This window comes from Grampus griseus, assembly GCF_964374135.1.
Source record: "Grampus griseus genome assembly, chromosome: 1".
NCBI lineage: Eukaryota > Metazoa > Chordata > Mammalia > Artiodactyla > Delphinidae > Grampus > Grampus griseus.
In genome coordinates this window covers 77,230,695-77,302,783 of record NC_139017.1, presented here as the reverse complement: position 1 = coordinate 77,302,783, position 72,089 = coordinate 77,230,695, and the positions used below count along the sequence as shown (strand labels likewise).

General features: G+C 39.7%; 1 pseudogene across 1 annotated transcript; it reads left to right on the top strand.

Annotated features, from left to right (window-relative positions):
- Positions 1-32,591: 32,591 nt before the first annotated feature.
- On the top strand, positions 32,592-57,491 carry LOC309839065 (flavin-containing monooxygenase 5-like; annotated as a pseudogene). Its single transcript has 9 exons — positions 32,592-32,722; positions 38,952-39,140; positions 41,069-41,231; positions 42,271-42,413; positions 46,322-46,515; positions 49,647-49,827; positions 50,156-50,322; positions 56,231-56,303; positions 57,452-57,491. The product of its transcript is annotated as a flavin-containing monooxygenase 5-like (transcript).
- The last annotated feature ends 14,598 nt before the right edge of the window (positions 57,492-72,089 follow it).

The window sequence follows — 72,089 nt, the reverse complement described above, 5'->3', positions numbered from 1 at the left end:
TAATTTTTCCAGGATTATTTGTGCAAAAGACTGTCTTTTCTCCATTGAATTGCCTCTGTACCTTCATTAAAAATCAATAGACTGAATTTATGAAGGTCTATTTCTGGAGTCTATTCTGTTCCACTGATCTATGTGTCTATCCTTTCACCAATAACACCGTCTTCTTTACTGTCGCTTTATGATATATCTTAATGTCTTAATGTGTAATGTGAGTCTTCAAATTGGTTCTTGCCCTTCAAAATTGTTTTGTCTACTTTAGCTTCTTCACATTTCCATATGAATTTTAGAATCATCTTTTCTATATCTGCAAAAAATTCTGTTGGGATTTTAATTGGGATTGCATTAAATCTTTATATCAACTTAGGGAGAATTGACATCTTAACTATATTGAATTTTTCCATCAATGAAAAGGGTATATCTCACCATTCATTTAGGTCTTCTCTGATTTCTTTCATCAACATTTTTTGATTTTAAAAATAAAGATCCTGCATATCCTATTATAATTATACCTAGTGTTTCATTTATGATGAGCTATTGGTACTGCTTTTAACTTTTGGATTCCAATTGTTTATTACAAGTATACGGAACTGGAAGTTGATTTTTGTATGTTGACCTTTTTTATACTGTGACCGTGCTAATCACTTGTAAATTCTAGTAGCTTCTGTGTAGATTCCAGTTTCTGGATTCTCTATGGTGTCCTATTAATCCATTTGACTATTTTTTTTTATTACTTAAAAAAATTTTATTTATTTACTTGGCTGCACACAGTCTTAGTTGCAGCACACAGAATCTTCGTTGAGGCATGTGGGATCTAGTTCCCTGACAAGGGATCGAACCCAGGCCCCCTGCATTGGGAGCACAGAGTCTTAACTGCTGGACCACCAGGAAAGTCCCCATTTGATTATTCTTATACCAACACAACACAATTGTAGCTTAGTACAGTTAGTCTTCCATCTTGTTTTTTTTTTAATGAAGAGAATTATTGAAAAAAATGTTTTTTAAGATTCCATTTTCTTAGACTTTATTTTTTTAGAGCAGTTTTAGCTTCACAGCTAAATTGAGAGGTACAGAGATTTCCCATGTACTCCCTACACATGCATAGACTACCAAATCGTCAATATCCCCCACCAGAATGGTACATCTGTTACAATCAAAGAACCTACATTAAAACATCATTATCACCCAAAGTCCATAGTTTACATTAGGGCTCACTCTTGGTGTTGTATATTCTATGGGCTTGAACAAATATAATGACATGAATCCACCATTATAGTATGATACAGAGTATTTTCACTGCCCTAAAAATCCTCTGTGTTTCACCTATTCATCCCTCCCTCCCCTCAAACCCCTGGCAACCACTGATCATTTTACTATCTTCACAGTTTTGCATTTCCCAGAATGTTATATAGCTGGAATCATATATATGTCGCTGTGTTAGTCAGGGTTCCCCAGAGAAATAGAACTAATAGGATATATAGATATATTAAGAGAATTATTATGAGGGATTGGTTCACTGATTACAGAATCTGAGAAATCCCATGATCTGCCATCTGCAAGCTGGAGCACAGGAAGGCCAGTGGCATAGTTCCAATGCAAAATTTGAAAGCCTGAGAACCAAGGAAGCCAATGGTTTAAGTCATAGTCCAGTTCAAAAGCCCAAGAACCAGGAGCGACCATGTGTGAGGGCAAGAGAAGATGGATGTCCCAGCTCAAGTAGAGACCAAATTTGCCCTTCCTTCACCTTTTTTTTCTATTCAGGACCTCAGTGGATTGGATAATGCCCACCCACATTGGTGAAGGTGATCTTCTTTACTCAGTCTGCCAATTCAAATGCTAAATCTCATCTAGCAACACCCTCACAGACACACTCAGCTATCTGCGCATACCTTACTCCAGTCAAGTTGACACATAAAATTAACCATCACAGTAGCCTTTTCATTTTAGTTTCTATCACTTAGTAAGCTGCATTTGAGTTTCCTCCATACCTTTTCATGGCTTGGTAGCTGATTTCTTCTTAACACTGAATAATACTTTGCTGTCCAGATGCACCATTCGCCTACTGAAAGACATCCAAGTAGCTTCCAAGTTCTGGAAATTACAAATAAAACTGCTGTAAATGTCTGTGTCCACAAAAGACTCCAAAGACCCAAAACAACTTTGAGAAAAAAGAACAGAGCTGGAGGCATTACACATCCTGATTTCAAACTACATTAAAAACCTATAGTAATCAAAGCAGTATGATATTAGCATAAAAACAGACACATAGACCAAAGGAAGAGGGTCGAGAGCTAGAAATAAACCCATACATATACAGTTAACTAATCTTTGACATGGGTGCCAAGAACACAAAATGGGAAAAGGATAGTATCTTCAACAAATGGTGTTGGGAAAACTAGATATCCACATTGCAAAAGAATGAAATTGGACCCCTATCTTACACCACTCACAAAGCTAACTTGAAATGGATTCAAGACTGAAATGTAAGACCTGAAACCATAAAACTCTTAGAAGAGAAAACATAGGGAAAACTCCTTGACATTGGTATTGGCAATGATGTTTTTTAGATGATCCAAAAGCACAAGCAACAAAAGCAAAAATAAACAAGAGGGACTACATCCAACGAAAAAGCTTCTGTATAGAAAAGGAAACAATCAAGAAAATGAAAAGACAACCTATAGAATGGGAGATAATATTTGCATCATATATCTGATAAGGGGTTAATATCTAAAATATGTGAGAAACTCAGGCAGCTCACTAGCAAGAAAACAAATAATCTGATTTTAAAAATGGGCAAAGGACCTGAATAGACATCTTTCCAAAGAAAATATACAAATGGCCAACAGGTACATAAAAAGGTGCTCAACATCAATAATCATCAGGGAAATGCAAATCAAAACCACAATGAGATATCACCTCACACCTGTTAGAATGGCTATTATCAAAAGAAATATATGTAAGAAATAACAAATGTTGGCAACGATGTTGAAAAGGGGAACTCTTGTACATTGTTGGTGGGAATGTAAATTTGTACTGCTATTGTGGAAAACAGTACGAAGGTTCCTCAAGAAATTAAAAATAGAACTGTGATAAGATCCAGAAATCCCACTTCTGAGTATGTATCTGAAGGAAGCAAAATCAGTATCTGGAAGAGATATGTGCACTTCCATATTCATTACAGCATTATTCACGATAGTCAAGACATGAAAATAGCCTAAATGTCTGCCAACAGATGCAAGGATAAAGAAACTGCATTATACATACATACAATAGAATATTACTCAACCATAAAAAGGAAATCCTGTCATTTGTGACAACATAGATGAACCTAGAAGCCATTATGCAAGGTGAAATAAATCAGAAGGGAAAAACAAATACTGTATGCTATCACATATAGTATGATGTGGAATTATTTTATGTGGAATCTGGAAAAAAAAAGTTGAGCTCATGTAAACAGTAGAATGGTGGTTACCAGGGGCTAGAAGTTAGGGGAAATGAAAAGATTTTGGTCAAAGGGTATAAACTTTCAGTTATAAGATGAATAAGTTCTGAGGATCTAATGTACAGCATGGTAACTATAGTTAATAATGCTGTATTGGATACTTGAAATTTGCTAAGGAAGTAAATGTTAAGCATTCTCACCACACACACACAAAAGGTAACTGTGTTAGGTGATGGATCTGTTAATTAACTTGATTGTGATAATCATTTCACAATGTATAAATGTAGCAAGTCATCGTGGTGTACACTTTAAATATGTATAATTTTACTTGTCAATTATACCTCAGTTAAGCTGTGGTAGGGGCACGGAAATCTGAGTGCAAAACTTATGTATGCACATAAGTTTTTAACTCCTTTGGGTAAATACCAAGACTCACGATTGCTGGATGGCTGGATGTATGGTAAGAGTATGTATAGTTTGTAAGCAACCTCCAAAGTGGCTATACCATTTTGCATTCCCACCAGCAATGAAAGAGTATCTGTTGCACCATATAGCCTTGCCAGCATTTGGTGTCATCAGTGTTCTTGGTTTCTGGCCATTCTCATAGGTGTGTAGCGTTACCTCATTGTCACTTTAATTTGCATTTGCCTGATGACATATGATGTGGAACATCTTTTCATATGCTTATTTGCCATCTGTATATCTTCTTTGGTGAGCTTTGTTCTTTTTCAGGTGTCTTGGCTAAGATTTTAAAATCAGCTACACACATACAGACAGACACAGACACACACACACAGTTCTACACATTGAGATTTTGACTGGCATTGCATTGAATCTGAAGACTAAATTGCAGTGACCTGACATACTTGTAATATTGATTCATAACTCATAAACATGGTATCTCACTCCATTAATTTAGGTCTCTTTAATTTTTTCCAATATTTTTTCCCACTTTCTGTATAGAGGACTTGTATATTTTTGTTAGGTTTATTCCCAGGAGTTTAATATTTTGATATGGTATTTTTAAAATTTTCACCTCATATTCTTTTTAAAACACTATTTGCTGTCTAAAACAATAATACTGTCAATGTATTATGGGGTTCATAACATGTTACAGTAACATATATGACAATGATAACACAAAATTCAGAAAAGATAAATAAAATTATAATTATACTGTTGTAAGGCTCTTACGTTGTTTGTGGAGCTATTGAGTGCTAATTCAAGACAGATACTAATAAATTAAAGATATATATTGTAATCATTAGAGTAATTAGTAAATATATAGGAAATATATGTAAAAAGACAATAAAAGAGGGAAAATGGAGAACTAAAACATGCTTGAATAAGCTAAAGAAAGCTGGAAAGGAGGAACAAAGAAACAAGTAACAGATGGTAAAAATTAAAAAACAAATATGGTATACTTAAAGCTAACCATATCAGTAATCACAATAAATTTAAATAGACTAATCACTCTTTAAAAGAAAAAGATTGTCAGACTATTTTTTTAAAAAGACCCAACAATATCTTGCCTACAAGAGACACACTTAAATATAATTGATTTAAATATAAGTAATTGGAAATAAAACATGGGAAATGATAGTCCATGAAAACAGTAACCATATGAAAACTAATGTGGCTATATTATTAATGGTCAAAGTATATGTTAAGGAAGAAGTAACAGAGAAAAAAAGGAAATTAATAATAATTAGAAGATTAATTCCATAGAAGAAATACATAATCCTAAATGTGTATGCACCTAATAATATAATAACGTCAAAATTTATGAAGTAAACAATTGACAGAACTGTATGGGAAAGACCAATCTAGAATCAGAGTTAGAGATTTTAACATACCTCTTCAGTAATCAATAGAACAGGCAGACAAAGTATTAGTAAGGATATAGAACATTTGAGCAACAATACCAAGCAACTTAATTCACACTTGTAGAAAACTATACTCAAGAACTGTAGGTTACACCATCTTTTCAAATGCATATGGAACATTCAACAAAATATATGCTGAACCATAAAACTAGTAATCAATTTCAAAGGATTACAATTATACAAAATATGTTCTTTAACCACAGAAAAATAAACTGGAAATCAATAGCAATAAGATCTTTTATGGAACCAAAATTTGGTCCACTCGCCTGCGAGCAGTAAAGCCAATCTACTGACACCAGGTTGTGGTGAAGGAAAGTGCAGCATTTATTTTAAAGCACCATATAATGAACATGGGACAACTAGTGCTCAAGTCTGAACTCCCCAATGGGTTTCAGCAAGGCATTTTTAAAGGCAGGGTGAGGGAGGGGCATCCCAGGGTATGTGATGAGCTCCTGCAGAATTCTCTGGTTGATGGTGAGGTAACAGGTTGATGTCACAGAGGTTAACATTATCAGTCCTTAGGCTCCAGTAGGTCTGCAGGCTAGTGCTCATGGTCATCAAGTACTGAATTTCTTCCATTTGGTGGGGGATTTAGCATCTGTAAAACAACTCAGGAACTGTGCGTCAGATACTATCATCTAAGTACTTCAGAGGAGCTAAAGCAGACGTTATGGGGGAGGGGCCTGTCAGGGGAAGGACCCATAGGGGCCTGCTTGGTTACATATCTAGAAAATCCCAAATTATCTGGAAATTAAGTAACTTATTTCTAAATAATCCTTCATCAAAGACGAAATTACAATAGAAATTAAAAATGTTTTGAAAGTAACAGTAATGAAAATACAGCATATCAAAATTTGTGAAATGCAGCTATAGTAGCTCTTAGATGGAAATTTGACGAATTAAGTACCTACATCAACAAGCTACAAAAAAGAGAAGGTAGAAAGAAATAAAATCAGAAATTAATGAAATAGAAAACAGATATAAAACAGAGAAAGTCAGGACTTCCCTGGTGGTCCAGCAGTTAAGACTCGGTGCTCCCAATGCAGGGGGCCTGGGTTTGATCCCTGGTCAGGGAACTAGATCCCGTGTGCTGCAACTAAGACCTGGTGCAGCCAAATAAATAAATAAATTTTTTTTTTTTAAAAACAAAAAACAGAGAAAGTCAATGAAGCCAAAAGACGGTTCTTTAAAAAGATTAATAAAATTGACAGAATTGTTCAAGGAAAAGAGTGAGAGAGAAAACAGATATACCTAATATCAAGAATGACAGAGGCAACATCACCATAGATGCTACACACGTTAAAAAAATAAAATGAGGATTCATAAATAACTTTATGTCAATAAAAACACAACTTACAGAAATTTTGAATAATCCTGTATCTTTTAATGAAACTAAATCCATAATTTATAACATTCCAACAACAAAAACACCAGATCCAGATGGCTACCCTGGTAAATGCTACCAAACTATTAGAGGAAAATATTAACAATTGTACACAAAATCTTTCAGAGAGGCCAGCATAACCTTGATACCAAAATCCATCAACGGCATTACAAGAAAAAAAAATTACAGAGTAATATCCCTTAAAAATACAGATGGAAAAAAAAATTCCTAATGAAACACTAACAATCAAATACAATATTATGTAAGAACCATACACATCATGGTCTTGTGAGTTTATTCCAAAAAGACATAGCTGGCTTAACACTTAAAAAGTCATACAATATAATTTTAACAATGTGATCATCTTAAAAGATACAGAAACAACATTTTATAAAATTCAAAACCCATATTAAAAACTATTTCATAATAAAAACTATTAGTTGGCTAAGAACAGAGAGAAATTTCCTCAATTTGATAAGATTATTTACCTAAAACGTACAAATAATATCACACTTGATGGTGAAATAGAGAATGCTTCACCCTAACAAGACAAAGGTATCTGTTATCACCACTTCTATTCAACATTGTATTGGAGTTCCTGTCAGTACAATAAGAAGAGAAAAAAAAATTTTTTAATTGCAAAGGAAATAGAACAATCTTTATTCATAAATGACATGATTGTATACATAGAATATCCAAGGAACCTATAAACTACTAGAAGTAATAGGTGAATTAAGCAAGGCCATGTGATACAAAGTCAATATACAAATATCAGCTGTATTTCTTTATACTTGCAGCAAACAACTGAAATATGAAAATGTAAAAATAATACCATTTACAATTGGATTTAAAAAATAATAAAGTACACAGGACTAAATAAAATGCATAGCATTCTACAGTGAAAATTGTAAGACAGGAGAAATCAAAGAAGACCTAATGAAAGAAGAAAGAGCCTATTTCACAGAGGAAGATTTAATTGTTACAATGTCACTTCTTTCCAGTTGGTCTATACATTCAATGCAATCCTAATCAAAATCCCAGCAGGCTTTTTTTTGTAGAAATTGATAGGCTAATTTAAAAATTTAAATATAATTGCAAAGAAACCTAGAATCATCAAAATCATCTTTAAAATAAGCATAAAGATGGAGGATTAATACTACCAATTTTCAAATTTTACTCTCAAGGTAAGTAATTAATACACTGTGGTATAGGCATAAGGATAAACAAATAGATCAGTGGAACAGAATACAGTCCAGATATAAGCTCACACATATATTGTTACTTGACCAATGAAAAAGACACCAATGCAATTCTAGCGGAAAGAAAGGTCTTAGAATAAATGGTGTTGGAAGAACACAGCATTCAAATAGAAAAAAAAAACCTTGACTCTTACACTCATACCATTCATAAAAAATTAATTTTAAATGGATTGCAGATATACATGTGAAATCTAAAATATAAATCTTCTAGCTGGAAACACAGGAGACTATATGAGCTCGGAGTAGGCAAAGATTTCTTAAATAAGAGCAAAAGGTATTAACCATAAAGGAAAACATGATAAAGTAGATTTCATCCAAATTTAAAACTTCTGCTCATCAAAAAACACCATTAAGAAAGTGATCAGTTAAGTCACAGACTGGGAGAAAATATTTGAAATACATATATTTGCAAAGGATTTGTAACCAGACTGTACAAGAACTCTTACAACTTAATAATAAAACCACTCAGCTTTTAAAAATCAGGCAAAACATTTTCACAAACACTTTGCGAAGCAGATGTACAAATGGCCAAGAAATTAAATAGAAAGAGGTTCAACATCATTAGTCATCAGGGAAATTCAAGTTAAAAACACCGTGAGATAACACCACACACCTACAAGAATGGCTAACAGTACCAAGTGTTGAGAGGCTATGGAGCTACAGGAATTTATATATATAACTGGTGATTTTATAAAATGGCACAACCTCTGGCAGTTTCAACTAAAGTTAAACATATACCTACCCCATGACCCAGCAATTCTACTCTTAGGCACAAAAGAAAAATGAGAGCAGATGTCCAAAAAAAGACTTGTTCAAGAATAAAACTTCTTCATAACACCAAAAAGTGGAAATAACCCAAATGTTCATCAATAGGAGAATGGATAAACAAATTATATATTCATATAATTAAAAAGAGCAGCCTACTGATCATGTAACTCCTTGGATAAATCTTAAAAATACTATATTGTATAGTGATTCCAAGCCCAGAGAGTACGTACTATATAATTCTATTTATATGAAGTTTGAGAACAAATAAAATCATCAAATGTTAACTAGATTTATTGTGGTGGTCATCTCACAATATATGAACAGCGTATTCATATATACAAGCATTATACACCTGAAACTAATATGTTACATGTCAATTATATCTCAGTAATAAAAAACAAAAACAAAGGAATCTATGGTGATAGAAATAAAAACAATGTTTACCTCTGGAGGTGGATATTGGCTGGGAAACTGCACAAGAAAACTCTCTATAGGACACATCTGCTCCACATCCATCATTACAGTCATTCTACCTCTGAACCATACCTAGAATAATCTCCTTCTCATGATCTCCACTGTCCTCACCCTAGGACAAGTCTCAACTATCTCTGATGTGCAGGCCACAAGAAGGACCCTGTGCCTGAAGAGTGAATGGGAGGACAAGAGCCCCCAGAGACTCATCAGATATGAGCGCTGTTCTTCTTAATGTGAATGAGCCATTACCACAAAACTTCCATTCCTACTGATCCAGAATTTTAACTGATTTTCCTTTGTGCTTCAATTGCTTTTTACATTTCCAGTGCATTAACCATGGAAAATGACATTGTTCCTATGGGAATATGTATTCTGATTTTCAGTAATTGATTAAAATTGATTAAACTTTTTAGAACCCAGTCATTTCTTCATTGGAGATTTTCCTCTTGTTTTTTATGGTATTTTTAAGTATCTTTAAATTTTTTTAATGGGTTTATATTCTGTATTTCCAATCATCTTTGAAATTCACGAAGGGCAGGGTCTTCCATTGCTTGTTTTTGTACCTTAGGCCAGGGGTCCCCAACCCCCAGGCCAGGGACCGATACTGCTCCGTGGCCTGTTAGGAACCGGGCTGCACAGGAGGAGGTGAGCAGTGGGTGAGCGAATGAAGCTTCATTTGTATTTACAGCTGCTCCCCATTGCTCACATTACCACCTGAGCTCTGCCTCCTGTCAGATCAGTGGCAGCATTAGGTTCTCATAGGAGTGGGAACCCTACTGTGAACTACACGTGTGAGGGATGTAGGCTGCGTGCTCCTTATGAGAATCTACTGCCTGATGATCTGAGGTGGAGCTGGGGTGGTGATGCTAGCACTGGGGAGCGGCTGCAAATACAGATTATCATTAGCAGAGAGGTTTGACTGCACAGAGACCATAATAAATCAATTGCTTGCACACTCATATCAAAACCCTATCAGTGAGGGGCAAATGACAATTAAGCTGCGTCTGGAAGCAGGCTTTATAGTGGCAAATGAGTTGATGTACTTCAGTTGTACAGCTGCATCTGGTGGCAGGCTTCAAGTCAGAATCCGACACATTTTAGTCCACATGTGGCCCACACATTATTTTATTTACCACTTCCATTTGCGCCTCTTTCCTGCACTGCGCACTTGATGTCTCAGTCACAGTTTTGGTAAGCCACAGCTAACCCTAGCCAAAATGAGTAAAAAACAAACATTGCTGGAGAGCGTCTTTGAAAGGGGGAAAGACCAATGATGAGACAGCAGAATACTCTAAGACTGCCAACAAAAAGAAAGCTGCATTTAAAAGAAAATACCAAGAGTCCTACTTAGTTTACAGGTTCATTGCAGCAGGTGATTCACATTCTCCAAGCCCGCTTTGTATAATTATGTGGTGACTGGCTATCCAACGAAACCATGAAACCTTCAAAACTGCTTCACCACATGGAGACCAAGCACCCTGCATTAAAAGACAAGCCTTTAGAGTTTTTCAAAAGAAAAAAAACCATGAACACGAAGAACAGAAGCAATTATTGAAGGCCACCACTTCATCAAAAGTGTCTGCACTAAGAGCATCGTTCTTAGTGGCTAACTGCATTGCTAAAGCTAAGAAGCCCTTTACTGTTGGTGAAGAGTTGATCCTGCCTGCTGCTAAGGACATTTGTCGTAAACCTTTGGGATAGGCTGCAGTTCAAAAGGTGGCACAGGGAGGTTTCTGGGAAGATGGTGGAAGAGTAAGACGCGGAGATCACCTGCCTCCCCACAGATACACCAGAAATACGTCTACACGTGGAACAACTCCTACAGAACACCTACTGAACGCTGGCAGAAGACCTCAGACCTCCCAAAAGGCAAGAAAGTCCCCACGTACCTGGATAGGGCAAAAGAAAAAAGAATAAACAGAGACAAAAGGATAGGGATGGGACCTGCACGAGTGGGAGGGAGCTGTGAAGGAGGAACGGTTTCCACACACTAGGAAGCCCTTTCGAGGGCGAAGACTGCGGGTGGCAGAGATGGGGAGCTTCGGATCCGCGGAGGAGAGCACAGCAACAGGGGTGCGGAGGGCAAAGCGGAGAGATTCCCGCACAGAGGATCAGTGCCGACCAGCACTCACCAGGCCGAGAGGCTTGTCTGCTCACCCGCCGGGGCAGGCGGGGTTAGGAGCTGAGGCTCCGGCTTCGATGGGAGGACAGGGAGAGGTTGGCAGCGTGAACACAGCCTGCAGGGGGTTAGTGCACCACAGCTAGCCGGGAGGGAGTCCGGGGAAAAGTCTGGACCTGCCGAAGAGGCAAGAGACTTTTTCTTCCCTCTTTGTTTCCTCGTGCGCGAGGAGAGGGGATTAAGAGTGCTGCTTAAAGGAGCTCCAGAGACGGGCGCGAGCCGCGGCTAAAAGTGCGGACCCCAGAGACGGGCATGGGACGCTAAGGCTGCTGCTGCCGCCACCAAGAAGCCTGTGTGCATGCACAGGCCACTATCCACACCCCCTTCCAGGGAGCCTGTGCAGCCCGCCACTGCCAGGGTCCAGGGATCCAGGGACAACTCCCTTGGAAGAACGCACGGCACGCCTCAGGCTGGTGCACGCAGAGGCGGGGCAAAATCCAAAGCTGAGCCCCAGGGAGCTGTGAGAACAAAGAAGAGAAAGGGAAATCTCTCCCAGCAGCCTCAGGAGCAGCGGATTAAAGCTCCACAGTCAACTTGATGTACCCTGCATCTGTGGAATACATGAATAGACAACGAATCATCCCAAATTGAGGAGGTGGACTTTGAGAGCAAGATTTATGATTTTTCCCCCATTCCTCTTTTTGTGAGTGTGTATGTGTATGCTTCTGTGTGAGGTTTTGTCTGTATAGCTTTGCTTCCACCATTTGTCCCTAGGGTTCTATCTATCCGTTTTTCTTGTTTCTGTTTCTGTTTAAATTTTTTTCTTTTTTTCTTAATAATTATTTTTTATTGTAATAACTTTATTATATTTTATCTTACTTTATTTTATTTTACTTTATCTTCTTTCTTTCTTTCTTCCTTCCTTCCCTCCTTTCTTCCTTCCTTACTTCCTCCCTCCCTCCCTCCCTCTCTCCCTCCCTCTCTCCCTCCTTTCTTTCATTCTTTCTTTCTTTCTTTCTCTCTTTCTTTCTTTCTACTTCTACTAATTCTTTCTTTCTACTTTTTCTCCCTTTTATTCCGAGCTGTGTGGATGAAAGGCTCTTGGTGCTACAGCCAGGAGTCAGTGCTGTGCCTCTGAGGTGAGAGAGCCAACTTCAGGACACTGGTCCACAAGAGACCTCCCAGCTCCACATAATATCAAACGGTGAAAATCTCCCAGAGATCTCCATCTCAACACCAGCACCCAGCTTCACTCAACAACCAGCAAGCTACAGTGCTGGACATCCTATGCCAAACAACTAGCAAGACAGGAACACAACCCCACCCATTAGCAGACAGGCTGCCTAAAATCATAATAAGTCCACAGACACCCAAAAACACACCACCAGACTTGGACCAGTCCACCAGAAAGACAAGATCCAGCCTCATCCACCAGAACACAGGCACTAGTCCCCTCCACCAAAAAGCCTACACAACCCACTGAACCAACCTTAGCCACTGGGGACAGACACCAAAAACAATGGGAACTATGAACCTGCAGCCTGCAAAAAGGAGACCCCAAGCACAGTAAGATAAGCAAAATGAGAAGACAGAAAAACACACAGCAGATGAAGGAGCAAGATAAAAACCCACCAGACCTAACAAATGAAGAGGAAATAGGCAGTCTACCTGAAAAAGAATTCAGAATAATGATAGTAAAGATGATCCAAAATCTTGGAAATAGAATAGACAAAATGCAAGAAACATTTAACAAGGACCTAGAAGAACTAAAGATGAAACAAACAATGATGAACAACACAATAAATGAAATTAGAAATACTCTAGATGGGATCAATAGCAGAATAACTGAGGCAGAAGAACGGATAAGTGACCTGGAAGATAAAATAGTGGAAATACCTATTGCAGACCAGAATAAAGAAAAAAGAATGAAAAGAACTGAGGACAGTCTCAGAGACCTCTGGGACAACACTGAATGCACCAACATTCAAATTATAGGGGTTCCAGAAGAAGAAGAGAAAAAGAAAGGGACTGAGAAAATATTTGAAGAGATTATAGTTGAAAACTTCCCTAATATAGGAAAGGAAATAGTTAATCAAGTCCAGGAAGCACAGAGAGTCCCATACAGGATAAATACAAGGAGAAATACGCCAAGACACATGTTAATCAAACTGTCAAAAAATAAATACAAAGAAAACATATTAAAAGCAGCAAGGGAAAAACAACAAATAAAACACAAGGGAATCCCCATAAGGTTAACAGCTGATCTTTCAGCAGAAACTCTGCAAGCCAGAAGGGACTGGCAGGACATATTTAAAGTGATGAAGGAGAAAAACCTGCAACCAAGATTACTCTACCCAGCAAGGATCTCATTCAGATTTGATGGGGAAATTAAAACCTTTACAGACAAGCAAAAGCTGAGAGAGTTCAGCATCACCAAACCAGCTCTACAACACCTGCTAAATGAACTTCTCTAGGCAAGAAATACAAGAGAAGGAAAAGACCTACAATAACGAACCCAAAACAATTAAGAAAATGGGAATAGGAACATACATATTGATAATTACCTTAAAAGTAAATGGACTAAATGCTCCCACCAAAAGACACAGATTGGCTAAATGGATACAAAAACAAAACCCATATATTTGCTGTCTACAAGAGACCCACTTCAGACATAGAGACACACACAGACTGAAAGTAAGGGGATGGAAAAAGATATTCCATGCAAATGGAAACCAAAAGAAAGCTGGAGTAGCAATTCTCAGATCAGACAAAATAGACTTTAAAATAAAGACTCTTACAAGAGACAAAGAAGGACACTACGTAATGATCAAGGGATCGATCCATGAAGAAGATATACCAATTGTAAATATTTATGCACCCAACATAGGAGCACCTCAATACATAAGGCAAATACTAACAGCCATAAAAGGGGAAATCGACAGTAACACATTCAGAGTAGGGGACTTTAACACCCCACTTTCACCAATGGACAGATCATCCAAAATGAAAACAAATAAGGAAACACAAGCTTTAAATGATACATTAAACAAGATGGACTTAATTCATATTTATAAGACATTACATGCAAAAACAACAGAATACACATTTTTCTCAAGTGCTCATGGAACATTCTCCAGGATAGATCATATCTTGGGTCACAAATCAAGCCTTGGTAAATTTAAGAAAATTGAAATTGTATCAAGTATCTTTTCCGACCACAATGCTATGAGACTAGATATCAATTACAGGAAAAGATCTGTAAAAAATACAAACACATGGAGGCTAAACAATACACTACTTAATAACGAAGTGATCATTGAAGAAATCAAAGAGGAAATAAAATAATACCTAGAAAAAACTGACAACGGAGACATGACGACCCAAAACCTATGGGATGCAGCAAAAGCAGTTCTAAGAGGGAAGTTTACAGCAATACAATCCTACCTTAAGAAACAGGAAACATCTCGAATAAACAACCTAACCTTGCACCTAAAGCAATTAGAGAAAGAAGAACAAAAACACCCCAAAGTTAGCAGAAAGAAAGAAATCATAAAAATCAGATCAGAAATAAATGAAAAAGAAATGAAGAAAACGATAGCAAAGATCAATAAAACTAAAAGCTGGTTCTTTGAGAAGATAAACAAAATTGATAAACCATTAGCCAGACTCATCAAGAAAAAAAGGGAGAAGACTCAAATTCATAGAATTAGAAATGAAAAAGAAGTAATAACTGACACTGCAGAAATACAAAAGATCATGAGAGATTACTACAAAAAACTCTATGCCAATAAAATGGACAACCTGGAAGAAATGGACAAATTTTTAGAAATGCACAACCTGCCAAGACAGAATCAGGAACAAATAGAAAATATGAACAGACCAATCACAAGTACTGAAATTGAAACTGTGATTAAAAATCTTCCAACAAACAAAAGCCCAGGACCAGATGGCTTCACAGGTGAATTCTATCAAATATTTAGAGAAGAGCTAACACCTATCCTTCTCAAACTCTTCCAAAATATAGCAGAGGGAGGAACACGCCCAAACTCATTCTACAAGACCACTATCACCTCGATACCAAAACCAGACAAGGATGTCACAAAGAAAGAAAACTACAGGCCAATAACACTGATGAACATAGATGCATAAATCCTCAACAAAATACTACCAAAAAGAATCCAACAGCACATTAAAAGGATCATACACCTGTCCCTGGCCTGGGTAGAGTGGCGCCTGGTTGGTGGTGCCTGTCTTATACCAGCCAGGGACAAAGTAACTCCTTGTTTATCCCAGCTTGGCTTTTGGTTTGTGCCCATGTCTGGTTCATGCCCTGGAAACATGGGAAAAAAAAAAAAAAAAAAAAAGGATCATACACCATGATCAAGTGGGGTTTATTCCAGGAATGCAAGGATTCTTCAATACACGCAAATCAATGTGATAAACCATATTAACAAATTGAAGGAGAAAAACCATATGATCATCTCAATAGCTGCAGAGAAAGCTTTCGACAAAATTCAACACCAATTTATGATAAAAACCCTGCAGAAAGTAGGCATAGAGAGAACTTTCCTCAACATAATAAAGGTCATACATGACAAACCCACAGCCAACATCATCCTCAATGGTGAAAAACTGAAAGCATTTCCGCTAAGATCAGGAAGAAGACAAGGATGCCCATTCTCACCACTCTTAATTCAACATAGTTTTGGAAGTTTTAGCCACAGCAATCAAAGAAGAAAAGGAAATAAAAGGAATCCAAATCGAAAAGGAAGAAGTAAAGCCATCACTGTTTGCAGATGACATGATACTATACATAGAGAATCCTAAAGATGCCACCAGAAAACTACTAGAGCTAATCAATGAATTTGGTAAAGTAGCAGGATACAAAATTAATGCACAGAAATCTCTTGCATTCCTATACACTAATGATGAAAAATCTGAAAGTGAAATCAAGAAAACACTCCCATTTACCATTGCAGCAAAAAGAATAAAATATCTAGGAATAAACCTACCTAAGGAGACAAAAGACCTGTATGCAGAAAATTATAAGACACTGATGAAAGAAATTAAAGATGATACAAATAGATGGAGAGATATACCATGTTCTTGGATCGGAAGAATCAACATTGTGAAAATGACTCTACTCCCCAAAGCAATCTACAGATTCAATGCAATCCCTATCAAACTACTACTGGCATTTTTCACAGAACTAGAACAAAAAATTTCACAATTTGTATGGAAACACAAAAGACCCCGAATAGCCAAAGCAATCTTGAGAACGAAAAACAGAGCTGGAGGAATCAGGCTCCCTGACTTCAGACTATACTACAAAGCTACAGTAATCAAGACAGTATGGTACTGGCACAAAAACAGAAAGATAGATCAATGGAACAGGATAGAAAGCCCAGAGATAAACCCACGCACATATGGTCACCTTATCTTTGATAAAGGAGGCAGGACTGTACAGTGGAGAAAGGACAGCCTCTTCAATAAGTGGTGCTGGGAAAACTGGACAGGTACATGTATAAGTATGAGATTAGACCACTCCCTAACACCATACACAGAAATAAGCTCAAAATGGATCAAAGACCTAAATGTAAGGCCAGAACTTATCAAACTCTTAGAGGAAAACATAGGCAGAACACTCTATGACATAAATCACAGCAAGATCCTTTTTGACCCACCTCCTAGAGAAATGGAAATAAAAACAAAAATAAACAAATGGGACCTAATGAAACTTCAAAGCTTTTGCACAGCAAAGGAAACCATAAACAAGACCAAAAGGCAACCCTCAGAATGGGAGAAAATATTTGCAAATGAAGCAACTGACAAAGGATTAATCTCCAAAATTTACAAGCAGCTCATGCAGCTCAATAATAAAAAAACTAACAACCCAATCCAGAAATGGGCAGAAGACCTAAATAGACATTTCTCCAAAGAAGATATACAGACTGCCAACAAACACATGAAAGAATGCTCAACATGATTAATCATTAGAGAAATGCAAATCAAAAGTACAATGAGATATCATCTCACACCCATCAGAATGGCCATCATCAAAAAAATCTACAAACAATAAATGCTGGAGAGGGTGTGAAGAAAAGGGAACACTCTTGCACTGCTGGTGGGAATGTGAATTGATACAGCCACTATGGAGAACAGTATGGATGTTCCTTAAGAAACTACAAATAGAACTACCATATGACCCAGCAATCCCACTACTGGGCATATACCCTGAGAAAACCATAATTCAAAAAGAGTCATGTACCAAGATGTTCATTGCAGCTCTATTTACAATAGCCAGGAGATGGAAACAACCTGGGTGTCCATCATCAGATGAATGGATAAAGAAGATGTGGCACATATATACAATGGAATATTACTCAGCCATAAAAGGAAACGAAATGAGCTATTTGTAATGAGGTGGATAGACCTAGACTCTGTCATACAGAGTGAAGTAAGTCAGAAAGAGAAAGACAAATACCGTATGCTAACACATATATATGGAATTTAAGAAAAAAAATGTTATGAAGAACATAGGGGTAAGATAGGAATAAAGACACAGACCTACTAGAGAATGGACTTGAGGATATGGGGAGTGGGAAGGGTGAGCTGTGACAAAGTGAGAGTGGCATGGACATATATACACTACCAAACGTAAGGTAGATAGCTAGTGGAAAGCAGCTGCATAGCACAGGGAGATCAGCTCGGTGCTTTGTGACCACCTAGAGGGGTGGGATAGGGAGGGTGGGCGGGAGGGAGATGCAAGAGGGAAGAGATATGGGAACATATGTATAACTGATTCACTTTGTTATAAAGTAGAAACTAACACACCATTGTAAAGCAATTATACTCCAATAAAGATTTAAAAAAACAAAAGAAAGGTGGCACATGTTCCTCTTTTGGCTAGCACCATAACTAGATGAATTGATGAAATAGCAGAGAATATTGAGGCACAATTTTTAGAGAGGACAAATGAGTCACATGGTACACAATCCAGGTTGACAAGTCTACCAATGTTGACAAGATTACAATGCTTGTTTTTGTGCAGTTTATTTTTCAGGAGGATGGGCATGAGGATAAGTTATGTGCACTTTTGTTGCCAACCAACACCACAGCTACAGAACTAGTCAAGTCTTTGAATGATTACATATCAGGAAAACTGAATTGGTCATTTTGTCTCAGAATATGCATGGACAGAGCGGCTGCCGTGACTGGACTGCTTTCTGGTTTCACTACTTGGGTCAAAGAGGTTGCTTCTGAATGTGAGTCTACGCAGTGTGTCATCCATAGAGAAATGCTGACTAGCCGAAAAATGTCGTCTGAATTTAACGTTTTGCAGGATGTGATTAAAATTATCAACCACATTAAGTACATGCCCTTAACTCACATCTGTTGGCGCAGCTCTGTGAGATGGACGCAGAGCACACACATCTCCTCTGATACACAGAAGTGAGATGGCTTTCTAAAGGTAGTTCACTGGCCAGGGTTTCTGAGTTACAAGCGTCGCTCCAGAGATTTCTTTTAGAAAAACAGTCACCACTGGCAGCACATTTCAGTGACACAGAATGGGTTGCAAAACTTGCTTCCTTGTGTGACATATACAACCTGCTCAACGAACTCAATCTGTCACTTCAGGGGAGAATGACAACTATGTTCAAGTTGGCAGATAAAGTGGCTGCATTCAAAGCCAAACTGGAATTATGGGGGTGACGAGTGAACATTGGGATTTTTGACATGTTTCAAACATTAGCAGAGATTTTGAAAGACACTGAGCCAGAGCCTTCTTTCTCCCAGCTGGTGCATGATCACCTATCTCAGCTTTCAAAAGAGTTTAAGCATTACTTCCCAACCACAAAAGACCCCTGAACTGGGAAGGAGTGGACACGATCCATTTGTGAATAAGCCAGGTGAATCAACATTGTCCGTGCTAGAAGAGGACCAACTGCTTGAGACTGCAAATGACGGTGGCCTTAAAAATATGTTAGAGACAGGGCTTCCCTGGTGGCGCAGTGGTTGAGGGTCCGCCTGCCAATGCAGGGGACACGGGTTCGTGCCCCGGTCCGGGAAGATCCCACATGTCGCGGAGCGGCTGGGCCCGTGAGCCATGACCGCTGAGCCTGCGCGTCCGGAGCCTGTGCTCCGCAACGGGAGAGGCCACAACAGTGGGAGGCCCGCGTACTGAAAAAAGAAAAATCTCCGTATGTTCTTGGATTAAAGTCAAGGTGGAATGTCCTGAGATTGCCACAAAAGCACTGAAAAGCCTGCTTCCATTTCCAACATCCTATCTTTGTGAAGCAGGGTTTTCTGTAGTGACAGCAACCAAAACGAGATTACAGAGTAGACTGGACATAAGCAACCCACTTCGGGTGTCACTGTCTCCCATCACCCCCAGATGGGACCATCTAGTTGCAGGAAAACAAGCTCAGGGCTCCCACTGATTCTGCATTATGGTGAGTTGTATAATTATTTCATTATATATTACAATGTAATAATAATAGAAATAAAGTGCACAATAAATATAATGCTCTCAAATCATCCCGAAATCATCCTCCCTGCCAACCACCCCCACCCGAGTCCGTGGAAAAATTGTCTTCCAGGAAACCAGTCCCTGGTGCCAAAAAGGTTGGGGACGCTGCCTTAGAGCAACAGCAAGGCATGCAGCACTGAATGCACAGGAGGCACAAATGAAATGGAGCAGGACCCTATGGTCCTCCCCCCAGCACCATGTCCTCTGACTGCCTTTTGTTTGTAGAAAAAATTAGTCAAAGTTGAGCCTGTATATACTCACTTGCAAATTTGCAATTAGAGAAAATTTGAGTCAATGTTTAAAACTTTTTACAAGTAATTTAACAACAACACAAAACATTTTGCCAAGTTTAAAAGTAATTAATTACAAAACGTAAAGTAGTAGAGCATTAAAATAAAATTACATTTAAAAAAATTAAGTTTTAAAAGTAATTCTTGTATTGTTCTGAAATTGTAAAACTGATTCAGTAGAGACAGATTAATATTCAGTTTATAAAAGTACTCAAGAGTTTTCCTATAACTAGGTATCTCTAGTACATTCAAAATTATCCAATTTACAAATTAATTTATAAGTTAAACTTCCAATAGGTAAAATGGTTGCATTAAAACACTTTTCAGAATTTTATTTTTAAAAGTACTATTATAGTATAATTCACATTTATAACTGAAAACTTTTATGAAGATATCAGTCTTTTAAAAAGTTACGGGCCCAGGAGCTTCCCTGGTGGCACAGTGGTTGAGAGTCCGCCTGCCGATGCAGGGGACACGGGTTCGTGCCCCAGTCTGGGAAGATCCCACATGACGCGGAGCGGCTGGGCCCGTGAGCCATGGCTGCTGAGCCTGCGTGTCCGAAGCCTGTGCTCCGCAACAGGAGAGGCCACAGCAGTGAGAGGCCCACGTACCACCAAAAAAAAAAAAAAAGTTACAGGCCCAAAGAATATTGATACTAATATTAATTAGGGTTGTTTAAACAGCAAAATTAAAAATTTAATAGCACAAATAAAATAGCAATTTACTTATCTCTCATGTAAGAGTCCAAGATTAATAGATCCAGATTAGAATATCCAGTCATTTAGGGCCCCAATCTGATAGTGGACCTACTTCAATACATAGTTCCCAAACATCTCTCTGGTTATCATTATTCTAGGCTACAGGAAAGAAGAGTGGGCAGAAGTCCAGGGGAAACCATTGCCTTTTAAATAGGTTAGGCAGAACTCAGTGAGAACTTAGTCATATGGCCACGTGCAGCTGCAAGGGAAACTGGGAAATACTGTTGCTATTTGGGCAACCCCATGCCAGCTACAGTCCTATAATGCTGTAATATAAGGAAAACAGATTTTAATGAAGAGTTAGCATTGTCTGACACCCCTCTAGCCACTAGAATTCTGTGTTCATCATTCTCCTGTTATGCTCATCCCCACCCCAAGGGAGACAACTCCAAATTCCATCCAGGTGCTGCATCCAGCTCAGATTCTGGGATCTCTGGGTGACTTGCAATCATCTCCCTCAGACTTAGATTGGCTTTTTGTGGTCCAGCAACTCATTAACTCAAAGGAAGTCACTAACTTCTCCAACACCCAATAAACCATGGTCTAATAGAAACAGGATGATTATATGAGAACTTCTTGTTCTTTAGTATTCAGTGGCCCTTCTGCTGCCATAAATCTTGGGGAGGGATAAGACAAGAGATTAATATTTTTGAAATCTGAAGGGAGATGCGTGTAGGGAACTGGAAAAAAAAAACCCTGTTTTTTCTTTCTGCGAGAAAGTAGCATTAGACAGAAGAAAAGATATTTGGTGACAAAAGACATTCTATTTCATGGTATTTGACGGTGAGGACACTAGTTAAATAAGGGATTTCTGGAGAAAAGTGAGAAGAGAATCCAGAACAAAAGTAAATAGTAGTTTTTTTTTTTAAAGAAAAATACGAACTTTTTCATTAGCTTGTCTTAAGATGACTATTGAGAGATTAATGACATTTTTCTAAACATATTTATTGGGGGTATAATTGCTTTGCAATGGTGTGTTAGTTTCTGCTTTATAACAAAGTGAATTAGTTATACATATACATATGTTCCCATGTCTTCCCTCTTGCGTCTCCCTCCCTCCCACCCTCCCTATCCCACCGCTCCAGGCTGTCACAAAGCACCGAGCCAATATCCCTGTGCCATGCAGCTGCTTCCCACTAGCTATCTACCTTACTATGTTTGTTAGTGTGTATATGTCCATGACTCTCTCTCGCCCTGTCACAGCTCACCCTTCCCCCTCCCCATAACCTCAAGTCCGTTCTCTAGTAGGTCTGCATTTTTATTCCTGCCTTACCCCTAGGTTCTTCATGACATTTTTATAAGAACCATATCAAAAAGACAGAAACACATCAAAAAAAAACTTTAATTACTGAGAAATATATATAACTCCATCCTTAAGCTTCTTTCCCTTTATTCTCCCATTAGGGTATGTTGATGTCCTGTACTCCCCACTGTGTGTGCATGTGTGTGTGTGTTCATATAATTCAGACCATATTTTGAGCAGGAGTCTTACTGATGGAGCCAAATGATTTCCAAAACCAAAGATCTATTTTTATTTTTTAAATTTTTTTTTGTGGTACGCTGGCCTCTCACTGTTGTGGCCTCTCCCGTTGTGGAGCACAGGCTCCAGACACGCAGGCTCAGCGGCCATGGCTCACGGGCCCAGCCGCTCCGCGGCATCTGGGATCTTCCCGGACCGGGGCACGAACCCGTGTCCCCTGCATCGGCAGGCGGACTCTCAACAACTGCGCCACCAGGGAAACCTCCGAAGATCTATTTTTAAACATATTTTAAAGTAGTTGAAATAAGGAAAGCTATGCTCAGCTAAAAGCAGTTCAGCTACAGTGTAAACTGTAAAGGCAGGAGTTAAGCAAAGGATAAGGATGCAATAGAGAGATGAGAAATGGACAAAGGACTTGTGGATAAATAAGATGTAAATATATCCTCATAAAGGAGCAGTATATATAGTGTTTGAAGCCAAGGCCTGAAGCCAGACTGTCAGGTGTACCTCCCTGTCTTTTCACTTACTTGCAGAAGAAGTGTTTGATAGTACTTTCTTCATGGGATTGCTGAGAGGAACTCCTGTGTCCCTTCCTATTCTGCCTTTTGCACCATTAAAAGGTAAACCCTTGAGAAATAACCATTGGTCTGGGAAGGATACTTCTGGGGTGAAGTCAGTAAGTCAAACCCAGGGCTGGGGATTTCCCTGGTGGCACAGTGGTTAAGAATCTGCCTGCCAATGCAGGGGACATGGGTTCAAGCCCTGGTCCAGGAGGATCCCACATGCCGCAGAGCAACTAAGCCCATGCACCACAACTACTGAGCCTGTGCTCTAGAACCCATGAGCCACAACTACTGAGCCCACGTGCCCCAACTACTGAAGCTTGCGTGCCTAGAGCCCATGCTCCGCCACAAAGAGAAGCCACCACAATGAGAAGACCACACCACAATGAAGAGTAGCCCCTGCTCACCACAACTAGAGAAAGCCCTCACACAGCAACAAAGACCCAATGCAGCCAAAAAGAAATTAATTAAAAAAAAAAAACCCAGGGCTGGCATTATTGGCAATAAATCACCTTCAGCAAAGTTGACTCAGGCATTAGTAAAAGTGAAACTGATAGGTGGTGTTTTGGGGGGCTCCAAGGAGCTCCAGTCCTTTACCTCTCAACGCAGAAAGAATTCAGTGAGAGGTAAAGTGATTGATAAGAGGTGATTTATTAGAATAGGATGCTTGTAAAGCTTATAAGCGGGCAGGCCAGAGGGGGCCATGCCCTGAGAATTTAGTAGGCTACAGTTTTATAATCAAAGGAAAAGTAGGGAGGGGGAAAAGACCACCTTGTTCCTCATTCTTTAGTAGACATCACGCTTGCATCATCAGCTCCTCCTCCAGGCTGGGCAGGGGAGTTTTCTTGTCCCTATGTGGTCAAGCTATGACTGTCGTGGCACTATGGAAAAATTATTTCAGGTCTCAGTACAATGAGTGTCTTTCATTTTGAAATGTCACCTTTCCATAAATTATTGTTTTTTAAGTGTGCAGAGAGCATGTCCTAGGGGTCATTAACTTACTGAGCTCACTGGGCAGGCTGTGGGTCTCATACCACCACTGTTTTATTGTCTTGGGACATGTTTTGTCTTATGCTTCTGCTGCATGGATTTTGTTGCTAAACAGGCCTGCTTGGTTTTGTGGTTAAGCAAACCTGCTTTCTTGAATGATCATTAACTTACAGGGGTCACCCATACTTTTTTCTTTACTTACAATCCCCTAGTGGGGTTAACTAGTTAATTAACTAATTTGTTCCTTTACTCTGTTCCTAACCTAAGGGGCACAAAGATGCATAGCGTCAGCCACAACGCATACCTCTCCCAGAACCCCTTACACCTGTCAAAACAGATGCCTGGGTTGAATGAACCCTGATTCTGACCCAATGTGTGAAATCTTATATCCATTACATTGGTCTTTCATGCATGATTTTGTATTTGAAGAATTTGTTACATTTCTAAAGTGGATATTTTGTGTTTGTAATCACACAGGTAGCTGTGTGAGGAAAGCGCTTTTTACAGTATTTTTATTTTTTTGAAATTATGTTTGTGTTTCAGTCTTCTCTACTAAACTATAAGCTCCTCTAAGTAGGAAACTTAATCCCCTCACTCCCCACTGTACCCCAGCGCCCAGCTCAGTGCATGGGTATTTTAAAGTAAATTTCTTCCCGTAGCACGGAACCAAAGATCCGATTTGTGGGGTTGGGGGTTGGCTTGGAGAGGTGGACGAGGGGCCGGGATGTGTTCTGACAGATCTCCTGAAAAACAGATGTTCTCTGCTTAAGCTTTTGGAGCAAGACTTGCTTCGGGGTTGTTGGTGACAGTTTCCCTTCACCAGTAGGAGTTTGTCACTATAAGACAACACCAGGAAGTTAAAAGTGAATGGGAAGGGCGGGTGATGGAGATTCCGGCCCCTAGGGTCTCCCCTGAGAGTAGCTGAGAGTGCGGGCAACTGCAGGTAAAAAACAGAGAGGTCATAGGGTTAATTATTTCTGCCCAGAACAGGTTTGGCCCACGTTTTATCCCCTCTGTGGAGATAATGGGGGCTGCTGAGTGGGCGGTGTGTTGGCTGAAAGGAGGTGGAGCTGAACAGCCCCTCCACATTGGCTATTGCTGCTGTTTGTACTTTGCTGCTTTATATTTCTTTGAAAAGAATGGAGGGACTTCCCTGGTGGTACAGTGGTTAAAAATCCGTCTGCCAGTGCAGGGGACACAGGTTCAATCCCGGGAAGATCCCACATGCCCAAGAGCACCTGAGCCCGTGCGCCACACCTATTGAGCCTGCGCTCTAGAGCCTGAGAGCAACAACTACTGAAACCCACGTGGCTAGAGGCTTCAGTTTACTTTCATGTAGTAAAGTTCTAAAGTGTATATGTGATATAATGTAAAATGAGGCATATTTAATACATTTTTATATAAAATATAAAATTAAGTAATAATATTTAATACATTTTTATATAAATATAAAATTAAGTAATAAACACCCTTAGATGAATAGGTGCTTTTAATTCTTAAATATATCAACCCTCCCCACCACCATCGAAAACACAACTGAATGGATACAAAAATATTTAAGAGAGGGTAACTCTAGAGCAGTGGCTGTCAGCTTTGGCTGCAACACTGAACAATCACCTGGGGAAATTTAACAAACTTTAACAAATACTGATATCAGTCCATCCAGATTCTGGTTTTATTGGCCTGGGTGCCAATAAAGCTCTCCACTAGCTATTTCTAATGTGCAGCCAACATGGAAACCTTTGCCCTTCAGCTTTTACCCCAGCTTTCCCAGGAGATAAATGAGGATGACATTGCATCTTTAAAACAAAATCGATAACAGTTTATTGAACAATTTTACCCCAGCTTTCCCAGGAGATAAATGAGGATGACATTGCATCTTTAAAACAAAATCGATAACAGTTTAGTGAACAATTTTACCCCAGCTTTCCCAGGAGATAAATGAGGATCACATTGCGTGTTGAAAACAAAATCGATAACAGTTCATTGAACAAACATTTCTGAAGCTCAGACTTTGTTAGATGGTGTGGAGATACAGAGTTATATAACCTCCTGCCACTGCCCTCAGGCACTCTGCAGTTTAGCTAAGGATGTGTGGAGAAAAAACTTCTGAGGTGGATGGGATAAATTCTGGTGCCCTGAGCTTTCCGGGGCCACCACACGACCTCTTACCAGCAGATACACATCCTTGTCTACACATTAGACAAGAAGCAATTAAAACAGGGTCTCTGGGAGTAGGGACCAGGCATTAGTATTTTAGAGTTCCCCAGGCAAGTCCAGTGTGAAGACAATGCTGAGAACAGTCCTAAAACAGCTCTGTCCCTCAGGATTCTGAGAGTTTGTCAAAGGAACAGAAGCTCCACACTGTTCTGACTCCTGCCACTGACGGGGAGTCATTTTTCTCCTTTCTTCTGCCCTTACTATTGCCTCCAATCCCTTCAGTTCCAATTACACTACCCTACGTCCCTGGTTCTCTCTTTTCTCATATGAACTTCCTACTCAATGAGAATAATGTGCTTAGGCAGGAAATACAATCAAGGTACATCTCTAGAGGGCAGATTATTTACTGATGGTAGGAAATACTAAAGTGCAGGAGCAGAATCTTCTTTTTCCACTCACTGACCCAGTACTGCTCTGCCCTCACTCTCTTTTATATAGCAGTGAGTTGACAGTGATGAACCCTACGTAGGGTCCAATCAGGTGTTTAGAAGGGCTTGAAGGTTTTTGTTGACACACAACACTTTGTTGTCTTAGTTACTTGAAAAAGAATACAAATATATGATTATTGTCACAGAGGTAAGATCTGTGATTCATGTAACTCAGTGACCCCAACACACCTGCTGTGGAAACCATGGTTCTACTCCTTGTATTAAACTTTGAACCCTTGGAACAGGGACAGACTTGTAATTTTTAGCATTAATATAGTGTTTTTATTATAGAGGGACTTCAGAAATATCTACTGACTGAATGAATGAAGTCAAATTTAATAGTTAGGAATGTGTCTACCCCTGCCCCCTCAAACATCTTGGTTTCAAAGGACCCTACCACTCATTAATGTAATTAAAAAAAAATAACTGCTATGTACACACAACACGTTTAAATAAATTTGAATTTTAGAACTGTGTTAGATTTACAGAATTACTAGGAAGATAGTACAGAGTTCCCATATACCCCATGTCCAGATTTTTTTTTGAATTTTATTTTATTTACTTTTTATACAGCAGTTTCTTATGGGTTATCCATTTTATACATATTAGTGTATATATGTGAGACCTAATCTCTCAGTTCATCACACCACCACCACCCCACCCCAAACGCCACTTTTCCCCCTTGGTGTCCATACATTTGTTCTCTACATCTGTGTCTCTATTTCTGCCCTGCAAACCGGTTCATCTGTACCATTTTTCTAGGTTCCACATATAGGTGTTAATATACGATATTTGTTTTTCTCTTTCTGACTTACTTCACTCTGTATGATAGTCTCTAGATCCATCCAAATCTCTACAAATGACCCAATTCTTTCCTTTTTATGGCTAATATTCCACTGTATATATGTACCACATCTTCTTTATCCATTCGTCTGTCAGTGGGCATTTAGGTTGCTTCCATGACCTGGCTATTGCAAATAGTGCTGCAATAAACATTGGGGTGCATGTGGGGTTTTTTTGTGTTTTTTTTTTTGCAGTATGCGGGCCTCTCATTGTTGTAGCCTCTCCCATTGCGGAGCACAGGCTCTGGACGCGCAGGCTCCGGCCATGGCTCACAGGCCCAGCCACTCCACGGCATGTGGGATCTTCCTGGACCGGGGCACGAACCTGTGTTCCCTGCACCAGCAGGCGGACTCTCAACCACTGCACCACCAGGGAAGCCCAACACGTGTCTTTTTGAATTATGGTTTTCTTTGGGTATATGCCCAGTAGTGGGATTGCTGGGTCATATGGTAGTTCTATTTTTAGTTTTTAAGGAACCTCCATACTGTTCTCCATAATGGCTGTATCAATTTACATTCCCACCAGCAGTGCAAGAGGGTTCCCTTTTCTCCACACCCTCTCCAGCATTTACTGTTTGTAGATTTTCTGATGATGCCCATTCTAATGGGTGTGAGGTGATACCTCATTGTAGTTTTGATTTGCATTTCTCTAATAATTCATGAGGTTGAGCATCTTTTCAGGGGCCTCTTGCCGATCTGTATGTCTTCTTTGGAGAAATGTCTATTTAGGTCTTCTGCCCATTTTTGGATTGGGTTCGTTTTTTTAATATTGAGCTGCATGAGCTGTTTATATATTTTGGAGATTAATCCTTTGTTTGCTAATTTGTTTGTAAATATTTTCTCCCATTCTGAAGGCTGTCTTTTCGTCTTCTCTGTAGTTTCCTTTGCTTTGCAAAAGCTTTTAAGTTTCATTAGGTCCCATTTGTTCATTTTTGGTTTTATTTCCATTACTCTAGGAGGTGGATCAAAAAAGACCTTGCTGTGATTTATGTCAAAGAGTGTTCTTCCTATGTTTTCCTCTAAGAGTTCTATAGGGTCCAGTCTTACATTTAGGTCTCCAGTACATTTTGAGGTTATTTTTCTGTATGGTGTTAGGGAGTGTTCTAATTTCATTCTTTTACATGTAGCTGTCAAGTTTTCTCAGCACTGCTTATTGAAGAGACTGTCTTTTCTCCATTGTATATCCTTGCCTCCTTTGTCATAGATTAGTTGACCATAGGTGCGTGGGTTTATCTCTGGGCTTTCTATCTTGTTTCATGATCTATATATCTGTTTTTGTGCCAGTTCCATATTGATTAGATTACTGTAGCTTTATAGTATAGTCTGGAGTCAGGGAGTCTGATTCCTCCAGCTCCGTTTTTTTCCCTCAAGACTGCTTTGGCTATTTGGGATCTTTTGTGTCTCCATACAAGTTCAAGATTTTTTTCTTCTAGTTCTGTAAAAAATGCCATTGGTGATTTGATAGGGATTGCATTGAATTTGTAGATTGCTTTGGGTAGTATAGTCATTTTCACAATATTGATTCTTCCAATCCAAGAACATGGTATATCTCTCCATCTGTTTGTACCATTGTTAATTTCTTTCATCAGTGTCTAATAGTTTTTTGCATACAGGTCTTTTGTCTCCCTAGGTAGGTTTATTCCTAGGTATTTTATTCTTTTTGTTGCAGTGGTAAATGGGAGTGTTTCCTTAATTTCTTTTTCAGATTTTTCATCATTAGTGTATAGGAATGCAAGAGATTTCTGTGCATTAATTTTGTACCCTGCTACTTTACCAAATTCATTGATTAGCTCTAGTAGGTTTCTGGTGGCATCTTTAGGATTCTCTATGTATAGTATCATGTCATCTGCAAACAGTGACAGTTTTACTTCTTCTTTTCCAATTTGTATTCCTTTTATTTCTTTTTCATCTCATTATCATGGCTAGGTCTTCCGAAAGTATGTTGAATAATAGTGGCAAGAGTGGACATCCTTGTCTTGTTCCTGATTTTAGAGGAAATGCTTTCAGTTTTTCACCATTGAGAATGATGTTTGTTGTGGGTTTGTTGCATATGACCTTTATTATTTTGAAGTAGGTTCCCTCTATTCCCACTTTCTGGAGAATTTTTATCATAAATGTGTTTTGAATTTTGTCAAAAGCTTTTTCTGCGTCTATTGAGATGATAATATGGTTTTTATTCTTCAAATTGTTAATATGGTGTATCACATTGATTTGCATATGTTGAAGAATCCTTGGATTCCTAGGATAAATCCCACTTGATCATGGTGTATGATCCTTTTAATGTGTTGTTGGATTCTGTTTGCTAGTATTTTGTTGAGCATTTTTGCATCTATATTCATCAGTGATGTTGGTTTGTAATGTTCTTTTTTTGTAGTATCTTTGGTTTTGGTGTCAGGGTGATGGTGGCCTCCTAGAATGAGTTTGGGAGTGTGCCTTCCTCTGCAATTTTTTGCAAGAGTTTGAGAAGGATGGATGTTAGCTCTTCTCTAAATGTTTGATAGAATTCACCTGTGAAGCCGTCTGGTCCTGTACTTTTGTTTGTTGGAAGATTTTAAATCACAGTTTCAATTTCCTTACTTGTGATTGGTCTGTTCATATTTTCTATTTCTTCCTGGTTCAGTCTTGGAAGGTTATACCTTTCCAAGAATTCGTCCATTTCTTCCAGGTTGTCCATTTTATTATCAAAGTTGCCTGTAGTAGTCTCTTAGGATGCTTTGTATTTCTGAAGTGTCTGTTGTAACTTCTATTTTTTCCTTTCTAATTTTATTGATTTGAGTCCTCTCCTTTTTCTTGATGAGTCTGGCTAAAGGTTTATCAGTTTTGTTTATCTTCTCAAAGAACCAGGTTTCAGTTTTATTGATCTTTTGTATTTTCTTTGTTTCTGTTTCATTTATTTCTCCTCTAATCTTTATGATTTCATTCCTTCTACTAACTTTGGGTTTTGTTTGTTCTTCTTTCTCTAATTCCTTTAGGTGTAAGGTTAGATTGTGTATTTGAGATTTTTCTTGTTTCTTGAGGTAGGCTTGTATTGCTATAACTTCCCTCTTAGAACTGCTTTTGCTGCATCCCATAGGTTTTCGATTGTTGTGTTTTCGTTGTTATTTGTCTCTAGGTATTTTTTGATTTCCTCTTTGATTTCTTCAGTGATCTCTTGGTTATTTAGTAACGTTTTGTTTACCATCCATGTGTTTGTGTTTTTTACGTTTTTTTCCCGGTAATTGATTTCTAATCTCATAATGTTGTGGTAAGAAAAGATGCTTTATATGATTTCAATTTTCTTAAATTTACTGAGGCTTGATTTGTGACCCAAGATGTGATCTACCCTGGAGAATGTTCCATGTGCACTCGAGAAGAAAGTGCAATCTGCTGCTTTTGGATGGAATGTCCTATAAATATCAATTAAATCTATCTGGTCTATTGTGTCATTTGAACCTTGTATTTCCTCATTAATTTTGTTTGGATGATCTGTCCATTGGTGTAAGTGAGGTGTTAAAGTCCCCCACTGTTATTGTGTTACTGTCGATTTCCTCTTTATAACTGTTAGCAGTTGCCTTATGTATTGAGGTGCTCCTATTTTGGGTGAATACATAATTGTTATAATTTCTTCTTGGATTGATTCCTTGATCATTTTGTAGTGCTTTTCCTTGTCTCTTGTAACAGTCTTTATTTTCAAGTCTACTTTATCTGATATAAGTATTGCTACTCCAGTTTTTTTTTTATTTCTATTTACATGGAATATCTCTTTCCATCCCTTCATTTTCCGTATGTATCTGTCCTTAGGTCAGAAGTGGGTCTTTTGTAGGCAGCATATATATGGGTCTTGTTTTTGTATCCATTCAGTGAGCCTGTGTCTTTTGGATGGAGCATTTAATCCATTCATGTTTAAGGTAATTATCGATATGTATGTTCCTATTACCATGTTCTTAATTGTTATGGGCTTATTTTTATAGGTCCTTTTCTTGTCTTGTGGTTCCCACTTAGAGAAGTTCCTTTAGCATTTGTTGTAGAGCTGGTTTGGTGGTGCTGAATTCTCTTAACTTTTGCTTGTCTGTAAAGCTTTTGATTTTCCATCGAATCTGAATGTGATCCTTGCCAGGTAGAGTAATCTTGGTTGTAGGTTCTTCCCTTTCATCACTTTAAATATATCATGCCACTCCCTTCTGGCTTGTAGAGTTTCTGCTAAGAAATCAGCTGTTAACCTTATGGGAGTTCCCTTGTATGCTATTTGTTGTTTTTCCCTTGTTGCTTTCAATAATTTTTCTTTGTCTTTAATTTTGTCAATTTGATTACTATGTGTCTTGGTGTGTTTCTCCTTGGATTTTTCCTGCCTGGGACTCTCTGTCCTTCCTGGACTTGGGTGGCTATTTCCTTTTCCATGTTAGGGAAGTTTTCGACTATAATCTCTTCAAATATTTTCTCGGGTCCTTTCTCTCTCTCTTCTCCTTGTGGAATCCCTATAACGTGAATGTTGTTATGTTTAATGTTTTCCCAGAGGTCTCTTAGGCTGTCTTCATTTCTCTTCATTCTTATTTTTTATTCTGTTCCATGGCAGTGAATTCCACCATTCTGTCTTCCCGGTCACTTATCCGTTCCTCTGCTTCAGTTATTCTGGTATTGATTCCTTCTAGTGTATTTTTCATTTCAGTTGTTGTATTGTTCATCTCTGTTTGTTTGTTCTTTAATTCTTCTAGGTGCTTGTTAAACATTTCTTGCATCTTGTTCATCTTTGCCTCCATTCATTTTCCGAGGTCCTGGATCATCTTCACTATCATTATTCCCAATTCTTTTTCTGGAAGGTTGCCTATCTCCAATTCATTTAATTGTTTTTCTGGGGTTTTATCTTGTTCCTTCATCTGGTACATAGCCCTCTGCCTTTTCATCTTGTTTATCTTTCTGTGAATGTGGTTTTTGTTCCACACGCTGCAGGACTGTAGTTCTTCTTGCTTCTGTTGTCTGCCCTCTGGTGGATGAGGCTATCTAAGAGGCTTGTGCAAGTTTCCTCATGGGAGGGACTGGTGGTGGATAGAGCTGGGTGTTGCTCTGTTGCGCAGAGCTCAGTACAACTTTAATCTGCTTGTCTGCTGATGGATGGGGCTGTGTTCCCTCCCTGTTTGTTGTTTGGCCTGTGGCGACCCAACACTGGAGCCTACCCAGCTCTTTGGTGGGGCTAATGGCAGACTCTGGGAGGGCTCACACCAAGGAGTACTTCCAGAAATTCTGCTGCCAGTGTCCTTGTCCACACGGTGAACCACAGCCACCCCTGCCTCTGCAGGAGACCCTCCACACTAGCAGGTAGGTCTGGTTCAGTCTCCTACGGGGTCACTGCTTCTTCCCCTGGATCCCATTGCACACACTACTTTGTATGTGCCCTCCAAGAATGGAGTCTCTGTTTCCCCCAGTCCTGTCAAAGTCCTGCAATCAAATCCTGCTAGTCTTCAAAGTTTGATTCTCTAGGAATTCCTCCTCCCGTTGCCAGATCCCCAGGTTGGGAAGCCTGATGTGGGGCTCAGAACCTTCACTCCAGTGGGTGGACTTCTGTGATATAAGTGTTCTCCCGTTTGTGAGTCACCCACCCAGCAGTTATGGGATTTGATTTTATTGTGATTGCGCCCCTCCTACCATCTCATTGTGGCTTCTCCTTTGTCTTTGGATGTGGGGTATCTTTTTTGGTGAGTTCCAGTGTCTTCCTGTCGATGATTTTTCAGCAGTTAGTTGTGATTCCAGTGCTCTCATAAGAGGGAGTGAGCACACGTCCTTCTACTACACCATCTTGAACCAATCTCCCAGATATTATTAACAGCTTACATTAGTATGACACATTTGTCCTAATTAATGAACCAATATTGATATATTATTGTTAATTGAAGTCCATGCTTTATTCAGATTTACTTAGGTTTTTTCCTAATGGCCTTTTCCTGTTCCAGGTGTTCCCATCCAGGACAACACATTACATGTAGTTGTCATGTCTCCTTAGGCTCCTCTTGGATGTGACAATTTCTCAGACTTTCTTTGTTTTTGATGACATTGACAGTTTTGAGGATTACTGGTTAGGTATTTTATAGAATGCCCCTCAACTGGGATTTTTCTAACGTTTTCATCATGGTTACACTGGGGTTATGAATTTTGGGGAGGAAGACCGTAGAGGCAAAGTGCTATTCTCATCACATCACATCAATGGTACATGCTATCAAACTGATCACATTGATTTATGTTAACCTTGACAACCTGGCAAACAGGGTTTACCACTGTAAAGTTGCTCTCTTTTTCTCCCTTGTCATACTATACTCTTTGTTTTGTTTTTTGTTTTTTGTGGTACACGGGCCTCTGCCATTGCAGAGCACAGGCTCCAGACGTGCAGGCTCAGCGGCCACAGCTCATGGGCCTAGCCACTCTGCGGCATGTGGGATCCTCCCAGACCAGGGCATGAACCCGTGTCCCCTGCATCGGCAGGTGGACTCTCAACCACTGCACCATCAGGGAAGCCCATACTATACTCTTTGGAAGAAAGTTACTATGCACAGTCCACACTTAAGGACAAAGTTGGCTATTCTAGGCCTTTTTTCTTTCCACATAAATTTTAGAATCAGTTTGTCAATATCTACAAAATAGCTAGCTGGGATGTTGGTTGGGATTGCGTTGAAGCTACAGATCAAGCTGGGAAAACTAACATCTTAACAATCCTGAGTCTTCCAATCTATGAGCACAGCATATCTTTCCATTTATTTATATCTTTGTTTTTCTTCTTCTCTGTTTTATGGTATCTGCATATAAGTCTCATACATATTTTGTTAGATTGTTCCTAAGCACTTAATTTGGGGGGTGTTATTATAAATAGTACTGTATGTCAAAGTCCAAGTTTTCATTTCTGGTATATAGGAAAGTAAGTGACTTTTGTATATTAACCTTGTATCCTGCAACACTGCTATAATTGCTTATTAGTTTCAGGAATTTTTTTTTTTTAGTTCTTTGGGATTTTCTACCTAGAAAGTCATATCATCTGTGAATAAAAATCATTTATTTATTCCTTACTAGGCTGTATACTTTTATTTCCATTTCTTATCTTATTACATTAGTTAGGATTTCTAGTACAGTGCTGAATAGAAGTGGTAAGACAGGCTGTCCTTAACTTGTTCTCAGTGTTACGGGGACATTGTCCATTTTCTCGCTATTAAGTATGCTATTAGCTGCAGGTATTTTGTAGATGTTCTTTATCAAATTGAAGATATTTCCCTCTATTCCTAGTTTGCTAAAGTTTTTTATCATGAAGGTGTTATATAAACAACATTTTTACAAAAATAAAGAAAAAAGCATACCTCCTTAATAAATCAATTTGTTTTTCCTATTTTTAAGTTTTATTGATTTAAAATAAATAAAATAGGGCTTCCCTGGTGGCGCAGTGGTTGAAAGTCCGCCTGCCGAGGCAGGGGACACAGGTTCGTGCCCCGGTCTAAGAAGATCCCACATGCCGCGGAGCCGCTGGGCCCATGAGCCACGGCCACTGAGCCTGTGCATCCGAAGCCTGTGCTCCTCAACAGGAGAGAACACAGCGGTGAGAGGCCTGCGTACCGCAAAAATAAATAAATAAATAAAAAATTAAAAATAAATAAATAAAATATACTCGTATAACAGGGGAGAGATTATACAGTGTGTAATTATATAAACATGGGTAGACATAGGTATACAATTGCCCCAGGAACACATAATATTATATATTTGGTGATTAGAATGTGACCTTCATTTTATAATATTACTTTTTCCACTTAAATTTATATCATAGGCCATTTTCAATATTCATTCCTACACAGATTTCAAAATCATAGTTTTAAGTGTCTCCAAATTCAATCTCTTTAATTCACTCATTAATTCATTTCAAAGTATTTATTAACCATTCACTATACATCAGGTACTATGTTGATGATAGAGATACAAAAAATAAAACCCATTACTACTTCCGGGTACCTCACAGTCATAGAAACAAATTCAGAATATTGTGTGTTCTAAGTTGCCTTGATGGCAATATGAGCAGAAAGTTTTGGCAGCTTGGAGGTTGAATGGGGCATTTAACTCTGTGGAGAGAACAAGAAATATTTCACCAAAGAAGTGAAATTTGATGTGACTCTTGAATGATAGATACGAATTTTCCAAATGAAGATGCAGTACTGTAGTGTTACAAAAGTTTAAAGTTTTGAAAGAGTCTGGAAAGTTTCAACAACAATTTAATGACTCAGAAGCTTGAAATTAATTGAGGAGAGCACTAAGTGAAGATACAAAGGTGGATTGGGATAGATTGTGAAATATGGTGAATTTCAAAATAAGAAATTTGGTTTTCCAAATGGAATCAGTCGAAGCCATTAAGTAGTGGGGTGAAAGGATGAGCTGTGAATTTAGCAGGATACTTAAGGAGTGGCATGGAGACAAATTCCGCATCATATTGAGATAACATAACTTGCCTATTGGGGGGGGCATTTTACAATAAGTGGTTTCTAATTCATTGCTATTTTAAATAATACAAAATGAATATCTTTATGCATTTGTTTTTATATTATTTTTCAGTTTTCTGTATAACCAATTCTTGTGAATAAGATAAAAACATCTCATTTAGCTGCTTTTGAAATGAATTTTTATGTATTTCGTTAGTTTGTTATGCATTTTGTGAAATTTACTTCCTTTTTCTATATGTATCTTTCTCAATATAATTCAACATACATCTATTAAGTATCTACTAAGGGCTATTTATAATTTTATATGCTGTGGGGAAGATCATGCATACAAGTCAAGGGGCTTACAATCTAGTTGGGGAGATAAAGAATAGACTCTAAGACATTAAGGAGGTCTTTGAATCCTAAGCTGAAAAATATAAACTAGAGAAAATGGGGGAGCATCCAAAATTTTAATTAGGGCAGAGATACAACCATACCCTAGAAAGAATACTTTGGTTGAAATAGATAGGTAGATTAGAAAAGACTTGTGAAAACATCATTAGCAGCCAAAGGGAATGAGATCTTGAAGTATGCGTTAGAGAAATGGGAATGATCTATTCAGCATTCTGAAACTGAAAATTTCTTCTCTATAAATGGAAGGAAAATCATCTCTAATGTGGGCAAAACCAATGAACACTCTCCTTTGTGGCCATTTAATGTTCAGTAACATCCATATATCTTTTTCTGGAATAAAAAGAGAAGAGGGGGTCCAAGTTGGTTAAGGTAATTTTCCATAATCAAAACAATTTTTAAAACTTCTAATATAGTTGAAAAGTCATTGTTTATGATATCTCAGTGAGAGGCTAACATAACAATCTGGGTAGCTATGGCGCTATTTTATGTGATCACTACAACACCCCCATGAGGTAGTTAGTAGAAGTTTTTGAGGAAGCAAAGAAGATAACCTTGATGGGGAAAGAACAGTGAACTGGGGTTTAATGTCAGCTAGAGCAATGCTTCTCAGCTTTCAGATGCATCTGAATCACTTGAGGATTTTGCTAAAAGGCAGATTCTGATGCAGTAGGTCTGGGATGGGGCCTGAGATTCTGCATTTCTACCAGTCTCCCAAGTGATGTCCCTACAGCTAGTCCACAGATCATACTTTAGGTAACAAGGATCTGGAGCAGTGGTTCTCAAATTACAGAGTATTTTGTTGGGCATTAAATGGTTCTGAGACCAATGCCAATGTGTGTGTATGTGCGTGGGCAGGGGGTGGTGCGCAGATACCAGCAAACAATTCTCAAACACTAGCAGGATGTTCAAGAATTCAACTCAGTTCTGATGCTTACCTACCCAGATATAACATCAGATTCCACAAATTGAGGGCTCAGTCCTACAGGACTGCCCCCTCGAACCCACTTCAGACACCAGTCATAAGCCCTGGTTATTACCTGGGCTTCTGAACAACCACCTACAGATTGGAGGTTCCAACGACCCCCTCCTTGGATTTGGACTTCAGATGCCATTCTCAAGGCCAGGTTGTTACCTATGCTTCTAACCAACTGACTATAAATCAGAAATTCCCACAACCCCTTCCCTGGGTTTGATTAATTTGCTAAAGCAGCTCACAGAACACAGGAAACCCATTTACTCACTAGATTACTGGTTTGTTATAAAAGAATATAACTCAGGAACAACCAAATGGAAGAGATGCACAGGGGAAAGCACACTGAGCTTCCATGCCCTCTCAGGCACACCGCTCTCCCCTAACCTCTTCAGTTCACCATCCCGGGAGTTCACTGAACCCCACACTTTTGGATTTTTATGGAGACTTTTTTTTGAAATAGGCATGAATTTTTATGAAATAGGCATGAATGATTGATTAAATCACTGGGCACTGCTATTGATTCAACTTCCAGCCCCTGTTGCCTCCCCAGAGGTCAGGGGATAGGTAACTGAAAGTTACAACCCTCTAATTACAGGGTTTGCTCCATTGGTAACCAGCCCCCATCCTTATTTGCTTTCTAAAAGTCAGCATATTAACATAACAAAGGGCACTTTTTATCACTCTCAACAGTTAGGAAATTAGGAGAGTACTGGGAGCTCTGAGCCAGGAACTGTGGAGAAAGACCAAATATATATGAGAAATATATTTTGACCATCTGGATAACCAAATATATATTTCCTATAAATCACAATATTGCAGGCATTTAACTTATTTCTTTTTTATGTTATAAATAATGCTGTCATTAACATCCTTTAACGTAAATCTTTGTCTACAATGCTGAATCTTTCTTTAAAAGGCTAGGTTGCAAGGGTTTCATATTCTTGCCACATTGCTGTCCAGAAAACATTGTACTAAGATCTCATTTCACCTCATTTTTGCTGACACTGAGTAATTGTCTTTTAAATTAGTAAAAACAAGGTAAAATGAGAACACATAGTGGACAGGATGTAAGTTAGTACAGTGTTTCCTGGAGAACAATGTGGCAAGTGTATGAAACCCTTGAAACTTCCCAAGGCTTTGAAATATATATACTATTTAAAAGACTATTACTCAGATGGGCAGTCTCACTTGGAGTCTTATGTCATGGCAATCAGGTGACAGCTGGGACTGGACGTGTGCCATGACCCCTCTGCTCACATATTTAGAACGTCAGCTGGGATAACTAGACCTTCTGGGGGCTGGCTGCACATCTCTCTATCCCAAACATGCTCTTCATCTGGCTAGCTCAGGCTTCCTCACAGGATGGTGGTCTCAGGGTAGCTGGACTTCTTACGTGGCTGATGACTTCCACCAGAGCAAGCTTTCTAAGAGACCCAGACAGAAGCTGCAAGACTACCTATCACTTAGTCTTGGAAGCCATTCAGTATCATTCCAACTGCATGCTGTTGGTCAAAAGCAAGTCATAAAGACAACTTAGATTCAAGGGGAAGAGACTGCACAAGGGCACAAATACTGGGAGATGTGAAGGGTTGTGGGGAGGGGACTTTTTTTTAATTGGCATTTCTTTCAGAAAACTTTTTCAAATGTTTGTTGGCTGTTTATAAACCATGACCTTAATTCTCAAGTTGCCATGAATGCTTTTTATTTACTGCAGGAAGAACCTGAAGTAGAAAGGGCCACTATTTACAAGTCAGTAATCATCAACACTTCTAAGGAGATGATGTGCTTCAGTGACTATCCCATCCCAGATCACTATCCTAACTTCATGCACAACTCCCAGGTCCTGGAGTATTTCAGGATGTATGCCAATGAATTTGACCTTCTAAAGTACATTCGATTTAAGGTAGGGAATTTCATGGGTATCTCTGTGTTCTGAGTTGTTTGTCAAGTAAATGAATAACTGGTCTTATTTACCAGTGCGTAGATTGGTTTGATATGCTCATGTATCTATCCTATCCAAACTCCACTCTGTGTCTTCCCTGTGCCTCAAAATATTCATGGAAAGGTCCCTCTTCTATGTATTTTGACTGCAGATCCAGGAAGCCACCTTCATTTCATTGCCTTCATTCTATATCATTTGATTACAATAAAACAATGAGGGGAACTGACAGGTATGGGAACTTTAAAACCTTCTGTTTCCACAACTTGCTGCTTAGCCCTTTTATACTTTCTGAAGTACTTTCCAGTGCATTATTTATGTGATCAACAACCCAGTGAAGTAGGTATTGAAAAGTTATGAGGGAATAAATAAGTTAATGCTGGTGTAGAGGGAGGAACACTGAATTGGGAAGCAAAAACTTGAGTTCTAGTCTTTGCTCTACCACTAATCAACTTGTGACTTCAGACAAGTAAGTTCCTCAATGCCGATGTGCCTTCAGTTTATTTGTAAAACAAGATGCCTGTACTAGATCACTTCACGGGTTCTTTCCTGCTGTAAAGTCTTCTGTGATATTCCTATCATTCTAAACCATGACCATAAAAGAATCAATACTCTGACAGCTGGCAAAAAGCCCAAATCTTCTACCTTCTGATCATTCTTCTAAATCATGACCCTTTCTCTTTAACAACAAAATTAAAATGGCAGTATCCAGTGATGACTTCCAAAGTCAGTCATTTACAGCCTAGTGGTGCTTCTCTTCACTTCTTTAAATGCTTATTGAACAGGTTTGTTACCATACTAAGCACTGAAGACACAAAAACAAAAAATTAGTGATTTCACAGTCTAGTTAAGGAGACAGAAAAATGAAATTTAATTGTAAGCATAATTATTAAAAATAAAGAGTTACAGAGTGATAAAGGCCACTGAAATCTATTCATTGCAGCTCAGAGGAGGGACACTTAACCCATCAGGGCATGAGGCATCAGGCACCAGGGAAATTTTCTTAGAGGAGATAATACCAAGCTAAATGTTGAAGGGTGAGTATCTCCAAATGAAGAAAGAATAAAAGGATGATCCAGGCAGAAGCACCAGCCTGTGTAAAAGTAAGAACATGATAGAGAAGAACAATAAATAGTATAGGATGGCTCGGGTATACAAGGGGGTATCTCTATTAGTCAACCAAGACATTAGGGTCATAAACCCAGAAGCACATAGAACACATTCTTTATGTTTCCTTAAGCTGGGTAGAGTAACCCATATTTATTACTATTTTTTAAAGCTAAAAATTGTGCCACTGACTATCCCATCTCACATCTTCTTTCTTTATAGTTACAAAAAATGGGCATTTATGGGAGTCAGAGAGGTTCATTTACATAAAATATGAGTCACTGAGATGTTTTTCTACTCTATTAGGAAAGGGAGCCCTCTAGCTCAGTCACAAGTTTAAGGCCAGACAGTGAGAACAGGACTTGCGGTAAGAAGGCATCAGAGGGTCTCAGGATGTCTGGGGGTATGGGGGAGGAATAGGCATTTCGTGCATGGAGTGTCTCAGAAGCACAAGAGAAGCCCAAACTTTATTCAAGTATCACATTGCCCTAGGGTATGGTCCAGAGAACTAGTAATTTGCACTTCTCTAGAAGCAGAGGAGAGTGCAACATTAGTCTGCCAACTCTGTTTTATTTAGCTTGCCTCATGGAAGTTTTCTCACTCTGACCACAGCCCCAAACAAAAAAGTTCTGATTTGTGGAGTATGAAAATCAAATACCCCTGCATGAGCCTGTTATGTGGTATCAGCCGTTTGTTTACCCTCTGCAAGGACAGTCCTGTCAGGGAAGATGTCCACTATATAGGCTGTGGTTATAGTGCCCTGTGGCTACCCCTTTTCTTTTTAGACCACTGTGTGCAGTGTGAAGAAGCAGCCTGATTTCTCCACTTCAGGCCAATGGGAGGTGGTCACGGTATCTGAAGGGAAAAAGGAGGTGAATGTCTTCGATGGAGTTATGGTTTGCATTGGCCATCACACCAATGCTCACTTACCCTTGGAAAGCTTTCCTAGTAAGTAGCCTACAAGGAAGGAAGACACTTGGACTATGCCTGTGACCTGATCCCTAAAGAATGGGAGGATTGTTGTCTGAGTGATTCCTACCTTGGGATGAAATAAGGCTTATCCTAATTCTGCATATTCTCCTGAAAGATGTTGGGGTAACTTGTATTAATGCTATTTAGGAGGTAGAGATAACAGTAATTTGGGGGACTAGAGGAAAATTAGAAGGCTCTATATTTAGTTTCACAATGATTTTAGTTTTCCTAGGGATAATAAGAGTTGATCTGCATTAGGTTGAATGAAGGCTTTTTTAGCAATTGAAGTAACAAACAGAAATATCGAGTTTCTAAGGAAGAAAATAAAGAAAGCTTAAAGAAAGAGTTTAATTACAGTCTTTGGCCTGGATTTTCATTTTGAGGGGAAAAAACTACTCTATGCATACTCTAGAGTATGTAAAAACATATATACTCTCATTGGAATGGAAGTAGGTATTTAGAGAAGATGAAAAGGGGGTGGGGGATGGGCAAAATAGGTGAAGGGGATTAAGAGATACAAACTACCAGTTATAAAATAAATCAGTCACATGGTTGTAATATACAGCACAAGGAATATAGTCAAAAGACGGTAACATTGTAATAACTTTGTATGTTGCATAATCTACAAAAATATCAAGTTCCTATGCTGTACATCTGAAACTGCTATAATATTATAAGTCAACTACACTTCAATTTAAAAAAATAGAGGATGAAAAGGCAAAAGAGAATGGAGGTTTTCTGAAGCAGTTTGGATTTGTGAGCCCACGGGTCTAAAATGCTAACAGATCCTGAGTTCAGCAGACTACTTATGAAAAGGAAATCACAAGGTTCCACTCTGAGGTGATGGGAAAAGAAAACAGGCAAAAATATTCAGAAAGGCAACAGTGCACCTGAGTAAAAGGAGAACATACAGAGAATATATGCATAAACTCTACACACTGCAAAAAAAATGAATGATTTAACAAATGATATCAGATAAACCATCACCCAGTAATTATTTTCCCTTCTCTTGCAGGAATTGAGAAGTTCAAAGTACAATACTTTCATAGTCAAGATTATAATAATCCAGAGAGTTTCACCAGAAAGAGAGTCATTATAATTGGCATTGGGAATTCTGGAAGCGATCTGGCTGTGGAAATTGGCCACACAGCCAAACAGGTTTTAATTAGTGAATTATTTACTTTGCTTCACCAAGGAAGCTGCAGGTGGACGCAGCAGAGTGTATGGATACCTGCACACAGCCCATCAGTGCCAATGGCAAATGCAGGGCTTGGTTTCACTGCCTCAGTTGGCAACATTTTGATTGATGATGTGATGGAGCCAAGGTTACAAGTTAGATTCCCATTATTCACTTGGCCTCACACTAAGGAATTTGGTCATGACCACAAACTGTGCTCATAATCTCACTCAGCTGTCTCTTCAGAGTCTGCCTCTGGCTTTTAAGAAGACCAGGTGATTGCTGGGAGAGCTTGTTAGAATGCAGCATTCAGAGTGTGGATCACCTGTTGGCCAGTAGAAGTGATAATGCTCTTATCTGAAGGAAAGTGTACTCAGTCATTGAAAGCTTTTCACTCCTAGGATGGTGGGGGAATTGTCTTCTTTACTCCCCAAATGGAAAAAAGAAGCAATCTAATCCTCCTAAAGACAACAATCCCACTACAGGGCATATACTGTGAGAAAACCATAGTTCAAAAAGAGTCATGTACCACAATGTTCATTGCAGCACTATTTACAATAGCCAGGACATGGAAGCAACCTAGGTGTCTATCGACAGATGAATGGATAAAGAAGATGTGGCACATATATACAATGGAGTATTACTCACCATAAAGAGAAATGAAATTGAGTCATTTGTAGTGAGGTGGATGGACCTAGGGTCTGTCATACAGAGTGAAGTAAGTCAGAAAGAGAAAAACAAATACCATATGCTAATGCATATATATGGAATCTAAAAAAAAAAAAAAATGGTACTAATGAACCTAGTTGCAGGGCAGGAATAAAGATGTAGACATAGAGGATGTTGATGACACAGGGTAAGAGGGGGAAGCTGGGGCGAAGTGAGAGTAGCATCAACATATATACACTACCGAATGTAAAATAGTTAGCTAGTGGGAAGCAGCAGCATAGCACAGGGAGATCAGCTCAGTGCTTTGTGACCACCTAGAGGGGTGGGATAGGGAGGATGGGAGGGAGACTCAAGAGGGAGGAGATATGGGGACATCCGTATGCATATGGCTGATTCACTTTGGTGTGCAACAGAAACTAACACGGTATTGTGAAGCAATTATACTCCAATAAAGGTCTATTATAAAAAAGAAAAAGGAGAAGACGTACCTGCTGCTGCTGTGTGTCTTCACCACCAGCAATGTCTCCCATCACGGAATGGACACGTCCTCCTGCAGAAATGTACAATCCAGTGAGCTACAGTGGTACACTTGGTTGAATGCAACCTTGAACAAACTGACTAGTTTAGTAAAAGAAATCTACCCAGGAGCTAGAAAGGGTACATAGATAAATCCTGTGATTCTTTTATGGCACTTAAAACATTCAGCTATCAAATAAGAAGACTGGCAGTACCATGTCTAGGAGAAAGAAGACTGATGATTCTGTAACCCTGCAGTCTAATGAGTTCCCTGTAGGAGATCACTTTGACATAACAATCACTCCTCTAAATGGGGCACTGCCTCCTTCTGGCTACATGATACCCTATTAAATTTTATTTACAGTTTCTTGAGGAAAAAAGAAGCAATGTTTAATCTTCTTTACTTTATATTTTTATGGATATATGTTATTAATATGTTTCCAAAATTGTATGAAGTTCCTAGAAATTTTTCAATGTCTTTGGCGTCCATGATATGTCTTGTTATAATGTAATTAGTCATAATTCCAGTTATTATCTTAAAATGTTATGTGACTGAAACAATCAAATTTCCTAGTCAATTGCATTAAAGTGAACTCTCATCAGGTCTTTAATCCCAAAAAAAAAAAAAAAAAAGACAACATGGATATCAGTATGAAAAGCAACCACCACATTGTAGCACATACAAGCAGCTCTCTCCAGCCTTTGCATACAATTAGGTAACACAGAATAACATTCACTCTAAAGCAGTTTCTATATCTTTGCGTTTTTTGGTTTGTATTATTTTTTGTATGATAGATTTTGAACTGGGAAGGAAGTATTTTCATTATAAATTCCTAGAAAAAGACATTATTAAATAAAAAGGCATTATTGATATATTTTGTTATTCATATATTTATTGAATCACAACTTTATTGGCAATAGGTAAATGCCTGGTTGTTCTTCAGTAACTTTAAGCTGTGCTTCTCCACAAATTGTTTTTAAATTATTTTTAAAAATAGAAGTTTAATGCCACAACTTTGTTAAATGAACTTTACCCACAAACTCCATTCAGTAACACTTCCTCTCAGTCTATCCCCATTGATCACCACAAAACTGATTTCATATATTACTCCACAAATTAATTCAACAAGCATTTATTAGGAAATAGGTATATAAACAATAAAGGGTATGGGTGCTATGATAAAAGAATGTACAAGGTATGTGGTGGGGACCGAAGGCATGAGCTTTCTTTAATACCATTGGCTTGTTAAATGGTCAGCTGTAGAGGAGCTGGGCCTTACAAGCACTGAGGAATTGTAAATTGCCAAAGAACAAGGCAGCAGGAGCGGGTGTAGGTAAGGTAGCTGTGTCTGAAAAAGCTTTGTGACGTATGTATTTTTGTCACTATTTTATACACAGAGAACTTTTTAATTAAAGCTCTGAGCATTTACATTACTCATAACTTATATGTTAAAAGTTATATAGAGTGCACAAAAAGCCACTGATTCCTAAGACCACGCAGGCTCTTTCAACGGTGACACGTAAAAGTGCTTAATTATGGTAGAGTTTAAGGTCACCATCGGTGAGAATATATGTATGAAGTACATGATTAGCCCTCTATAGACAGGTCACATTTTAACACGAAGTGTTAAGACAAAACACCATAAAACAATGTACTTATATAGCTTACAACCCGGGAAACTATCTCCAGAGAGTTTTATAATATAAAGTGATGCTTTTGCCAGGTAGTTGAATACCAAACTTTTTATCAGCTCTGAATGTGGACTTTAGCCAGCAGATAACAGAAAGACGGACCAGCTCCCTTTGTGCTATTTGCAATCTTCAGTTTTTCCCTTAAATAATCGATGAAACATTACTTAAGCACAGGCTTTGGAGTCAGTCAGACCTAGGTAGGAAATTCAGCTCTACCACTTAGTGTTATATGACCTCAGGCAAGTTATTCATCCTCTCCATTCTCCTCACCCATATAAAGGACATAACAATACCTACCTCAAGAGGTTGTTGTATTGATCAAATAAAAATATAGATAAAGGACCTAGTACAGCGATTTACAGGTTACAATTCTCAATAAAAGGAAGTGATGCTGATGATAGGTTGGTGACTAAAGGATGCATATGCTCTACCTCCCACCTTGGAGAAAACACATTTGGAAAGATAAAAAATAAGAATATATAATGTTACATGTCAATATAAATAATTTTTTGTAATAATGTAAACAATGTCAAAGGCAAAATAAAGACTGAAGGTTTTGGATTAATGATGTCCAGTTGCTTTCAGCTTTACTGTTCCATGATTTTAAATGAGTTGGACAGGTGACAAGTGCTAGAGAAGTTCAGAAGATGGAGAGAAAATTATCAGCCAGAACAGTCAGTGGTATCTTCATGGAGGAGGGAGACTTGATCTGGATCTGAAAAATTAATAGGCTTTGGAGAATTAAGCTTTTCAGGGAGGCATAATGACATTAAACAGAAATGCACTGGTAGTTCAGAGCAAGACATAGTCTTGGTCAGTGACTACACCAATTTAATTGTAAGCTTAGTGTTTGACAAGAAAATGGCAGGAAATTTTAAAATATATATATTACCAGGGAATAAAAAGCCAGACTAATGAGTCTGAACTTCATCTTGAAGAAACTGGGTTCCCATTCCTTCAGAGAAATGAGTCAGAGAATGGCAAAAACAAACATTCTTTCCCCATGCCTCAGGTTTTCCTCAGCACCAGAAGAGGGGCTTGGATCTTCAATCGTGTCAGAGACTATGGATATCCTTTTGATGTGTTGTTGACTTCTCGATTTAAATATTTTAAGATTTGTGGTCAATCATTAGCAAATATATTTTTGGAAAAAAAGATGAACCAAAGGTTTGATCATGAACTGTTTGGCCTGAAGCCTAAACACAGGTATGTTCCCAGGCTGGGAGGTGGGCAGTAACAGCCAAGGCAAAGAATAAGGACTGTTCACATAGGCTAATAGTACGGTTACCTCTATGTTTACATTAAGCATGTCCACAGAATCTGAGATTAGATTTCTACCTTTCCCCCACAGAAGTCCAAGATCTACTGGTCTATAATTTTCAGGCTATAATTCTCCTTGGCATTAACCATTTTATCGTTCCCTGAGGTACCAGCTCCTTTTACATGATGCCCAATAGCAACAACAAAATGGTTCATCCATTCATCCAACAAACAACTGAGCATCTGTCATGAGCCAAGCATTATATTGGCGTGAGAATACTGAGACTAAAGACCTAATAGTAATACTAATAGTAATAATAACACCCTACCTTTTTGAGGACTTAATATAAGACAAGCACGGTGCTAAATGTTACACGTGTTATCTCATTTAATCCTCACAACAGCCCTATAGGTTGGTACTATTTTGATCTCCATTTTGCAAATATAAAAATTGACACTTAGAGAACCTAATTTGCCCAAGATCACACAAGTAATAAATGACAGACTGGAGAAATGGATATTTACTTTAATACTCTAACAAGAAGACAGACAGGGCTTCCCTGGTGGCGCAGTGGTTGCGAGTAGGCCTGCCGATGCAGGGGACACGGGTTCGTGTCCCGGTCTGGGAAGATCCCACATGCCGCGGAGGGGCTAGGCCTGTGAGCCATGGCCACTGGGCCTGCACGTCCGGAGCCTGTGCACCGCAACGGGAGAGGCCAAAACAGTGAGAGGCCCGCGTACCACAGAAAAAATAATAAAGAAAATTAAAAGAAAATTAAAAAAAAAGAAGACAGAGAATAGAACATGATTAAGAAATGCATGGAGTCCTATGAGCGTTTCAAGGATAGGAGTCTTCACAGAGCCTACAAGGTAGACTGTGATAGCATTTCCAGAGGTTGATTTTAAATGCTGTTTTCTCTTTCAACTTTTATTTTATTTTATTCTTATTAAATTATGTATTTATTTTTGGCTGTGTTGGGTCTTCGTTGCTGCGCATGAGCTTTCTCTAGCTGCGGCGAGCGGGGGCTACTTTTCGTTTCGGTGCGCGGGCTTCTCATTGCAGTGGCTTCTTGTTGCGGAGCACAGGTGTAGGCGCGCAGGCTTTGGTAGTTGCAGCACGTGGGCTCAGTAGTTGTGGCTGGAGGGCTCCAGAGTGCAGGCTCAGTAGCTGTGGCACACGGGCTTTGTTGCTCTGCGGCATGTGGGATCTTCCCAGGCTTGAAACCACATGCCCGTGTCCCTGCACCACCGGGGATGTCCAATGTTTAGATTTACTTCCTATAAAATAGTGAGTGCAATAAGCACCCATATACCCTTCACTTAGATTCACCTATTATTCACAGTTTACTATATTTGCTTTCTCTCTCTCCCTCTCTCTGGAGATAGACAGATCCATATATATATAGCATCCATATATATATATACATGTATTCATACATTTTGTTTTCTGAACCAGTCGAGAGTAAGTTGCAGCCAATAAGACAGTTTACCCTACATTCTTTAGCATATATTGCCTAAGAAAAAGGGCATTCTTTACATAAACATAATTATCACACTTAGTAAATTTAACATTGATAAAAATACCATTATCTAATATACCGCATATTCAAATTTCCCAAATTGTTTCAATAATATTTGTAGCTTTTCTTTATTTTTGGCCATGCCGTGTGGCTTAAAGTGTGGAGTCCTAACCACTGGACTGCCACGGAATTCCCTGTGGCTTTTTAAGTTTTAAATCCAGGATTCTGTCAGGCATTACACCATTGCATTTAGTTGGCATACCTCTTTAATCTCTCAATATGAAATAATTCTCTATTTTTTTGACATGGATTTTCGTTTATTTGAGAATTGAAGCCATTTATTTTGCAAAAGTCTCTAAATTTGGACTTTCACAGCTGTTCTTCCTCTATTATATTTAGGTTAAACAGTCTTGGTGTGAATACTCATATGTTATGTTGTGCCTTCTTGGTGGATCACATCAGGAGCTGTATGATAGCAGCTCATTGCGTATTAATGATGTAAAATTCGATCACTGGATTAGGTGGTATCTACTAGGTTTCTTTACTGTAAAGATATATTTTCCTTTGAAATTAATCAGTGGGGTGATATATTGAGACTGTGTCTGCCAACAAGCTTTCAGGCATCTATTTCACCCAATTATGCAAACTGTAGCATCCATAACTTTGGTGATCACAAAATATATTGAGGTTATATGGAATAATACAGCAAACCAGTAATACTGTTTAAACATATCTTGTTCCTAAGAAGAGGCCAGCTCTGTCTGAACATGATGGGCTGAGGATTCTCAGAGCTGTTAACACAGGATCCAAGGATTCACACTGCTTTTAGAAAGGTCCAAGATTCTTCACCTTATCCTATGCTATTTGTAGGAAATACTACTTACCATGCCCAGAGGAGCTCAAGAGAGTTAATAAAAAAACATTTTGAAATAAATCCTAAAATCCTAGGCTGTGTGACCTTGGGCAAGCCACTTAACTTCTTCAGGCCTCAGTTTCCTCATCTATAAAACCAGGATAATGACAACTGTCCTGTTTCCTTCGTTGGGTTTGCGTGAGACTCAAATACGTTTATGTACGTAAAGTCAATTTATAACTGTAAGTCACTATACACATGCAATTTATTATACCTTTTGGAAAATGATGGTCCAAGCCTGGCTCTTGGGCCTTTGAAGAGGAAAAAAGACTCAACAGAATGCTGATAGTCCAGTTCTGCAGATTTCTTGATATATGGGTAGAAGCTACTAGACTGTGGACTTATCATATCACTGAGAGCTTTATTAGGCCTTGAGAAACCATGCATGTACTCTTCAAATAAAATAATCCTTCCCTCAATTCTCCAACAGCTTCTCTTTCAATGCCATCCAGGGTCAAACTTTTACTCTGAGATCCTTACCTTTATCAAGCTGGTATACATTAGACCTTTCCCAAATTTCATGAATAAAGGGAGACTATTGGCATATTGATTAACCACCTCAATCAAAGTAGAATTTTACTTACATGGCAATGATCTCTCTCTCATGATCTCTCTCGTTTTTCCTTCTTTATCATCTTTCACAGAGCTCTGAGTCAGCAACCAACCATAAATGATCTGCCAAACTGTATAATTTCTGGCTTGGTGAAGGTGAAAACAAATGTGAAGGAATTCACAGAGACAGTGGGCATAATTGAGGATGGCTTCAGGGAGGATGACATCGCTGCTGTTATCTTTGCTACAGGCTATAGCTTTGCCTTTCCCTTTGTTTGTTTTTTGTTTTGGCTGCATTGGGTTTCTGTTGCTGCGCAAGGGCCTTCTCTAGTTGCGACGAGTGGGGGCTACTCTTTGTAGCTGTACACGGGCTTCTCATTGCGGTGGCTCCTCTTGCTGTGGAGCATGGGCTCTAGGTGCGAGGGTTTCAGTACCTGTGGCTCTTGGGCTCTAGAGCGCAGGCTCAGTAGGTGCGGTACACGGGGTTAGTGTCTCTGTGGCATGTGGGATCTTCCCAGACCAGGGATTGAACCCGTGTCCCCTGCACTGGCAGGCCGATTCTCAACTGCTGCGCCACCAGGGAAGTCCTGCCTTTCCTTTTCCTGAAGATTCTGTCAAAGTAGTCAAAAACAAGATATCCCTGTATAAAAAGGTCTTCCCTCCTAACCTGAAAAGCCAACTCTTGCAATCATAGGCTTGATCCAGCCCTTGGGTGCCGTTATGCCCGTTTCAGAGCTCCACGGACACTGGTCACTCAAGTATTTAAAGGTAAGTGACCATGCAAGATGACTATCTAATTTCTTAGTGGTTTGTTTAATTATGTTTATGTTCTTGCTTATAAATAGCTGAGACAGCATGTATAATTGTAACAGTGCCTGGCACAAAATTAGTGCTCAAAAATTAATTTTTGAGGGAATATAAAGTAGTAATTTATAACCACGGACATACAGCAGAATCTACTAGGATGTTTTCCCAAAATGGGTGTGCTTTGCCTTATGCTGTTTATTTAATAAGTCTTGGGTGGGGCAGACATAAGAGCCCCACACTTGAGAAAATGTTCCCCAGGTGATTCCAATGTGCACTCCAGTTTAAAATCCACGCATCTAGTTTTGAGACAACTAATATATATTTGTGAAGCAAAAGAATTTAATCTTCTTTCATTATAGTTAGAGAAAGTCAAATATAGAAGTGCTGTGATTTGATTTAAGCCAAAAATTAAGACCTGGTTAAAGACTAGTCCAGAATGTAGAAAATTCAGCCATTTGAATTCTCACTTTCCTCTCTTTATATTCCCTCTTTCAGAAAGTTTTGGTTAGGAGAATGTGAGAAAAAATTTTGGGGCTTGAGATAGTAGGCTCAATATGAATCAAAAGAATGATGTGGCTTCCAAAAGACTTAACTATATCTGGCATTATTAAAAAAACATAATGTCCTGGAATTTACAACTGTTCTTCCTTGAACTGGTCAGACCACACCCAAAGATATTTTAAAAGTGAAACTGGCATACATTAAAAGGACAGAGACAAGAATGGTAAAGGGATTTGAAAATGTGCCATTTGAAGTACAACTAAAGGAGCTGGAGAGGTGTGGCTGGAGAGGATAAGATTTAGGGAAGATAGGGAAGTTCCCTTCAGGTATCTGAAGAGATGCCCCAAAGCAGAAGGTTTTATTTCCTTAGTGTCTCTTCAAAGGGTTGAACTAGAAACAAGGAGTGAAACTTTGAGGGTTTGTACAATATCAGCTTAACATTAAAAATAAACTTTTGCCAGGCCAATAGGAAGTAGATTCAAGCCTCAGAATAGGGAGAAATCAGATGACTTTTAAGGTCCCTTCTAATAAAGAAGTTCTTTGATTCTATGATTGTTATAATAAAATTTGCTACCATTACTAATGTTTAATTAAAACCATTCAAAGTGCTTGTTGAAATTACAGCATCTTCTTCCCTAGTAAAGATCCTCCTGGTAGCAGAGAAAAAATAAGCAATGGTGTTAGAGCTGATAGGTAAAAAACTTTACCAAATTTCCTCAAAATTCTTTCATTTCTTAATTCCTTTTAATTCTATCCAGTAGATCATGTACTCCTTGAGCACTGGACCAGCAATCCAATGCAAGTAAACCATTAAGTTGGCTTAATTCCAGTCATATAAATTGGATCTTTTAATTGGGTCAAATAATAAGAGGAAAAAGTTGCATTAAAATAGGCCACAGCATCTTAGTACACTTAGAACAACTGAGACTCTTTTCCAGGACCAAATGAACCATTGAGAGGATTAAGAAAAATGAGTATTTGGAAGATTCTGCATCATGGCCACAGGATTAGGGAATCTTAGGGGAAATACACAAAAACCCCAGTTTCCTCTGCTAGCAAAGCTTATTGCTAATTCCTCCAGCTTTCTTCTAACACTTGGAAGGAAGGAATCATCAGAGAATCCCTATAACTTTATCAAACTTCCAATAGGAACCCTGAGTTTTTTGTTCTACCCATAGCCCTACTGACTGCCTACCAAATCCTTGCCTTTCTCATCTCTGAATTCTACCTTCACTGTGCCAATTTTAAGACCTTACTTAGAATCAGCTAGTTTCTCCCATTCTTTTACACCTGCCCAACTCAGCCTGTCCTCTTCCCTGGCCTGTCCTTTCCCTACCAAGCCCCATTTCCCTTCTTCCTGTGTTCTCTAGAATTACTATTCTCTTGTCAAGAAAATATTCCACCCTTTTATAGAACACTGAACCCACTTGCTTGCCTTGACAGAAATCTAGTTTTCTTTTGTCGCATTTGTAGCCCTCTCAAGAGCCCTTGCAAGTGTTCCACTTTCATTTAGTAACTTTCTTCCCTTTCAAACCTTGCAAACCGTATGAAATGATACCAATTCTCTGGATCACAAGGAATCATTATGTCATAGCATGGCATTCAAGTTCCTCCACAAATTGGATACAGGCTGCTTTCTCAGGCCTATCTTTTGGAGGTCTTTACCATCCATCCTACAATCTTCTAGATGCACTGAATGACTTACCCACTATGCAGCAAACACAGCAGGTACTCTTATACCCTGTGCCTTTGCTTCTGTTGTTCTCTCTGCCTGGTATGCCTTCTCTTTACTCATTATTTGTGTGGAAAAAGCCTGTTTATTTCCTCCCTCTCTTTGTAGTATATTGAAAGCTCTTTAAATAAAAGAATCATGTTTATTTGCCTTTGTCTTCCAAGACTAGACCAGTGCCTAGCACATGGGAGGTAGCTAATACATCTCTATTCAGTGACTACAAGTTTAGTTTTGAAGGTTTTCTAAACTCTACAGTAGAAAGTTCTTATCTGAGGATCTCATCTTATAGACTACCTTCTCAATTTCCAGTCATGGTAAAGGCTGGACTGGACTGAAAGAGCAGAAAGGCAGCCACACCTCCTTCTCTTGTAACATTATCTTTACATTAAACGTGCAGAGACTAATCAGGATTACATAAATAAAATCTGTCTTAGGCCTGAGAGCCGACTGAAAGACTTAGTTCCACAGAGTTATAATTCAGGCTCACTCCATTTGAACCTTGTCTTGCAACCCTTAGGAAATCTCTGAACTTCAGTTCCACACTGTTCTTCAACAACATTCTTCAGTTAACATTTACTGACCTCTTAGTATATGCCAGACCCTCTGCTAAGTGCTGGAGATGCAAATATGACCAAATAGAAAATTCCTATCTTTATGGAACTCAGAGTCAAGCAAGGAAGACAGACAAGTAAACAGACATTTAATGTGTTCATTCATCCAGCAGGTATTTACTATATCCTAAACAAGGGTCCAATAACAATGTAGAGGAGCTGGCTATGGGAGCAGGAAAGAATAAGTACCCAATTCTCCCTACAAGTGCAAATACACTGTAAAGGAAAGTTAGAGTTTACTAAAAGGACAAGGACATTTTGACCATAACAGAGAAGAGAAGAATTTGTGATATTTATGCAAAGTTAGAGAAAAATGACTGAATAAACCAAGTCCTAAAAACTACAAGGAGTTCAGAATTCTGGAAAACAAAGTATTACAGGAATTAAAGAAAATGAAGCTGGAGATATCTATAGAGGCAAAGCCAAGAAAAATCCTTAGGTGCCATGCAAGAAGTTTACATTCAGTGTAGGCAACAGAGAACATTTGAAGGTTTTCAAGTGGGAGAGGGGGAGTCAAATCAGATCTGTAATTCAGAAGATGTGTTACAGGGGAGTGAAATGGGAAATAGGTCAGTTTCGAGCCTGTGATAAAAGTCCAAGTAAGACATGATGAGGGCTTTAAACTAAGGTAAATGAATATGGGGAGACAAATTTGAATGAAATTTCACTGGTGAATTTGAAAGGATTTGGATGGAATGTAGGTTGGAGATGAAAGCGAGAAAAGAATCTGCTCAGGTGCTATGGCCATTGATTTAAACTGGTAATATAAGAGAAGGAGCTGGGCTTCCCTGGTGGCGCAGTGGTTGAGAGTCCGCCTGCCGATGCAGGGGACGCGGGTTCGTGCCCCGGTCCAGGAAGATCCCACATGCCGCGGAGTGGCTGGGCCCGTCAGCCAGGGCCGCAGAGCCTGCGTCCGAAGCCTGTGCTCCGCAACAGGAGAGGCCACAGCAGTGAGAGCTCCCCGTACCGCAAAAAAAAAAAAAAAAGAGAAGGAGCAAGATAGGAAGGAGGATACTCCTAGTTTCAGGGCAGGAATAAAGATGTAGACATAGAGAATGGACTTGAGTACACCAGGTGGGAGGGGGAAGCTGGGGCGAAGTGAGAGTAACATTGACATATATACACTACCGAATGTAAAACAGATAGCTAGTGGGAAGCAGCAGCATATCACAGGGAGACCAGCTCCGTGCTTTGTGACCACCTAGTGGGATGGGATAGGGAGGATGGGAGGGAGGCTCAAGACGGAGGGGATATGGGGACATACTTATGCATATGGCTGATTCACTTTTGTGTACAACAGAAACTAACACAGTATTGTGAAGCAATTATACTCCAATAAAGATCTATTAAAAATAAATAAATGAAAGTATCTTCTAAAAAAAAAAGACATGTTCTCTGAACGAGGAAACAGTTCAACAAACAGTACCAATGAATTAATAAAGAATTGCACCATTGGATAACGTACACATTTTTATACATTCCTATCTATCTACCTATCTAATTTATAGTGATTTTTTGTTTGTTTGGTTGGGGTTCTTTTGATGAATTGGCTGCCTCTCACAGGCAGGAAATGGACCTCTTCCTCCATAATGTTTTTAGTTAAGAGAAGTAAAAGTTATGGTTGTACTATGAGAAATAATTTGTAAATCAACTCTCAAAATGCGTTTCATGAGCCTCTTAAGACCTGTGATTAACCTCGAATGAAGCATTTCAGTGATTTCTCATTGACTTATGAACATACATAGTAATTCCCAAGGCTAAAATGAAAAGAACACATGGCAAAGCACAGAAGGCTATTTCTTGAGTGTTGAATTTCTGAGTCTCATGTTTTAAGAGGGACACACCAGGATAGTTACTAGAGTGTGCCCAGAGAAGTGTAACCACGTGGCAGAGAATGTGAAACCTGTTATATGGGGGACTAGTACTATTAAGGCTTTAAGGCTAATAATGAGAAGACTTAAAGAAGTTATGACAGTTGTTCTCAAATGGTTCAAACGCTGTCATTTGTTAATACTAGACTCCTTGGCCCCAGAAGGCAGAGCTAAGTCCACTGGTGCCAGTTGCATGGAGCCAGGTTCTGGGGTCAATGAAAAGAATAATGTTCCAGCAAGTAGAGCAGCCAAACAATTAAATCATCTCCTCAGGTGATGAGATCCCCATCACCAGAGATATTTAAGGAGGAATGAGATAACCACTTGAGAGTACTTGTAGAGAGGACTGTATTAGGTAAGATATATTCCCATTCTAAAATTACACGTTCCAGAATTTTGTGGAGTAACACTTTAGAGTTGGGTGTGGCTAAAGTTTTCTACATGGCATAGTGCCTGTAAATCCGGGCATAAAGCTAATCATTTAAATTGAGAGTTGTCTGTCAACTTAAATACTATTCTACCTTTGTCTAGCCATGTCCTTGGTGATAAATTCCTGCTACTGGAACTGTTCATTGGTGCTTAAATTTATCTGTTAAGATTGGGTATTATGAGTTGCCCTTGACCTTACCCCTCACTCTCAGTAAATTAAAAAATTTAGAAGGTAAGGCTTATCTTCCATGGAACTGTAGGCATACAACAGGACTGAGAGTTTACTTTTACTTCCTTCTCCCTGTGGTATAAAGCCTCTTTGTTAATAAGAGTACAAGTACAGGTGTGTTTCCCATATTTCTCCCGCCCTTTTACTTTGTACCTCATTTTCCATATACTTTTAAGGCCATTTATCATTTCCTCATATCCAGATTTCATTTCCCAATTGAAAGACTATGTTAGGGAGGAGGCAGGTATAGGTGGAAAGCAGATTAGGAGAAATATCTTCCAAAGACAAAGTAGAAAAGAGTAAGCTACTGAGGTTAATATTATTATATTCTGGTGGTGGTAGGGTAAGGTGATCAAGCGAAGGTGTAACCTCCTTGGTACAGACAACTAGCCTGTATTCCTTTGAATTTTCCATAGCATGGTAATTGTTAATAGGGTTAGTGTTCATACTGAGGTAATTTTAATTTTACACTTAAAATTTTGATTTTTCTCTTTAGGGATAAAGACATTGCCCTCACAAAATGAAATGATAAAAGAAATAGCTAAGGCTCGAGAGGATATGGCCAAAAGGTAAGAATTCTCCTAGGAAGATAGGTGGTTATTTTTTCCCACTTCTTTCTTAATAAGAGCAATGTTGTACTGTATTTATTGTCCTCATGTCTGTTTAAGGATTTAGAGTATATGTTGAAGGAAAAGGAAATAATAGTTTGTGACAGTAGAATAGAGAAATACCACCAAGTGGTTTGAATATGGATGGGAAAGGAGAGAAAAGCTTAAGAAAATTCTATGTTTAGGGCCTAAAAGAAAAGTCAAGTAGGAAAGAGCACATGGAGAGAAAACCAGGCATATTATTTTGGCAAGGATTACTTGAAGGGCTATTAGAGCTGCCAGAGAAAGGAAAGGCAGTGATGAATTAATGAGAGGTAGAGATGGTTAAATTACAAATCAGTAGGTAGATTTACAAATCTGCAGAGGCCACTTTGCTGGCTGTCATGTGACAGCATACTCAGGTCACAGTGGCTCTTGGTATGAGTAATCTATAGGATCTGGGAAGGTGGTACCATCAGCCAGTATTTTAGTGCTTGGGTGGACACATTTAGCAATCTGAATTTCAGAACTTGTGCTTATTCACTTGGTGATCTTTATTGAACAATGTTGATATTGACGAAGTTCCTAAATTTTTGTGGAAAAGTCAGAGGCACAATCATCCCATGCCCAAAGACGTGGTTTTCTTCAATTGATTATACCAGCATAACTCTCCCTTCTGCAAAGAGGAGAAACATTTTTTATTTAACCCTGATACCCTTTCTAGGTGCTCTCCTATCTTCCTCCTTCCTTTCACTGCCAAACTTCTACAATATGTAATCTACATTATATATATTGACTTGTAATCCTTTCCTCTTTGTTCTCAGCTTATCTATTTCTTCTACATCCTTCAAGGACTTATCATAGTTCTATTTTAACTACCCTCTTCTACATTTTTATTTAGCAGTCAAAACCACATGATTTACCAAAACTCTTACATTTTTCTCTGTTTCATATGCATCTATCTTATCTAGTCCAGTGGATTATAAGGCCCTTAAGGATAGAGACAGTGTCTTTCTTCTCTATTTTCTGCAGCTCCTAGCCCAATATTGAGCCAAAAGCAGATACTCAGAAAGCATTGATTGATTGACTGAATTCTTAATAGGCCAGGGTTTCCCTCTTCCCTGCTTCAGGTATGTGGACAGTGAACCACATAACATTCAGGGAGACTAATTCGAAGATGTCAGTTACGTAATAAATTAGGATTGATGATAACCAAATACAGGGGGTATTCTGCTTATTAACAGTTCTTCTTATGTCAGACATTGTAGTTATGAAAAACAAAGCAAATAAAATGAAAACCAGGGACTCCAGTTGACGTCCAAGTGCTGCTGTTGATTCTGTTTTCTCACTCATGGAACTTTTGCTCTGTTCTTGTCTTTCCAAGAAGTAAACTAAGTGTTAGTTGTTGGGCACACTGAATTTCATGAAGAAAGCTACTGGATATACCGGCCAAGTGTGTTCATAAGTAAGCTACGGTGTAATACATTTGGGATTGCTGCCTATTGCTTAACCAAAGAATAAATTTGAACATCTGAAAGAACAACATTAGAAATTTTTATCTTTCCCAAGGTACAATAAACACGAGAACCAGAAATGTGAGAATGACAACTTCCTCTCAATCATATAACAATTTGTACAATTCCCTGCTATTTTGCCTAATTACACCTGTGGAAATGCTTTTTGAGTATTAGAAGGTCTTTTTTCTTCCATAATCCTTGTGATACTGGGGATTTATCCTCTATTAAAATGGACCTAGTATCTTTTAATCTGCAGACTATTCTGGTTCAAAAGTAAATTGAAAGCTGCTTCTTTTTCATTTCCTTCTTTTAACATATAAATTTGCCTCTTTCAGCATGGAAGTTTTTTGAATTAACAGTCTTTTGATAATATAATTCCCAGTTATCACTAATAAGTACCCCAGTTTCCTCTTTAAATAAAAGGCATGTAATTCTAAGTTCACTGATGCTCTCATTTTACTTATAATATGAAAGGTTACCAAAAAAAAATCATTGGTTAAATTCTAAACCAAGGTAATAGTAGGATGTGAATAGGAAAGTGAACTCTAAACAACTCAAGATACAAAGCCCTAGTTACGGATGAATGTGTATTAATATTCATCAATTTACAACATCTTGCTTCTGTAATTATATTGAGAGGTTATATCATTTTCCCAATTATATTATAGAAGAAAAAAAATGCTTTCTTGTAGTGCCAGAAAGTAAGGAAGTGCTCAAAAAGCAAGCTGATGAGGGTATGTCACAGGGACACAGGAACCAACTGAAAGTGGTTACAAAGGCCAAAGCTGGAACAATTTGAACAACAATATAAATAACCTAGTATTGGACTATAATATAAAGTATAAAAAATACCCATGAGTCCATACTGATATAAATAAGTGACAGAATAATAAGAGGGGTAGAATAGAGAAAACTCCCATACAGAAGAATTTCAAACAACTTACATAAATACTCTGCCCTTCAGGAGTTGGAGCATAACTCTCCATTCCTCAAGTGTAGGCTGCATAGAGTGACTTCCTTCCAAGGAGAATGTGTGAAATCTCGGCTTCTGTACCCCGGTGCTGAATAGAAATATGGAGAGAGAATTTCAGAGGAAAGAGAAACAGTAGCTTTATTTCTTTGCCAGGCAGAGGGAACACAGCAGGCTAGCGCCTCAAAAACTGTGCCCCATCCACCCCAACCCCACCTCCGGAGAGGATGGTGAGAAGTTTTATAGTAATTGTTCAAAGAGGGCGTGATCAGCTTGGGGACATTCTTCTGATGGGTTGGTGGTGAGATAAGTAGGAGTCAGCATCATCAACCTTCAGGTTCCAACAGGTGTGGGGTCTGTGTGCTTGTGGGCAGCATACCATCGTTAATCCTTAACTTCTTCCAGGTGGACGGGGTTTCAAGTATCTGCAAAACAGCTCAATTATATCTTTGTGTGTATCTGTTGGATGGAAAACCAGGACCTTGCCCCAAGGCTTCACTATTGTTTCTCTTGACTGTTTCTCCCTGGTCTCACATACCCTCCCTTCCCTAATTAGCAACTGCTTGAATCTGCCCGTTGGAAGGTCATGGAGCCTGAATGAAGGCTATTTCCTGTAATCAAAGAAATGGGGGACACAGAAAGGCTTTGTGCCCAGGAGCCCCACAGGGCCCTACTCAGTATCAAACCCAGCAGGCAACAGCAGCCACCAAGCAACAGTGATATATTTACACTGCACTTGGCTCAGATTATCTGAGAAAATAGAGTAGTCGTAAAATAGAACAGAGAAAAATCATAGGATTTAAGCTTTTCCAGGATGTCACTTAAGTCAATGAGTGTGAACTCACTTGAAATCTCTCAATAAGGGGTTGATTGTTGGCAAAAATAAATGGTAGGGGGCTTCCCTGGTGGCGCAGTGGTTGGGAGTCTGCCTGCTGATGCAGGGGGCGCGGGTTCGTGCCCCGGTCCGGGAGGATACCGCGTGCCGCGGAGCGGCTGGGCCCGAGGGCCATGACCGCTAGGTCTGCGCGTCTGGAGCCTGTGCTCCGCAGCGGCAGAGGCCACAGCAGTGAGAGGCCCGCGTACCGCAATAAATAAATGGTAGGTACAGAAGCTATTCCGTGTGGCAAGAGTATGAAGAAAAAGAGTATTCTCATAAATGATTGGAAATATGAATTGGTAAAGCATCTTTTCAAGGAAATAGGGAAGGCATTAGCAAAATTAGATATGTATGTACAAGTATATTTCTAAACTGAGCAATTGCCTTTACAGGAATAGCTATTAGAGAAATACACAAGCAGTGATGGAAAATAGTTGGCCCTCAGTATCCATGGGTTGGTCATCCAAAAATTCAAAAACCATGTATTAAAATATTCAGAAAAAATTTTCCAGAAAGTTCCAAAAGCAAAACTTACATTTGTTGGGCATATTTGCTTTACCAAGTCCAAGCTCGCTCTGCTCGCCTCATGACAGGCCAATAAATCAGAGACAGGGTGTTGAGGCAAGGAATATGACTTTATTTGGAAAGCCCGCCGAATGAGAAAATGGCAGACTAGTGTCTCAAAATAACTATCTTATCGGGGTCTGGATGCCCATTTCTTTTATAGAATCAGAGAGGGAGAAGCTGTGAGGAAGTAAAAAGACCATCAGTCTTGCAAAACATCTGGAATGGCCAGCCTCAGAGAGGGGATGTGTTAATTTCTTCTTTCTTGCAGCCATTCACAGCTGGGTAGAGTTCCCTGAGTCGGGCCATTATGTATGATTATAATAACAAAAGCAACGAAAAGCAAAGGCTAAAGTCAAAGAAACAGATCCAACATGGAGTCAAAATTGGCTCTTCCCTGTTACATTTGCCTAGAATTTACATAGTATTAGGTGTTTAACTTAAGTAATTTAGAGATGATTTAAAGTATACAGGAAGATGTGCATAGGTTACATGCAAACACTACACCACTTTATATAATGAACTTGAGCATCTGCAGTATGAACAGGGGTCCTGGAACCAATCCCCGGAGTATACCAAGATATTACTGGATTAGATATAGACACGTAGATGTCCCCTGCAGTATTATGTGTATAAATAAACACTGGAGTCAATTTCATGTCCATCAACTGGAGAACATTTATTTATAATAATCCATTCATACCCTGAAAGGGTCTGCAGTTATTTAAAAGAATAAGGCAGATGATAAAAATGCTGAGAGTGATGGACTGATAAAAGCTAACATGTATTGAGTATTTACTATGTGCTAGGCACCGGGCTTAATGCTTTACCTGCACTTCTCATTTAAAACCTAGGACAACCCACGTAGGAAGAACTCCTATTTGTCCCATTTTTAAGTGAGAAATTGAGCTACAGAAAATTCCAGAAACTTTGTTAAAGTCACTCTGATACCCAGTCAGGTTTGCACCTACAGCTTAAAAGACCAGAGTGCTCTCTTTTCTTGTTCTCTGTTATAGGGATTTCACAGCCTGACTGATTTGTTCTCATGTTGGAAATAAACAATGTCAGATACAGAATATCAACTTCAGACAGGCTACCTCAGAATTTTGTCCAGTCACAGAGAAAAACAAGGTCACTGTGCAACCTACAAAATTTTAAACATCTTCCTCTTTTCATAAGGAAATGACTGTTACTTTCTTATTCCAATCATAGAATTGCCCATGCTAACAGTATTCAATATGGAGCAAACCCTGCTTCCTCCCATCTTCCCACAAATCACCCAACTAAAGCCCAAATCCTATAATAGGATTACACCTGACCACACCTTGAAACCACATCCCCTTAACAAGTTCCTCTGGGGAGTTTATTTTTAACCTATCAAAAATATTATTCCTTTTCTTGTCTGACACCTTTGTTCCTCTCAAGACTGAGAAGTATCAAAGAAAACGGGGCACTGAAATTGAGCAGGACCCTGTGGGTCTCTCCCATGTACAAAAGCCTTTCCATGTCCCCCATTTCTTGTTTGTAGGAAAAAGGTTTCAGCCTCCTCACGGAGTTCCCAAGCGCAGATTCAAATAGTTACTAATGAGAGGACTGAGGAAATGCAGAAACAAAGGAAAGGCTGTCAAGAAACAATAATGCAGCCACGGGGCAGGGTGCAGTTTCCTCCTCAAGGAATATACATAACTATCTGATACAGGTCTCTTGAGGTCTTCTACAGGAACTAGGGACCCACCCGGGTCGGGAGGATGGTAAATTCACAGTGGGTGCAAGAACCTGGACCCCAGATTGGTTGGAACCAGAGGCTGATTGAGATTCCTAGAACACCACCCTGTCACCTCACCACCAACCAGTCAGAGGAATGTCACACACTCTGCAGCCACCCCCGCACCCCAAATTTTGCCTATAAAAACTCTTCCCTGAAACTGATCTCTGAGAGGCAGCAGTGAGTGGGGGGCGTGAAGCAAGATCTTAATTCCCTGCCCAGGAATTGCACCTGGGTAGCCTGGATGAAAACTAGGAATCTTAGCCACCACGCCCCCTGGCTCTTGCCCCCAGTGAAAAATGAATTTCTCATGGAGGTAAAACTGTAGAAACAGGTACAAAGTTTATTATTAGAGACATAGCACAACAAGAAGTGGGAGAGCACACAGAGAAACTGTTTAGTGAAGATATAAGCAAGGCAGAGATGCCCACCCAGAGAGGAAGGGTGTGGGCGTCCTCCCTAATGAGGAGGAGCGCAGTAAAGAGGCCGTTAAGTCATTTATATACTGCAGTTCTTCCAGGTCTTTGTTTACCTTTGGCCAATTATCTGGTTTCTTTTTCCACACCTGACCTGCCCTAGGACGCTCCCCAACACACGTGAGCAACTTTTTTTCCAAGATGGATTACAGCCCAGAGGCCTTAGCATTACATGGCTTTAGCATCACATATTATGGGGTGGTGCCCCCTCCTTTTTGACCCCCCAAGGTGCAATGTTTCCCTTGCCCCAAGGATGGGAAATGGATGACCACTTGATCTTCTAACAGGGTTTAGTCCCACTCTGTCCCTGCCATAAAAATAGCCAGTGTCTGGTTATTTACCCTATTTCTGTTGCTGGCATTTTTTGTTTTGTTTTTTTTTTTTTTTTTGTGGTACGCGGGCCTCTCACTGTTGTGGCCTCTCCCGTCACGGAGCACAGGCTCCGGACGCGCAGGCTCAGCGGCCATGGCTCACGGGCCCAGCCGCTCCGCGGCATGTGGGATCTTCCCGGACCGGGGCACGAACCCGCGTCCCCTGCATCGGCAGGACTCTCAACCACTGCGCCACCAGGGAAGCCCTGTTGCTGGCTTTTATATTCAGGTACAGATCTCGAAATATAGACAGGAGTCAGGTCATAAATATGTAGTCCTGGAGCCCGTTTGTCTCTTGCTTCAGTAAATGTAAACAGGGGACTGGTGATGAATGTCGGGCCTGGAGCCCATCTTCTTCTCACCCCAGGAAGTGTGAACAAGAGGGCACTTTTAAACGTGTAGCCTGGAGCCCATCTATCTCCTGCCTCACAACCTATCAGGGAGTTTGTCTTTTGAGCAGGAGTCCCCTTTCTCCGTGCGTGGCCCTGCAATATACCTTCCTCCAGCATTTCCTTTTGTTTGGCCTCACCGCGCCTTCAGCAGAGGACCTTGTGTCACATAACCGGGCAGGCCATGAGCCGCCCTGGGCGCTTGCAGTGCGACGTGTGCGGCCGGATCCCCCGGCAAAGCCCCCAGCACCCAGCGACTCTACCCTTGGACCTGGGGTCCCAGGGAGGGGACATCCCACGAAGTCCCAGGGGCTGTTCTGAGGGTCTTCAGAGCTCCCAGGGCAGCGGGAATAGGACACTTGGAAAGAAGAGGAAAGGAACCTTTTTTTTTTTTCCTCGCGGGAATTTTACCTGAGGGCAGAAAACTCTAGAAATGCCGGCAGAGCAGGTGGATTTGGGGGAGCCCTAAAAGCCCTTCCCTGTAGCTCACCCCGAATGGAGTTCATCTCATTCCACGACAAACTAACCTGAAGAGACGGCCGAGGGCAGGCGAGTCAGGCGCCTCCTGGCGTCGCGGAGGAAGCGGGCTCGGGGCGGAGTGACGAGAGCGCCCGGCGGGAGGCAGCTCCTGGGCTCTCGGGGCTGTGCGCAGCCAGGTTCAGTGGCGGGAGCAGCAGGATGCGTGGCAGCGGGTTCCATGGTGTAATGGTGAGCACTCTGGACTCTGAATCCAGCGATCCGAGTTCAAATCTCGGTGGGACCTTTCTCTTTAGGCAGCGCCCAGCCGTCTTTTACTCGGTCTCCTCCCGAAAGCGAACTCGCGCCTCAGAGGCGCGCGGCGTGGACGCGCTTTCCCGCCCCCGTGTCCTCCTCAGTCCTGCTCTCGGACCCGACCGTCTGGGTCACGAGAAGGAGGCTCCCCGGTCCCGCGACCCTCCTGCCGCCGCCCACGCCTTGCAGCCGCGTCCCCCGCGCTCTGCCGCCTCCTCCTGAAGAGGAGCTCCACGCGGCGCGCTCCACGCGGCGCGCGGGACGCCGTGGCGGGCAGGTGGGGGGACGAGTCCGCGGCGTCCCCGCTGCACCCTGGCGACTCTGCCCGTCGCTGGCCATCGGAGGCCCCGGCCCCGCCGTCCAGGGGCGCAGTGACCGAGCCGGTGGCACCCCCTCGTCGGGTCACCCTGGGTCTCGGGGGCAAAAGGCAGAGGCTGCGCCCACTGAGTCCTGCCTCGCGAGGGGGCTTCGCACCGCACGTCTTGTAACTGCGCGCTGGTCCCTGTGAGTAAAGGGTCGCGGTGCGGGGCTGTGACGTCGCTGAGCAGCCAGGGTGACAGCGTCTTAGCTTTCGGGTCGAGGGTTCCAGACCTGGATGGGAAGTACTGTATTGTATTCAGGTGCCCTATTATTCCGAATATTAATGGATCCTATCCCAGTTTACTCCCATTTTATTCAGAATTTCTCGCTTCTAAGTCTCCATTGGACACGGAAAGCCGCTGTTAGGCTAAGATTTGAACCTTGACTCCAGGAAACCTCGTCCTTTCGTCCCAAGCTCAGCCTGAAGGAGGAGGAAGGCCAAGGATTCCGGCCTCTGAGGAGACCAGGGATCCCTGACCCACATCCACCCAGGTCTTTGAGACACGTGCAGATCTTAAGTCCAGGCTAGACTATAGTGAATATGCCTTGTTTGGTTTGATTTGAGTTGGAAACCACATTCATTTTTTTATCATTATAAAATTAAATTAATTTTTAAAATGTCGCCTCTAGACATTGAAAGCACAATGTAACAAAGGAACCTGTGTATGCCTTTTGTGAAACAAGCATATGGATAAGAACTCTCCCAAGAGGCTATAAAACACAATAATTTATATGTACCCCAGGACAGGGACAGAATTTAAAAACTGCTTTCTTCAATTGTGTTGTTATTGGCATTGTTAGTATTTCTTTATTCTTTTGTCCATGTAATGTAGGAAAAAGCAAAGGAGACTGTATGAAATATCGTATTTCTATTAGTCCCAGTGTCCTTAAAAACAAAAATACTGGTATTAGAGAAAAGAGATGCAGATGTACGATAGACGTTCAATAAAAAGCCTGTAGTTCTGAATTTGAATTGTGAATGTGGATATATGTGAATACATAAATACAAATATGAGTATTTCCTAGCTCTGTCCACTGAAAAGACCTAGAAATAAACCAATTCCAATGAGTATCTTTAGGTTACACAATTTGACTTGAGAATAATGTTTTGCACAAAAAGAAACCAGAGATTCTTAGAGAAATGACTGAGTCCAACTCGGGCAGAAAATATTCAAGGTGAGACAGAAGCACCTTGTCATACTGATATCAGGAAAGGTCTCAAAGACTATTAGGATCTTATCAAAAGGATGAAGGAGCCAGCTTAAAGTCACTTTCACTACTGAAAGAGGATAATTGGAGTGTCAGTAAAGACTATATTGCCATGAATTGAAATACTTCAATGTGTTTGAAACTTTGAATTCATATTAGCACAGGAGAAAAAAAAAAGAAATAAACTAACTGGTGACCACAGAGGATGCTTGGGGAATTGCTCATTAAGCTGCAGTTTTCTTTACAGAGGGTACCACTAAATAACTAAACAGTATTTAGGGGAAGTTTCTTTTTATACAAGTGTTTCAGTTAAGTAATACATGATGATGGAACATCACCCTTTTTTTTTTTTTTTTTTTTTGCGGTACGCGGGCCTCTCACTGTTGTGGCCTCTCCCATTGCGGAGCACAGGCTCCGGACGTGCAGGCTCAACAGCCATGGCTCACGGGCCCAGCCGCTCCACGGCATGTGGGATCTTCCCAGACCGGGGCACGAACCCGTATCCCCTGCATCGGCAGGCAGACTCTCAACCACTGCGCCACCAGGGAAGCCCAGGAACATCACCCTTTTGCTCCACATAATCAGTTAATGGATCTAGACCTTGAACTCCAAGAGCTGCTAATATTATTTGAAGAAACACACAGGACTTGATGTGCCTCCTGATCAGAGAGCACACACCAATTCTGAGGTAGTCTTGCCAAGATATCAGACGTGAATCTCATCAGTCTCTGTATCTGCCAGGTCCAAAATAGGGGCCACTAGACATATATGGCTGTTGAACACTTAGAATGTAGCTAGTAGGACTGAGGAACTGGATTTTAATTATATTTAATTTATAATTCATGTGAATGTAAACTTAAAAACTGAAGACATGCACAATATTTTTCTATTAAACACAGCTTTAAAACTGGTAGAATTATATTTCCTTTACTGTGTAGCATTAACTAGTTATGTATTGAATAGGTCATATTTATATTATTGTGTGATTATACTTTTTTAGTTTGCAGTGTGGCTACTAGTAAAATTTAAATTACATATGTGCCTTGTATTTTCTTTTTATTACAGCACTGCTCTAGATTCTACCACCAAAAAGGAAATATGGAGGACAAGAGAATTTATGAAAGTACACCCAGGTATTCAATTTAGACTGCAGGAATGCTACAGAACAAACAGCTCAGTTTCTTCAACAAATGAATGATTAAAAAAAAAAAAATGACAGCAAGAGACCAAGAGAGAGCTGGAGCAAGAGAGAGAGAGGAAGGAAGGAAGGAAGGAAGGAACTGAGGGTAAACATATATGTAAAGACTTAAACACATATCCTACTGATTACAATTTGTGGATTTTATTTGGCTTCCAAGAAAGGATACTAACTTAAAAACAATAACTGGGAATTTGAACACTATTTTATGATATTAAAGATTTTAAATTGATTTATGAATAATTGTAGTGCTATGATAATACTTTCAGAAAGAGTCTTCATTTAGGGAAACATACTGGCATAATTACAGATGAAGTATGATGTCTGAGATTTGCTTTAAATAATATAGGAAAAGATAAGTGGGTGGAATTGTAGTAAAACAATTTCAGCCATAAGTTGATAAATGTTGAACGTGGCTGACAAAGATGGGGATGTTCTATTATATAATTCTGTCAATTTTGTGTACTATTGAAATTCTTCATTTGAAAAAGAATGATAGGAGACCACAGATCCACCTAGGATAACGGCAGCTGAATCTATCAACACGTATTTCAGAGGGCTAGAGACTTAACATAGAGAGTCAAAGACACCACTCATAACCCTGCCCTAAACAACCAGAGGCCAGAGAACACTGTGGATTCCAACTGGTTTGTTTTCACCCAGGTCTTGGAGCCACACAGCAGTAGAGGGATCAGCAAAGACTCTGCATATAAAGGAGAGGAGAGCAAGGAGGACATACTCAGGAGGGAACCCAGGTAAAATTACTCACAGAAAGAGCATGTGGATAAACTCAGAGGATGCCTAAGACCTGGTCGTATATAGCTCTGGTGTCTGGGGAATTGACAGGAAAGGGTTTGACAGTGCAGAGAACCAGAGGGTGACAATTTTGAGGAGGCACAATTACTGGGATCAAGTGTGAGACCTAGATGAAGGTAGCATCCTTTGGAAGCTTGTGGTGAAGAGAAAGAATGAAGTAACTGGTAGAAGTTAAAGGTCCTACTGGAAGAAACAGAATCCCAGAATCAGGAGACACACCATGCCTTTCCCCAAAACCTTACATCTGCTAAAATAATTGCACAAGACAGATCTAGAGCTAAGAAATCGACTAAGCCACTCAAAGCACTAATCTGTTCCTACCTAGAACTGTTCCTACCTAGAAACTGCTGTTTCTCGTTCAAGTAAACCCAGTCATGTTAAAATGAAAATCATACAACAGACATTTATTCTAAGATGACAGGATAAAAAACATAAATAGTTAAAAATTTCAGGTCATGAAAAAATTCCCTTCAAAATCCATCACAAAACATAGGAAAAGTATAAAACGGCATCTGTATCTGAATTAAGTGTTTGTGAACAAAGCATTTGTACACACGCGCGCACACACACACACACACACACACGGGGGAAAAGCCCCAAAACTTCACATAACAAATACACAACACAAAATAGAAGTAGACAAGAAAGAAGAAATGAGAAATTAGAATTAGCAGAGATTAGAAAAAATTGAAGGAAAAGAAAATTCTCTGGAAAAGAGGCTAAATGACAAAGTACATAAGGGATCATATTTGCCTGAAATTAGAAGGGACATTGAACAAAAAAATGAAAGCATCAAACAGAATAGTAATGAATAAAAGATAATGAGAAAGGATCAGAGAGAAAGTCATAGAGACCTGGGAGAAATAGAACTGGAATGGTCAACTCTAAGACCTATCCTATTAGAGCTAAAAGACTTTATTTTGTTTAATTAATTAATTTATTTATTTTTAAGATTAAAAAAAAATTTTTTTTCTGTGAAGCTCCAGGCCTCCCTTTGCCCTCAATGGAGAGAAAGTTACATTCTACATCTCAATAGAACATACAAAGCAAGATGTTTTTTAAAAAATCAGTAAATTCATTATGGTCAAGTCATGTATATTCAGTCAAGCTGTCCATGTATCAAAGCAATAGAAAACAAGTATTAAATATGCCAAACTTAGGGAGTCCTTACTCCATCATGAGGAATCTTTAAGGATGAACTCTACTCATCAAGAGCTGACTGAGGAAACTTTTGAGTTTTGTACAGCTGGTCATCATTGAATATATGTAATTGTAGATTTAAGCCAGTGTGTCATGGGCCCTGCTCTGGGGGCAGCCTGGGCATACCCTCGGGCCTCTGCAGGGAGGCTGCTGGCACTCCCAGGGTGGGGCAGCCATCCTGTGCCACTAGGGTGTATAAAGGGCCTGGTGGGCCCCTCCAGCTCCTACCCCTACCTTGCCGGTTCCCGCATTAAAAAAAAAAAAAAAAAAAGAGGTGGGGACAAGGTGGGAAAAATCGAATGTAAAGGGTATACATTTGATTGGGTTGAAATAATACTGTAAGAAGTGGTAGGTAAAGACAGAAGAAAAGAGAAAAGTAGAATAATGTCCTTGATCATCACAGTGGTAAAAGTTGAAGTTGAGAGATGTCATTTAAAACTTATATTCCAAATATTAGAAATGTGACAACCTACTAAGGGACTAAGGGGTCAAAAATTTTAGTGCACTAGCTAAAATTAGTGCATTTAGCCAGTCCTTTGTAAATACCAAACACACACACACACACACACACACACACACACACAAATAAAATAAAATAACACAGAAAACAAACACAGTAAATACAATCGCCTACAAATGGTAAACATAGCTTAAAAAATGTGGGAGAGTTTAAGATATAAAGATGAATAGGAGAAACAAGAATATTTATATTAATTTATATCTATACCCACTAAAATCAATCATGATAATAATGGATTATAACACTGAATTTTGAAAACGCATGAGTCCACAGTGAAACTCAAAAACACTTTTAAGGATATGGAAGGGGTATGGATTGTCTTTCCCACAGCACAAGGCCAGGAATACAAGTTTACAGAATGATTGAATTAGAAAATGTCCAGGGTACAAACACAAGTATGATAATTGACATACATGAGGGAACAATAAGGGATGGTAAAATATTTAGAGAAAGAGCATCACGGAACAAGATATTCATAAACTCTCAAAGTACCGCTAATCAAGTTACTGATTATAGACAGAAAACATGTCTTTCCAGTGAACGGATCTCATGGCCCCTGCATAACAAAGTGTCCAATGCTAAAATGACAATAGTGGTGACAGGCAAAGTGGACACTCTTAGTCTCCAAAGGGGCTGTGCTTGGAAGCACACAGCATGCAGTAAGTGGTGTTCTTGGCAAAAAGGGTTCAACTGAACCCTTGAGGAAATGATCAGACAACTGCAAAATGTAGACCCTTGAGCCAGACAATTGACCTGTCCTCTGCAAGCAAGTCAATGTCACCACCATTGAAGACAACCACAGAAAGCTGAGGAGAGGTTTTGGGTTCCAAAGGACTAAAGAAATATACTGACACAATCTTTTTAGTCCTTGGGAATCCAAAACACCTATTCTCCTTTTTGTTGTCTTATTTGTGGAGACGTTGACTGTTTGAAGAAAGACAGGCCACTTGTCTTGTTCAATGGCCTAAATTCTGCAGTCATCTGATAACTACCTCATGATGAAACTCAGGCTAAACAGTTTCAGCAAGAACACTGCATAGTTAATGCCCTCAGATCCTAGTACAGTCCATCTAGTGGCAAAGAATGACCAGGTTGACATGTTGCCTTCTTCCAGTTGCTCCTGATGCTGGTGTGTGGAGGATGAACATTGAGACGAGCAAGAGTTAAGGTCTCTCCAACCTGTGTGTCCATCAAAGCATTGGTCTCCTTATCAATGAATCACCCTTGGAGGCTGATAACTGGGATTTCTTCCATCACATCTGTGTCTTGGAGTGTGGAGAGTAGTTGTTGGTTGCAAGGTTGATTCTCAGGAAAGGATCCCTCCAGGGTTCTGTTTGGGCTTTAACTTGACTTGCTGCTGCAGATGTATTTTCATCAAATGGAAAAGGTACATTTTATAATGTGGTTTCTTCCAAATTGGCGATATCTTTTCTTAGTTCCTAAAGTAATTGGTATCTGTGAGAGAGAGAGAGGGAGAGAGAGGAGAGAGAGGGAGAGAGAGAGATGAAATGTGAGTTTTGCTAGGTCCTGCTGATAGCTGAGCCTGGAGGGATGGCTACATGGTGACAGAGGCCAGGGGCAGGCTGAGCTCCTGTCGACAGGAGGAGCTGAAGGGGGAGCCACAGGCTGGCTGAAGTGGAGAGTGAGGTACATGAGTTAGAAGAAATACCTCCCTAAACTTTCATCCAGCCTGTGGTGCAGGATCTAGGGACCCCTGTCCTCACCCCACCAGTGCTTGGTGATATCCCAGCTCAAAGCTGCTGCAAAGCCTTAACCGAATCCCCACCACCCAATCCTCAGCAGCCACGTACGTCCCTCTTGAATCCCCTTCATCTGGACCGAATGATGACTTTCTCACATGTACCAGGATGGATGTGCTTAGCATCCCTTGTACACTTTCAGAAACAGACTGCTATGGGAGCAGAGGATCCTTGGTAGAGAAACACACCCTCTTCTATCTCTACGTCCCTGCCTTCTGAGGAGGAGGGGCAGGCTACAGGGAAAGCCCTGGAATGTGAGAGCCAACAGGAACCTCAGAATGTTTCCAAGTCTAGTTCCACCTTTTACAGATGAGGAGCTATGTTTCCAAGGGGCTAGGGACTAACTAAAACCACGTGGCCTGTTATTGACAACCCTGGCCCTAGAACCCAGGCCACAGGCCCTTTCCATATATTTGGGGGAAGGGAGAGGAAAGGCTCCAATCTGGAGGTGTCAACAGTTAATGGAGGTTGTTTGGTCACCCTCCTGGACAGGAATAAGGCTTTGCAGAGAAATCCTTCTCCAAAGGGGCTGAGGAACAAATGGAAAAACAGGAAACTCAAAATGAAATTAGCAAAAAGAGAGCAGGGAGTGTAACTGTGGCCCAACCCATTTGCATCCCATGGACACCAACATTCTAGAAAGGTAACTTCATGATGGATCCACCTTAGGGCATTTCTAGGAATATTCTCAACATATAGAAAAACAAAACTCTGAAGTAAAAGTGAAAAAGCATTAGTTTTAGTTATACTAGATTCTCATCACTTTCTTCGCAAACTTTTCCCAAAGAAAGAGTCTCTCCTACTCTTTTATGCTAGTGCATAGAAGCGCATGAAAAAGGATAAACATAGGAGAATGAGGCCTAAGATTCATTATGGGGTTTTTGCATAAGGAAAAAATTAAGTGAAAAAAAAATCAATTTGTTGAATCTGCAGTTCTGAACCCGTTAGGGAAATCCATTTAGTGAATAGCGAACTGCAAGTTGCATTTTAACAGTAGAAAAGGAA